The 70,546-nt window shown below is 38.5% G+C and overlaps 6 protein-coding genes across 12 annotated transcripts in view; 2 read left to right on the top strand and 4 right to left on the bottom strand.

The window, feature by feature from the left end:
• Nucleotides 1–66, bottom strand: part of LOC112277887 (3-oxoacyl-[acyl-carrier-protein] synthase II, chloroplastic) — a 6,953-nt gene extending 6,887 nt beyond the window's left edge. The window contains exon 1 of one of the 2 annotated variants that reach the window (XM_090247930.1): nt 1–66. This exon is cut by the window's left edge and continues 65 nt beyond it. The gene's annotated coding sequence lies outside the window, so the exon portion shown is untranslated. The other variant, XM_090247929.1, reaches the window with a different exon arrangement.
• Nucleotides 67–5,445: 5,379 nt separating this feature from the next.
• On the top strand, nt 5,446–11,033 carry LOC112277886 (CDPK-related kinase 3). 2 transcript variants are annotated; one of them, XM_024510686.3, is made up of 11 exons: nt 5,446–6,193; nt 6,787–6,917; nt 7,434–7,475; nt 7,834–7,942; nt 8,306–8,384; nt 8,698–8,994; nt 9,157–9,266; nt 9,532–9,639; nt 9,814–9,876; nt 10,080–10,247; nt 10,393–11,033. In XM_024510686.3, exons 1-11 carry the CDS (start codon nt 5,645–5,647, stop codon nt 10,531–10,533), a joined length of 1,797 nt encoding a protein of 598 aa, XP_024366454.1. In that variant the 5' UTR covers nt 5,446–5,644; the 3' UTR covers nt 10,534–11,033. The 2 variants fall into 2 exon arrangements, with proteins under 2 accessions (XP_024366454.1, XP_090104105.1); XM_090247979.1 differs by lacking the exon at nt 7,434–7,475.
• Nucleotides 11,034–45,562: 34,529 nt separating this feature from the next.
• LOC149986200 (uncharacterized) lies at nt 45,563–47,696 on the bottom strand. Its single transcript, XM_090248060.1, has 3 exons — nt 47,212–47,696; nt 46,991–47,033; nt 45,563–46,367 (listed from the first exon to the last, which is right to left on the bottom strand). Exons 1-3 carry the CDS (start codon nt 47,312–47,314, stop codon nt 46,007–46,009), a joined length of 507 nt encoding a protein of 168 aa, XP_090104186.1. The 5' UTR covers nt 47,315–47,696; the 3' UTR covers nt 45,563–46,006.
• A 446-nt stretch (nt 47,697–48,142) lies between these two features.
• On the top strand, nt 48,143–52,072 carry LOC112278106 (rho GTPase-activating protein 5). Its single transcript, XM_024511202.3, has 6 exons — nt 48,143–48,327; nt 49,070–49,647; nt 49,766–49,886; nt 50,071–50,190; nt 50,345–50,575; nt 50,762–52,072. The coding sequence occupies exons 2-6, from the start codon at nt 49,379–49,381 to the stop codon at nt 51,386–51,388; spliced, it is 1,368 nt and encodes a 455-aa protein (XP_024366970.1). The 5' UTR covers nt 48,143–48,327; nt 49,070–49,378; the 3' UTR covers nt 51,389–52,072.
• Nucleotides 52,073–56,818: 4,746 nt separating this feature from the next.
• On the bottom strand, nt 56,819–60,020 carry LOC112277883 (uncharacterized). 2 transcript variants are annotated; one of them, XM_024510680.2, is made up of 7 exons: nt 59,881–60,020; nt 59,405–59,753; nt 59,172–59,215; nt 58,480–58,643; nt 58,200–58,302; nt 57,831–58,000; nt 56,819–57,659 (listed from the first exon to the last, which is right to left on the bottom strand). In XM_024510680.2, the coding sequence occupies exons 2-7, from the start codon at nt 59,656–59,658 to the stop codon at nt 57,096–57,098; spliced, it is 1,299 nt and encodes a 432-aa protein (XP_024366448.1). In that variant the 5' UTR covers nt 59,659–59,753; nt 59,881–60,020; the 3' UTR covers nt 56,819–57,095. The 2 variants fall into 2 exon arrangements, with proteins under 2 accessions (XP_024366448.1, XP_024366449.1); XM_024510681.2 differs by having other exon boundaries at nt 59,405–59,744; nt 59,881–60,019.
• Nucleotides 60,021–61,709: 1,689 nt separating this feature from the next.
• On the bottom strand, nt 61,710–65,759 carry LOC112277885 (nuclear transcription factor Y subunit C-1). Of its 4 annotated transcripts, none has more exons than XM_024510682.3 (8): nt 65,394–65,759; nt 64,355–64,381; nt 64,097–64,187; nt 63,577–63,644; nt 63,136–63,330; nt 62,758–62,874; nt 62,472–62,525; nt 61,710–62,279 (listed from the first exon to the last, which is right to left on the bottom strand). In XM_024510682.3, the coding sequence occupies exons 1-8, from the start codon at nt 65,499–65,501 to the stop codon at nt 62,247–62,249; spliced, it is 693 nt and encodes a 230-aa protein (XP_024366450.1). In that variant the 5' UTR covers nt 65,502–65,759; the 3' UTR covers nt 61,710–62,246. The 4 variants fall into 4 exon arrangements, with proteins under 4 accessions (XP_024366450.1, XP_090104320.1, XP_090104319.1 ...); XM_090248194.1 differs by lacking the exon at nt 65,394–65,759 and adding an exon at nt 64,994–65,364; XM_090248193.1 differs by lacking the exon at nt 64,355–64,381.
• Nucleotides 65,760–70,546: the final 4,787 nt, after the last annotated feature.

The raw sequence follows: 70,546 nt of genomic DNA, 5'->3' as shown, positions 1-70,546 counted from the left end.
TGTTGTTGCTATTGTGACTGTCGATACTGTTGTTGATGTTGTTGTTGTTATTGTGTTTTGTTTGGGGTCCGGGGCGTCACGAATGATGCGAGTTTGCTGCTACAGTGGCCTTCTCTCGGTGGTGTCGGGGCTGAACTGAACTAAACAGAGCTGCTACGAGGACGAGGACGAGGTACTACTTACTAGTTACTAGTTACTGCCGTGCCATTCATCGAGGCTCCGGAATAGTGCGGTCCCTACCGACCCCAACCCTGCTGCTGCTCGGTATTAGCAGGGCGGGACCCGAATCGCGGGCCGAAGGGACCGGACAGCTACGCGTTCTCCTGCCACGGCCCGTGATCTTAGTCGCCCAGCTTTTTTTTTTGTATTTTTATTTTTTTTGTATAATGCGTTTTCTGGAATGAGTCCCCCTGGTTGGTTCCCCTCCCTTGAGAGCCGTTCGTTGCTTCTGGAACGTTTCCCCTTCTGAAGCGTGAGCTGAATGTTACTGTGGGTGTTCATGCGGATTAGAAACCTGTCCTCAAATATTTATTTCTAGAACGAAAAGAGACAAAACCTCAAAAATCTAATCCCACTTGAAGGAAGTAAGGCTTTGAAACGGACCACAGCCAAAGCTCTCTTTTCTCTATATCTTTCTTTGATGTGAAGGCATCTCAGAGGTGAGTGAAGCCACGTAAGGAATGCTTGAGAGAGTGTTTTGTTTTGTTTTGTTTTAAACTTTACTTTTATCTCCAAGAGGGGGTGGTGGTGTTTATGAAGGAAGAGGAGGAGGAGGAGGAGGAGGCAAGTGTTGGTTGGTTTTAGACCTGCACGCATGATCTTCATGACCCAACTACTGCTACCACCCCATTCCCATTCATCTTCAGCTGCATCGTAGTAGGAAAGGGAGTTGGTACTCATGCCATAGCCACCCACAAAGTGTGGCTGTGAGCTCAGAGAGAGAGAAAAAAAGAAAATGAAAAAACATAAACAAAACAGAGATCTGATTGAGAGAGTGTTTGTTGCCGATCCACTGATTGAGAGAGTGTTTGTTACCTAGAAAAGAGGGAGTGTATTTTTGGTGAAAGGAAAATAGCTGAAGCTTGCAGCCGAGGTGCACCAGTTAGGTGCGAGCAGTTTTCGGGGACATGGTTCCGCAGCAAAGAACACAATCACCTTTACTCTGGCTGATTTCGTTTCTCTCTCTGCTGATGTACACATCATCAACTTCACCTGCTCACTCTCATCCTGGCACAAACACTGTCCCATCCTACCAAAGGGAGCCTTTACTGGTACGAAAAAGGAGTTTATTTTTATGATCTGTATCAACCATGATTTGAGATACAGTCAATGTCAGAACATCCGGAAAAACATCGTTTGAATCAAAATTCAAAGGAGTGCCCTATACATGCACTTTGCCCCAATCGAAGGATTCGTTGCCGCTAAAGCTGAAGTTTGAGGGAGCATCTTTCAAGTGGTTGAAGAAGTTGAGTTATGTCATATACCAATCGCTTGTTAATTTTGAGGTGCACTGCCACCAACCTTGCCTGTCCCATCACTTTGAGATGATAATAAGAATGCAGTTAGAAGTGGTAAGTCAAGAAACGGTACAAACACCACACTCCCTCACAAAACCTTTTCGTTTTGAAATGCAACATTGCTATTTATATTGTGAGGGGTACTTCTCAACGACTTCGAATACTCTCTAGAAATCATGATGCAACAAACTAGGCGTAACCACTCGAAGGAATTTGGAATGCAGATTCGGTTGTCAAGACTGTAATCCAGCTTAATTTGAAATTGTATCAGTCGATTGTGCACAAGGTCAAACAGATGGAACGCCCAGCTCATCAAACTTTGCCACTCCTCTCCAAGTTCGCATGATCTACGACAACCGATTATTAACAGAAGAATAATGCCAATATGTCGTAGTTTTAAGTAGGGGAAGTTAGAAATCCACGACCAGAATCCATCATAACCCTTATTCCTATCTAACAATTAGTCAGAAGCTGAACCATTCTTTCCAGGAGCGGCTTTCAATTTTGAGCATGTTAGGGGCAATTCAGGATGCTTTGGAACCTGAATTCACTATGTACAGTTCGTAGTTAAAAGTCCGTCTGAAGACCCGTTCCATAAACCTCAAATTTTTAAAGCGATTGCCGCGGATCCAGATTTCTTTGCCCGGGAATACGCTGAACTCATTAAAACTCCTCAAAGATATAGGCCCCAGAAAATGATCGATTATGCCTTTTGCAGTGAGAGTTTCGCGTAATCATCCCTCCTGTTAAGTACAGTATCTGTGCTCCCTGTTTGTTAAGAAGCACGGTGACTAATTAATCGAAGCAATAGAATAAAACGCGGGAATGATAGAGTTCCATCACTATATGTGCCTCGACTGCATTCATCACAATGCGATAGAATTACTGCGATTATAACCATGTGGACAAAGATTGCAAATGCATCGCTGAATGATGATGACTCACAACCAACCCGATCACGTCCTTCACATTCCAGATCTTTCCAGCCTCAGACATGCATAGCGTCCATGATCATAAAAGGCAGCCACCTGAGTACGTACATAGTACAGGCTGGAAATGCAGCTGCTGGCTCTCAGCTTGATTCCAAAACTGTTCTACATCTTCACGGTTACAAAACTTCACCATTCGTCTCTTACGTTTGAGTACATTCTCAAGCCCGAATGAACTACAAGAAATCCTGTCTAAAACCTGGCAGGAAAACCGGTGATAAAGAACGAGTAGAAATAAGGAGAGTAAAAAAGGGGGGAAACTAACAAACAAGCGAGTCGCATGGCATCCAAAGTGAAACATCAACGTAAGTCGACATCTAGGAGAGAAATTCCACTTCATGCTCATGCAATGGTAATTTATAATCTGCGATGTCGAAGGTCAGCGAGCCTATTCGTCAATCTGCACAAGACACTGTGTTACCGAATCGAGTAACAAGATCTGAAGACAGGGAGGGCTTTCGGCGTGTGGAAACTTCGTCTTCGTTCATCGACATGGCTGCGTTACGAGAGAGTGGATGTTCAGTTAGCCGTAGGCAAGCCACACGACTTCGTTCAGCAGATGAAGTTAATTCAATGCGTCACGGCGCTGTCCGTCTCGAACAAGTGTGGACAGCAGAGCAATGGTGTGCAAAAGAGCACCATCGCACGATCGAAGCCTAAGCCCTAAGTCCTGCATCGTCGAGAAGACGACGACGACGACGACGACGGTGAGAGAGTCCTTCACTGACACTCGGTCGGGCATTGGGCCTCCCTTCCACGGAGAAGGACCGCACGGTTTTGGGGATACCAAAACCTTTGATACCCTTAAAAAGCTCAATATCTTATGTTTCGGTGAGAAAAATTATGAAAAAAATATAAGGATTGTTGCAACATGGGCCTAGAATGTTAAATTATTGTGTTTTTTTTAAGATGTTAGTGAGAAATTCTGAATTATCAAAAATGCTTTTGGTGAGGAATAACATGATAAGATGGCATAGATTCCTTAACAAGGCCAAATCTTTTAAATAAGATAATGTGTGTGTATATGAAAGTATTAATAAATTAGTGGTATTTGTAATACAGTACCAACACATATTTTGTCTCTCTCCCTCTCTCTCTCTCTCTCTCTCTATATATATATATATATATAATCATGCAAACTTAACTAAGTATCTAATGTTTATTTATGTAAATTATTATATATAAGATATTTCTTATTTCTATTTTTTATTAAAATAAACTTCACAATTTCAAAGTGATATGGTTAATATTTAGGCCTTGTGTATGTAAAATAATAAGATAGTTCTGTTTGCATGAAAGTACCTTGTATCTCAATCAATATCAAAAGACACTAACACATAAATGTTTATTTTGTTAAATACCAATGGATGCAATTGGATTAAAAAAGTATGATTTATGATTTTAGAGCATCAAACATGAGTAGAAATCTACATGTGCCCTTAAGAAAACTAGTTGGTATTATTAAAATGTTAAAAGTACATGGTGTATCAGATAATGCTCAACAATGTGTATTTATGTATATATATTAACAAATGTGATTTTTATGGTTATAACAAAATTATATTAAGATAATGTAATTTCCATACAAATAAATAAATATAATATCATATCAAATATGTAATTACTTGCATGAATAAAATTATATTTTTACAATTTAATTATGATTATTCATATAAAATCACAAATAATATTTGTGGATTATATAATTATACTTTATTTTAAAATTTTATTTCGAATTTCACATTTAACTTTTTCAGATTAATTGAATAAAAAAATAGTTGTGTCTATTATAAAAAACCATCTCTGTTAGAAAAACACAATGATAAAACTAAAATATTTATTACAGGTATGCAATGTAATCTAATAATACTATCATTAATATTTATCAATTATCATGTGTTACCATTTTTTTTATGTGTCACTAATGTGATACACATTTATACAACATACAGAATTTACTGTGTGAATTGTTGACATGTTTGTATTATTAAGGTTACGATATCACTTTTATAAATCAATGCTGTAAATATTTAAACTTACAATATGATTAATTAACTAAATTGGGCAGATTTAATGATTAGATAGTCACTTTTACTCATCAATAAATTTGTATTTCAAATGATACAAGATTTAAATTGAGTATTAAATACTTTAAAATTGAGTGGGAACATTAAATTTTCATGCAATATTTTTATCTTTGCATCTTTTATATAATATGTATATGTCTATATGTGTGTGCTTGCACGTGGTATTGTGTAATTTTAAATTTACAAATTTATAATCGTAATGTTATAACAAACATATTTAAAAGATTGACATAGTTGTTTGAAAAATAAAAATAAAAATACATCTATTAACATCACATGAAATCATTTTGCTTTGAATGATTCTGTAAAAATACATTAAACGAGTTTTAAGATTTTTTTTTTCTACATTGATTTTTCATTTTTGGGAGCTAATATTATCAAGTAAATTCAATTATTGGAGAGAGAACTTTGAGTAGAAATTTGACCTGTTATTATAATTTAAATTGTTGTGTTGTGATCGAATATATTCACAAACTATTTTCAAGTGGTGGATTAGCATAAGCGAAATGAAGTTACCATTAAACTAGCATAGATTAACACGACCTCTCAGCACTAATACAATTTTACAATTATAAGAACCAGCGGAAACGAACAAATCGAACACGGGGTCCTGCCATGTCAGCACGATGATGCCAACTCAGCACGATGTCCGGAGAGCGCATTCAGAAGCCACGTCATGCTCCGCTACGTCACTGCCACATCATTGGACGAGACCCGTCCACGCGATGAAAGTGGCCAACCCAGCAACGGGCAACGCCAACAAGGACGTAACGGTCGAGCTGGCGCCAGTGTGGGCTCTACCGTTGGTCGGGGGCCGTATGGACATGGCCATGGCGCGCGGAAAGCAGAGGGCCATGCGGGGGATGAAGGCGAAGTGAAGAGAGCAGGAGTAGCAGCAGCGGCGGGTGGTGGTCGATGTTGCGGCAGGTGAAGATGCTCCACAATGCGTGAGGATCGAGTGGTGCGAGGGGGAATGTGGAAGAGAAGGCGATGTGTGTGTTAGAAGGGCGGAGGAGGAAGAAGAAGGTCCCACGGGTGGTGGTCCGATGCAATGGGCCAGTGCTATGGCAAGCACGGCGACGAAGGCGACGGGGAGGATTCCTCGGAGGAGCGTCACAAGGTGCAGGTTACTAGGACGCCGAAGCATGGATCGTGGAACAATGGCAATCCGGGGAGCTCTCACAATGGCGGAGCATCGCCGATGCGAGCCAGGACCTCCTTCGGCAGCAGCCATCCGTCCCCTCGGCATCCCTCCGGTAGTCCACTCCCTCACTACGCGAGCTCTCCCGCGCCCTCGACCCCGGGGCGGAGTACATTCAAGAAGCCTTTCCCTCCTCCTTCTCCCGCGAAACACATTCAGTCGAGCCTCGTGAAACGGCATGGTGCGAAGCCGAAAGAGGGAGGGGTGATCCCGGCGGAGGTTGCGGATGGCGAGACGTCTTTGGATAAGCATTTCCACTTTCCGAAGAACTTCAATTCCAAGTATGAGCTGGGACACGAAGTCGGTCGCGGGCACTTTGGTCATACTTGTTATGCGAAAATGCGGAAGGGCGAGCATAAGGGGCAAGCCGTGGCAGTGAAGATAATCTCGAAAGCGAAAGTACGTCTTGGTTCGTTGCTGTGGTCATTGTGGATGTTCTGCGCACTAGCTGAGACCTGTTCATGCAGATGTTTTTGTTAGGGGTTGAGGGAGAGGAGGGGATTGAACAAGCATGTGCTATCCATCCATCGCTCTATCGCTCTACCTATAATCTATTAGAAGGAAATGATAATTTGTGCGCGCAAATGGAGTGGGAGGATCTATGCGGTGTTGACAGGAAAAATGTCAGTGATTGACAGTTCTTGATGGAAGGGGTTCTGGTGTGAATTAGCAAGCAGCCTAGGGTATGGAGAATTGGAATTAGGTTGTGGTTGGGCAACTGACATGGTCAACCATCGAGCGGTAGTGACGAAGAAATTTGCGTCCAGGCACTTTAGTGAACATCCCTTGGGGACAGCGGACGCGAAGAGTAGGTTGAGCAGATGGTAATGACCAGGTAGAGGATGGTGTACGTGGCTGACAAGTGATATCCTGTCTGGTGCACGGAGATTTCGGTGGCTAAAATTTGCTTTATTGTGCAGCTTAGCTAGTTATGCGATTAAGCAGGTAGGATTGAAGGTGTTTGAACCAGAGATTTTGGTGTATTATGGCAGATGACGACCGCAATTGCCATAGAAGACGTGCGCCGAGAAGTGAGGATTTTGAAGGCTCTGACTGGACATCATAATTTGGTGCGGTTCTACGATGCTTGCGAAGACAATGTGAACGTATACATTGTGATGGAGTAAGCGGTCATGCACCTATCGAGTGTTTTTTTGGCTCATAGGCGCCTATGATCAGCAGTGGTTATAGACCTTTACTGAACGTAAAGCCTCAATACGTGCTGATTTCGGTGCAGCCAGTTTGCACAATGTCCAGTGTCTCTGATCCACTTCAATGTTCAGTATCTCTTCAAGTCGAATGCCCTGTTCAGCTCTTTCAAGTCTCACAGTATTTGCTACTGTTTAGGATTTGATTTGATTTTGGCGCTGGTGGCAGCTTTGCTGTGGGGAACTATTAGGTGGTTTGTTATTGCATGTAGAATCAAGTAGATGAACTCGTTGCCACAGCAAATTTTCTTCTATTTCTCATTTTGCCGAGGTCAATCTGGTCAGCAGGACAATTCATAAGAAATTTTACATTCTGAAACATTCTTTCTCTGGTGTGCGTTGGGGTTTCGATCCGTGCACGGTCCAGTGCCCTTTTTCCGCAAGCTTCCTGGCAACATTATATTGAAAGGCACTTTTAATATTCCATGCAGATTGTGTGAAGGAGGTGAACTGTTGGATCGCATCTTATCTCGGTAATGCGTTAATTTACACGTCTGGCAGTTAGGCTTGATTTATGTTAAGTTTCTTTCGATGGTGCGTCTTTGATTCCTGTGTTTCGAGTATGGTTAACGTTGCTTGTGTGGTTCTGTCTGAATTTGTAAACAGCCTGAGCAGTAGAAGGTAGTTGGTAAGAAATTGGACTTTCTTTAGGGGTCCTACATGGAGTGCTGACGTATTAGCTGCTTCTCGACAATACACATGCCAACAAAGCGTAGTGATATACCGTGTAAAAATGTAATGGTGATTATTAGAAACTATGTTCTTACCGTAGGTGTTTTGCAGTGTTCTGTGCCACGAAATTACTTCTGATCTTTTAACGCGCTTTTTCAGGGGAGGAAAGTATTCAGAGGAAGATGCCAAGATTGTCCTGCGGCAGATTTTGAGCGTTGTTGCATTCTGTCACCTGCAAGGTGTTGTGCACCGGGATCTTAAGCCCGAGGTGTTTATATTCTGAACCTCGCAAGTCTGCAAGACTAATGCCCTAATGTTGATGAGAAGGCGACCAAAATGTTTTCAGCATGTTTCTAAACAATCATTCTGTAATTTTTCTATTGTTGTGATACGTATATTTTTTTCCCTCCATTTCTGTCCCTGAAACTTCATTTCCTCCTTGAGGAAGATCTGCATTTGTGGAGTCTCCCGACTGCCTTTGATGTTACGTTTATGAATTTTTAAGTGACGTATTTCCGTCCAATTATAGTTCGAAAGCAATTCATTCTTATATGTTTTATTGTTCGTTTGAGGTTATTTCTTTCGTTGAATTCAATCGTTCACAGAGTACTGTCCGCATATATGTTTGCAGAACTTTCTGTTCACCACAAAGGATGAACACGCTCAGCTAAAGGCTATTGACTTTGGATTATCAGATTTCATTAAACCCGGTGAGTAACAATTCCATTTTTTCCTCTGCTCTCTGAGCTTTATACTAGGCTTTAAATACTCTTCATCAAGAGTGTGTACTATGCTTTTTTTGGCTCTCTGAGTTCTGTACAACTTATCAATGCCTTGCTCAGAGTTTAGATTAGTCAGCAAAAGTCTAGCGAAGTGTATATGGAAACAGTTTGTTTGGTGTCTCTGTTCATCTTTTAGAAAAAATAAGTTGAGATGTGCCTGTATGCAGCAACTGCAACGTGATTTTGTATACGTGTGGGTTGCCTTTAAGTAGGGATATTAATAGCTATTGTTGCATTCCAGATGAAAGACTGAACGATATTGTTGGCAGCGCATACTATGTTGCACCGGAGGTGCTGCACAGGTCATATTCTATGGAAGCTGATGTATGGAGTGTTGGGGTAATCACGTACATCTTGTTATGTGGTAGTCGGCCGTTTTGGGCGCGAACAGAGTCGGGCATTTTTCGTGCGGTACTGAGGGCTGATCCAAGCTTTGAAGAAGCTCCTTGGCCTTCGGTTTCTGCCGAATCTAAGGATTTTGTTAAGCGACTTCTTAATAAGGATATGCGAAAACGCATGACTGCCGCACAAGCCTTAAGTATGTCTTCTCTTTATAAGCAATTGGAAAGTCTGCTCATCTCGTTCAGAATTATGAAAAAATCATTTTTCTATCAATAACTCATCGCCATTTTAATATCTTCGCCGTAAAACTCCCTTGAAACATAATTTTAGTAATGAACATTGCTCTATTGAGTTGCAGCTCATCCGTGGATTCGAAGCAGTAGTGTGAAGATACCTCTGGATACCTTAGTGTACAGACTTGTGCGAAATTATCTTCGCGGAACATCCATGAGGAAGGCCGCTTTGAAGGTTAGTGATGACAAATGCTTTGTTATCGTTTGTCCTTCTTTATGTTGTTCGCTAGAGGAAGATAGCTTCGTACACAAGTGTCAGATCGTTTATTCTGAAACTGGACAGAAATGGTGTTAACTTGAAATGTAATAATTTTGTCATGTGTGCTCGCACAATTAGAAGTTTCCACTTTGTAATCGGTTCCACGTCCAGATTCTAGGCTTCTCGTGATTTGCTAGGATATAAAATTTAGATTTGTTGACTCGGTAGTGAATCATTACAGGCACTGTCGAAGACCTTGACTGAAGATGAAACTTTTTTTCTACATACTCAATTTATGCTTCTGGAACCGAATAAAAGTGGACGTGTCACTTTTGAGAATTTCAGACAGGTGGGTGGATGGCTTTGTGATAGCCTTGATACCAATTGTCCTGGTTTCTATTGGGAAGAGAATAGTTGTTTAGTATAAGTGGGTTACTATGCAATTCGTGGAAAATTTGCATCTCTCCCGTTTGTTCTACCATCTTTTGTATCCTAATCTTGTTATTTTGTTGCTGAGGATCAGGCATTGTTAAAAAACTCTACAGAGGCAATGAAAGAATCACGGGTTTTTGAAGTTTTGATTTCGGTATGTTTTTTTTTATTGGATCACTTTTGTACAAATGCTGGAGTTTGTAGTTCAAATATTGGAAATATTTTGACAATTTTGTTCAACAATCATGCTGTCATACTTGTCTCAATATGATTGTTCTAATTCTTGAAATGTCCCTCCTCGACGTTTGTCTGAGAAAATCGTACCATCCTCACCTGGAATTGTTTTCATGTTTGCAGATGGATGGTCTTAACTTCAAAAAAATGGATTTTTCAGAATTTTGTGCAGCAGCCATTAGTGTGCACCATTTAGAAGCGACAGACCGATGGGATCAACGTGCTCGAGCTGCGTATGATATATTTGAGAAAGAGGGTAATCGCGTCATAAACTACGACGAACTCGCAAAAGTACGTCCTTGTCTTACACTTGTCTAGTGTTTATTTTATTATCGCAGTTATCAACGGCTAGAATATTACTCCACTTTCCTTCGCATTCCTCGTCAGCTTTGTAACATACGTGGCTCTTATCAATGTTCCCCCTTACCTTTTTCAGGAGATGAAATTACCACCAACTGTACCGGCGCAGCTGTTCCTAGATTGGATTAGACAGTCTGATGGTCGGTTGAGTTTCACTGGGTTCACCAAGCTGCTTCATGGAATATCCAGCCGTGCAATCAGGAACTATCAGCATTGATTCTTTGTGGCGTACGATTTGCAATACAGTTTTTTAACTCTTTGTCACACTTCCGTACATAACTGCTGCTTCGACTCTGCTTCGAGATGACAGGCTTCTCTTTTGCTTGAGTTTGCCTAAGCATATGCACGATTTACATTTTTGCGGAAGTGATCTGCCCAGTTTCTTAGGATGAAGTACTTATGCAGAAAATCAGTCCCTCTGAAACAGCGAAAGGAATGGCAAAATATTCTCATAAGAAATCTCACCTCAAATTCAGGAACATCCCAGCACATACTAAGTGCCTTCCTTGAAATTGAGGTACTGGGATGATGTTCTTAGGAGAGGATCCACGAGATAGTGAGTAGAATGTGTATTGTCGCACATCATTCAGCGATCGTTAGATGCAGTTCTACTCACCATAATGCCCAACTGAAGGCAGCTACGATTGGCCTGGAATCTTCCTACCTCCCGCAGTGTATCACTTGAGATTTTCAATCATTGTGCATGGTTTCGATTCCTATCTTATGTTGCGAGTTGTAAATCTGACACTAGTTTTGTTGCCACTAAGCCATGTCTCTGTGGGGGTAGGGGTGGCGTATGTGATTGATCCTTTGCTGTAGAAGGGAAAACCATTGAGGAGTGGAAACTTGTTTTCACGTATGCAACGCTAGTGCTTGTTTCTTGAAAGGAACAGAAACTTGTACCGCTCATGTAATGCTCAAGTACGTTCTAGCCCTATTTAATGAGGACGACTGTTAAGGAAGAAACTTGAGGATATATATGAGAATATCTGTGATAATACCACTTTATGCACCAAGTTTATCTAGTAGAACTGAGCTCTACGCAGGTCACATCGCAGGATGTACTGAAAAGTCACATTAACAGCCACACTACATTTCAGAGGTGTACAAAAGGGACTAAACTTATCCATTCTGAAAAGATGACCAGCCCTCGAGGTTGAACTTGACTCTGTTCCTCAGACCATCCCTAATGGGACCTAGACTTTTGACCAGACAGACATGCACACAGCCTGGGCCCATCTCCTGGATGGACTCGTCGGAGACAGGGAATGTGCATGCACATTGGCAATCAAGTCCTCCTTCTCATCGATGTTTGACAGCTTTCCAAGGTGGGAATGGAATCTGTGCTTTGGATGCACACATTCTTTTGAGGATTTGGAAATCAAATAGTGGTTTGTTTTGGAACCTTAGGGAAGAGTTGGGATACCTGAGTATCAGAAGTGTTTTTTAATGCCACTTTCATGGCATTGTCGCTTGGATTGTTGTGCCATTCCAGGTGACTTGGTAAAAGCTGAAGCTGCATGGAAATTTTTGACCCTTAACCTTCAAGCCCAGCAAGTTTTCCCATAAATACATGTGAGTTTTACAGCATTCTTTGAAGTTGTGAGCCAGGTTGTTTCCAAACCATTTCCACAATTAGAGGTTAAAGATTGCTCCCTATCTTGTGTAAACTCAGTGATAAGTTGTCAGGGATATACTCACATATCTGAACTTGGATATGGTTTATTTTGTTGAAACTGTCCATCACATTTAATTGTAAAAACTGCAAATCTACCCCAAATTACTTCCATTTAGTTCATTAATTATTTTTTACTACAGAACTATTCAACAACTTTGTGTTGTGTCAAGGTAAGAATCATTATGAAGTACAAATTCCAAACAAACAGTATGAGAAAATATGGTGAGATCAACTACATTTGATACTTTTTAAACAATAATGCATGTAAACTTCAAATCTGACATTATAATATTACTTTTTGTAAATACCTAATTGGATATTAGTTAGGTAAAACTTACATAATTTATGCAAAACAAAAATTCTTTCACCCATTTTATATATTTGTTGATATGTATGTCTGTATGTGAATTATAATTTTTTTAATTCATTCAAAACTTTTTTTATGAATAAATTACTGGATGAAAACGCCATAATACACACATGGATGAAATTCATTTATTTTGGATGAAAGAAAAATAAAATGAATGCTCTATAATATAAAATTTTTAATAAATAGCTCACTAATGTATTTTTTAGGTTATTTATGTTAAGAATAAAGTAGTTTATTCTTATATTGAAACACAATAAAATATAAGTTCTTCATGACATCAACTAACAGCAGTTCAATTGAGGAAAAAGAAAAAGAAGTAAAAATAACCAAATAAAAAAAAAGATCGTCCTACTTGTTTATGAATTTTTTTCTTATTGTTGGAAAATGATCAAAGGTTAGTAAAAATAACAAATTCAATTATGCAAATTGCAATTCTTGTTTCTTAGTTTTATAGCATATATATTCTACAATATCAAAAGTAAATCGCCCCTTATTTAGAGATTATACTTAGAATATAAAATTGCAAAAATATATGAAAATCATATATAGTAAAAATTTATAATAATAAAAGAAAAGAAAAGAAAAGAAAAGAAAAGAAGTAAACTCAAATATTAGAAAACATGACTTTATGATTATGAAAATAATATTAACATGTTATTTGTAAAAATGTTGTATGACTTGAGAGTTGTCAACTAAGAATATTGAAGATTATACAAGATAAATGAGCACAAAGTGTACTTCTGCTAAGTAGAGGGTAAAATTAGCAGTTATTTGTTTTTACACTATGATCTTATTTGACATGGATTTCAATGACAATCAACAAACTAAAAACAGCAGCTCGGTGCCATTGTATAGTTAATTAGAATCAGTAAATCAAAACATACTCTAAACCCATCAAATTGAATATAATAACACAGTTCTTGACATACAATATTTCCTTTGCTTCAGATTATGGTCTTTTCATTTGTTTAGCTGATTTAAAAATAAAAAAATAAAAAATTGATTTTAAAAATTTTAAATTTTAAAATAGTGGACAAGTGCATAGATTTGCCACTAGATTAGAAGTAAAATTTTAGACCAATTAGTTTGAAGCTTTTGTTTCTGAGAGTGATAAAGAATTGGTTTTCTCCATTAACATCTAGAAGGGCAACAATAATAATACTTGTATATAGTTACAAGCAATTTAAGCTACAAAAGGCTTTTGATAGTGAATTCAATATTTGAAAGAAATCTCCATTGAAAATATTTTCTTATAGCTTTTTAGTGAAGAAAATATTTATAATTTTACATGGTCAAATATGGCTTTTTATTTTTTATTTACACAAGATGAAGTCTATATATATATATATATATATATATATATATAAAAGATATAAATTAGTTAATAAAGATTTTAAAGTTGTTGATACATTTACACACACAGACTTGGATATTTGTTTAGTTGTTTTTGTACAAAAAAGAATAAAGAACAAATAAAATAAAATACATACATACATACATACATACATACATACATACATACATACATATATACATATGTGTGTATATTATATATATATATATATATATTGAATGTATTTAAATTTATCCATTTTTATTAATAAAAAATATATACATGGAAAAGAAAAAATATTTGAAAGTTTTAATTAGAGCAAAATTTGTGTATCAAATAAATTTTCAAAAAGCATTTGGAACTTTCATATTCAGAGGCATATAAATACTAAAAATAATTATTTGTAAATGGCTTGTTAGTATTATTTGTATTATTATTATTAGGAAAAATATCATATATATGTTTAAAATATATTAAAATATTAAGAATATCCTTGCATTCTTGATAATAGCAAGTCTATCCCTCAATTTTGTGATAATAACAAATCTATCTTTCAACTTGATAGGATATCACAATTATGCTTTTTTAAGTGCAACCTAGCCAAACTAGCATGTTGTAGAGGAATCAATTGGCTTTCTTTGGCATTTTTTGGCATAATACAAGTCCTTGTGCCAAGTAGTGTAACAGACATACATATTTACTCTGATAATTATCTAGATAATAAGAATAAGTAGAAGTAAGTCAAAGTAGATAAATATGATAATATCTTGTAGAAAGCTTCCTAGAAGCTTCATAGATGTTGCTTTGCCTTTATACATGTCTATAAGTGATTGGTAGGTTGAAAACTTGGCCAACAAGGAGGCTACATGTTGGCATGTTGACCACTTGTAGTACAAGTTGGACACATGGTACACACCTAAGAAACTTGCCTTGCAAATTAGACATGTGTCTTCTAAGTTGTATGCTTATTAGAGGTCCTATAGCATGTCGCCACATAGTTCTTAGTTAAGTAGTATATATAGAGGCAAAAGTGAGGCCTTCTTCACTCTTGTCAACTCCTTTCTTGCTTTTAGTTTAGTTTCAAGAGTCTTTTGTTTTCTAGTCTTTGGCAATAGCCATTCTAGTTCTTCCCTGAATATACATACTTTCTTCTATTTTGTCATTTTCTTTTTGACATAGATTCTACGAGATTATGTATCTTCTTCTAATTTGTGTCCTTAACATGTAGACTACGGCACAACTATTTTTGGCAAATAAATGAATGCATGCAAGATGAATGAATGTACGTATGATTGTTGTTGTAAATGCCAAATTAATAATTGTTTAGGCAGCATCTTGGATGTCCCAATAAAGCTATTTTGTGGCTAAGCTAGCAATTACAAGCAAAATCAAAGGTTTTGATTGATCTATGTGGAAGCAATTACCACAAGAACATTGACTTGATAGATTTGAAAGTGATATGGTATTATGGATGCCACTTAATTGATATATAGCTAATTGATCAATCACAAAGGCTAAATCACTTCATGAACTCTGGTGCTAGCTTCATTGATATTTATTATACCTCAATGCATTATAGTGTATATTAAGTCTATAGATGTAGATCATTCTATATGAGTTTCTATTTCACAAAAAATGAGCAAAATTCAATAAGTATTGATAATAAAGTAGAAAATAACATTCTATTTTTTCTTACTTTAAAAAAATTATTTTTGAGGCATCAAATGTATTTTATAATCTAGTGTATTTCAACTTCTTTTTAATAATAATATGTATTGTTATGTTGTTGGAATAAGTTTGTAATTCAATGTTCTAGTTTAAGAATCTAAAATCATCACTAATTAAAATCCAATCTAATTTTTATTGTTGGACCTCTCTTTGAACATTTACCACCATCAACTAAGGTATAGATGATACTTTGGCAAGTTAATGAGGACATGGTTTTTATCCACTTAGAATATAAGAAGAATCTTAAGTTTTTTGCTTATTTTGTACTAATTCTTGGACTTTGGAGCAAGTAGTCAAGGTTGTTGAATGTTTCATCAATATAGCCTTGGAATAAGCTTATCATTATAATAGATGATCATGACATTAGTGCAAAACAATCAATCCGCTATTCTATTAGTGGATTATTGACATGTGCATTAACACCATTGTAGTTATAAATTGATGTAAGTCAATCCCAATTGGTGAAACAAACAACAATATGCATCCCTCATAATTCTTCTTTTGCAAATGGTTGCTACCATGTTACAATTAGTGCCATCAAAAAAATATTTTTCAAAGAAGAAAGCTTAGATGTGAATCAAACTTTATTAAGTAGGATAGACTATAATACGATAGAGTAGAGTATTATCAATTTGGTTGCGTCATAGTCTACATGGCATGAGGAGATATATTGTGTCAAAAAATGCCAATGAAGTGTCACGGACACAAAAATATAAGCACAAGATCTAACAAAAAGTTCAAAAAGAACTGACAAGAACTAGATTAATCAGATGAATACAAGAACAATACCAGAGAAGTGAGCTAAAGCTCCAAGAGATGTGTTGTCAAGACTGAAGAACTCTTCAGCCTCGATTCTAATATATACTACTATTTACGAAGCTTCTCAAGTAACTTCTATCAACTAGGAAGCTTCTAGAAGGTTCGAGAGACTTGCTTCTAAAAGGTTCTTGTAGTGGCCATAATCATGTAAGCTAATAATTACATATAGAAATAAGTAGAAGTAAGTAAAAATAAGTAAAATTAAGTTAATTCTATAATATTTAATATGGAAGCTTCCTAGAAACTTCCTAGACGCTGCTTTGACTTCATAGATGTCTTTAATTGACTTTTTGGATTAAAAACGTGGTCAACAAGTTTGCCATGTGCCACACATGTTGTTAGCTTGAAGATCAAGCTAACTATGTGGCCCACACGTAGAAAAACTTACCTTGTAAGCTAAGGCATGTGCCCTACAAAGTCAACACATATTGGATGTCCTATAGAACGTCGCCACGTAGCTCTTAGTTAGATAGTATATATAGAGACAAGAGTGAAGGCTTCTTCACTCTTGTCAACTCCTTTCTTGCTTCTAGTGTAGTTTCAAGGGTCTCTAGTTTTCTTGTCTTTTGGCAATAGCCATTCCAGTTTCTATTTCAATATATATACTTGTTTATTTATATTTTGTTACCTTTCTTTGAGTGAAGGCTCACTTGTCTAAATTACATTTTCATTGAATTCTTGTCTTTGACAGATTGACAAGAGTATACCTAGAATATCAGAGCTTTGTCTAATCTTGATTAAGAGTGGATTACCTCTTTTTCTTGATAAGACATAAGCGTATTAAAAATTGCGGATTACCCTCTTCTAAATTGATATTGTCCTTAGTATTTTTTTTGTCCACAAGTCCTCTCTTCTAGTTGTCTTGAGTGATATTAGACATCTTCTCTCTTCTAAGTGTTATCATAGCAGAACTTCTTGAAATAAAGAGTGCAATGGCACAAATGCAAGAGCAATTGAAGGAGTTAATGCTTGCGATGCATCAACTCAATTTACCATTACAAGGAGCAACAAGATTGGTAGGAAGTGAAGATATAGAAATGGTTGGAGCTACTTCAGCATCTGCACCAAACCATGTCCTTTCTCCTATGGTGGAACGCCCTTCCAGTCCTAGAGAATCAAGAATTACCCTACCCGAGAAGATTGATGGCACGATATCCAAGTTTCGAGGATTTATCAATCAAGTGTAACTTGTGATTGAACTTCAACCCCAAAGCTATCCAACTCCGGGATCGCAAGTTAGATTCATTGGTACGCTTCTTTCAGGTTCGGCACTATCGTGGTTTTCATCTTTTCTTGAATGACGAGATGCAATACTAGATAATCTAGAGGCTTTTTTGACGAAGTTTCAATCCATGTATGGAGAACATGATACAATTCGCGTTGCAACCAATAAGATCCATATTTTATGACAAGACAATCGATTAGTAACGTTATATGCTTTACAATTTCAACAACTTACAACTGATATCAAGTGGGATGATGCTGCCCTTATTAGCCAATTTCTCTACGGATTATAATATGAGGTAAAAAAATTAATGCTCAAGTTACCTGATCCTCAAACATTGAGTCAAGCAATTGACTTTGCTGTGAAGTGCGACAATCACCTTTTTGAATTCCGATCTGAGAATCGTACAAGTAGACCTCAACGTTACTATAATTCAATGGCAACACCAACACCTCTTCAACACATACATTCGGAAGTAGAGGATATGCAAATTGATGCAGTACGTTTCAAACCTCATACTGAGCAAGAAAAGACTCGTTGTCATCAAGAAGGATTATGTTTATATTGTGGAGAACCAAAGCACACTGCTCAACATTGTCTAAAGAAACAACGCAATCGAAAAATGAGGAGTATGGCTGTGAAAGAAGATAATATGTTGGAAAACGAGTTTGTCCAGCTACAATAGGGACAGTGCGATTGGAATCTTACACAACTTCTAGTAAAGGTCCTATTCTCTCCTCAGAGCCCTCTCCTTGTTTTACATTAAATGTTATTTTAGGACCTAAATATTACAAAGCCTCTACCTTGTTAGATTCAGGAGCCTCAGTGTGTTTCTTAGATGAAGAATTTACTAAAAAACATAGCATATCTTTAGTAAAGAAAACTAAACCTGTTCATGTAGAAATCATAGATGGTCGTCCATTGTCTTCTGGAGATATTACTCACAAAACTCTTCCTATAGAAGTAATAATCAATGGTCATAATAGTTTTGTAGTATTTAATATCATTAGATCTCCCTCTAATCCAGTCATTTTAGGTTTATCGTTGTTAGAAAAATACAACCCTCAAATAGACTGGATTTCTCGAACTCTTACTTTCTCTAAAAGTATAACTAACAGTGTAGTTAAGCAAGTAGAGAGTCATAAGTCGAGTTCAATTAAACCCGTATTTATAGCTGTAAAAGCTTTCTTACATGCTGGTATGAAAGAATCACCATACATTATTTATGCTACACCCGTTTCTACTGGTGAAAAGACTTCAAGTAGCATTCCAAGCCAATATCAAGATATTCAAGTTGTATTTGAAAAAAAGAATGTGGATACACTCTCGGAATATCGTCCCTATGATTGCTCAATTGACCTTCAAGAAGGAGCATAACCGCCATTCGGACCTATCTATAGTTTATCACAAAATAAGTTGGCTGAACTCAAGGAGTGTATTGAAGAAAATCTAGCGAAGAATTTCATACGCCATTCTAAATCTCTGGCAGGAGCTCCAATTCTATTTGTGAAGAAAAAAGATGGATCATTGCAGATGTGTGTTGATTATTAAGGACTCAACAAGATTACCATAAAAAACAAGTATCTTCTACGTTTAATATCCGGACTTCTTGATCAGCTGAATCAAGCTAAGATCTATACAAAAATAGATTTTCGGGGAGCATACAATCTAGTACACATCAAAGAAAGAGATGAATGGAAGACTGCGTTTCGAACTAGGTATGGACATTTTGAATACAACGTCATGCCTTTTGGACTTACAAATGCACCAGCAGCTTTTCAACATCTAATGAATGATGTTTTTTGAGAGTTTTTGGACGATTTTGTGGTATGTTATCTAGACGACATCTTGATCTATTCTAAGAATCTAAAAGAACATGAACTTCATATTCGTCGTGTGTTACAAAAATTAAGAGATGTAAGACTCTATGCCAAGATAGAAAAGTGTGTATTCTACACTACTCAAGTCGATTTCTTAGGTTACATCATTTCAAATGATGGACTTATGATGGATCCTAAAAAAGTTCAAACTATTATAGACTGGAAGATTCCAAAAACGGTAAGAGATGTCCAATGTTTTTTGGGATTTGCCAACTACTATCGGATCTTCATCAAAGACTTCTCTCGAGTTGCAGCTCCACTTACACGCTTGATTTGTAAAGACAAACTCCAATGGAATCAAGAAGCGGAAGTTGCTTTTGAATCTTTCAAGACAACATTTGTTTCTACACCAATCTTGTATCGTGTTGATTTTTCCAAAGCATTCTTTATGGAAACAGATGCATCAGACTTTGCGCTGGATGCGGTTTTATCACAAATGGGAATAGATGACAAACTTCATCCAGTAGCCTTTCATTCAAGAAAATTCTCAGCAGCAGAAATCAATTATGAGATCCACGACAAAGAACTTCTTGTAATTATGGATTCTTTTCAAGATTGGCGTCATTATCTAGAAGGTGCTTCTAGTCCAGTCACCGTAGATACGAATCACAAGAACCTTGAATATTTTATGTCAGCACGCGTATTAAATCATCGCCAAGCTCGTTGGAGCATGTCTTTATCAAGATTCGACTTCATCATCACTTATCGGCCAAGAAAACAACAAGGTTAATCCGATGCCTTATCTAGACGTTCTTATCTTACACCAAAATAAGGAGATGCAGCTTTTAAGCAACAAAGAACGGTTCTCTTGAAGCCGAAACAATTTCATCTTCGAGCAATAAAATCAACATTGACTGTTGATTTAACTTTTCTTAAGCAAGTCCAGTTAAGTATGTCTTCAGACCCTCTTGTTCATGATATCAAGAAAAATTCTTCTAAATCTCATGATCCATCTAAATTTGAATTCAAGAACAACCTACTCTATTTCAAAGGACGCCTATATGTTCCAGAAGGAGAAGCATGTTTACGTGTTCTTCAAGCTCGTCACGACTTCCCAACAGTAGGATATTTCAGATATAATAAGACTTTGGAGCTGATATCTAGGGATTTTTGGTGGCCTCAAATGACGAAGGCAGTTAAAGATTTTGTACAATCATGTGATGTTTGCTCAAGATCGAAAACTCCTCGTCATCGACCTTTTGGACTTCTTCAGCCATTACCCATTCCAGAACAACCATGGTCTTCTGTTTCTATGGACTTCATCACGGATCTTCCAATCTTAGGTTCTTATGACTCTATATTCATGATTGTAGATCGTTTTATCAAGATGGCACATTTTGTACCATGTACAAAATCTATCACAGGTGAAGAAACAGCTAAGGTCTTTCTTGACAATATCTATCGCTATCATGGATTATCCAAGGATATTATATCAGATAGGAGAACTCAATTTGTATCAAGATTTTGGCGGACTCTTTTGAAGATTCTAAAAGTGGATATAAAACTATCTTCAGCATTCCATCCTCAAACTGATGGACAAACGGAGCGTGTTAATCAAGTTTTGGAGCAATATTTAAGATGTACCATTAATTACCAACAAGATGATTGGACAACTCTTTTGCCATTGGCAGAGTTTGCTTACAATAACACGGTACATTCTTCTACAAAACAAACACCTTTCTTTATTAATTATGGATATCATCCACGACTTGATACTTTTGACTTTTCAAAAGTTGATAATCCTGCTGCAAAAGATTTGGCAATTCATTTATCAGAGCTACATGCAACGATGAAGGTGCAGTTAAAAGAGGCTCAAGAACAACAAAAAGCCAATGCAGATGCCTATCGAAAGGAACAACCATCATTCGTCTTGGATGATAAGGTATGGCTACTTCGTCGTAATATCAAGACCACTAGTTCTTGTGACAAGTTGGACTATCGAAGGCTGGGACCATTTTCTATTTCTGTACAAATCAATCTAGTTGCATATCGTTTAGATCTACCAAAGTCAATGAAAATCCATCCAGTATTCCACGTGTCTCTTCTTGAACCATACAAGACAGTGGACATACCAAAAAGACGACAAGCTCCACCTCATCCTATAGAAGTGGACAATAATGAAGAGTTTGAAGTAGAAGAAATCTTAGATTCAAGGCGGCGCCGAAATAAATTAGAATATCTTGTCTATTGGCACGGATATGGTATTAGTGAACGCACATGGGAGCCAACAAAGAATCTTGCAAATACAGCAAAGGCGGTGGAGGCTTTTCATCGACGACATCCATCAAAAACAAGATGAAAACCTTCTTTATAAAAGAAACAACATCTAGGCAAGATAACATTCTACTTTCAATTCTTGTTCGTAGCTTCGTTGTAGTAGTGGCGCTCAGGAGATGGAGAACCAACAAGCAGTGGATTCAACTCAAGAGCCTTTATTTGCTGACCTGCCAGACGAGACATTACGATTGACACAATCTTCAAGACGACGTAATCGAGAAGAAGATCTTCAAGAACAACATGTTCTTCCTTAAATAGATGGTGAGATACAATGCGTTTGGTATTACGATTTGAGAAGGGACTCCCAATGTTTGGTGATTTTGCTAGAGGTAGGAACAACTCCTCATGGTGTTCCAAATATTCTATTCGAAGGAAGTTACGAAGGCCTCAACAATGATCAAATAACTGGGTGGTCTTCCCGCCTTGGTATGGGACACTACTGATGGTTGAGAGGCCCTATCAATCATCTTCGAAGAGAACAAAGATCAGAGTATGAGGCAAATATAATTTGTCGCATCATAGATTTCTTCAACATATGATGATCGCTCCTCGTAGAACTCGTCTCTAGAAGGGGGGGTAATGTCACGGCCATAATCATGTAAGCTAATAATTACATATAGAAATAAGTAGAAGTAAGTAAAAGTAAGTAAAATTAAGTTAATTCTATAATATTTAATATGGAAGCTTCCTAGAAACTTCCTAGACGCTGCTTTGACTTCATAGATGTCTTTAATTGACTTTTTGGATTAAAAACGTGGTCAACAAGTTTGCCATGTGCCACACATGTTGTTAGCTTGAAGATCAAGCTAACTATGTGGCCCACACGTAGAAAAACTTGCCTTGTAAGCTAAGGCATGTGCCCTACAAAGTCAACACATATTGGATGTCTTATAGAACGTCGCCACGTAGCTCTTAGTTAGATAGTATATATAGAGACAAGAGTGAAGGCTTCTTCACTCTTGTCAACTCCTTTCTTGCTTCTAGTGTAGTTTCAAGGGTCTCTAGTTTTCTTGTCTTTTGGCAATAGCCATTCCAGTTTCTATTTCAATATATATACTTGTTTATATATATTTTGTTACCTCTCTTTGAGTGAAGGCTCACTTGTCTGAATTGTTTTTTCATCGAGTTCATGTCCTTGACAGTTCTAGAAACTTGTCTCTAGAAGGATCTAAGGACTATGTCCCTAACATCTTCTATTAACTAAGAAGCTTCTAGAAGGTTCCAGAGACTTCCTTCTAGAAGGTTCTAGAGACTTGTCTCTAGAAGGTTCTAAGGACTATGTCCCTAACATCTTCTACCAACTAAGAAGCTTCCAGAAGGTTCCAGAGACTTGCTTCTAGAAGGTTCTAAGGACTACGTCCCTAACATCAACCCCCTCCTTTAGCTTCGAGGTCTCTGAGAAGCAATTTTATTGTTAATTAGTACCAACGTAAGAAAATGAAGATCTGTCGCATAACGACTGCTATGAACTCCAACTGTTGTTCACGAGGCAACTGGTTCATCGGCCCTTAAAGCCAACGCTAGTGGGCCACTCCTTCAACTTCTAACCAAGCATGAACTTCCGTTGTCGTGTTGTAACACGAGTATACCATGAAAGTATAAAGAAAGGGGACTTTTATTAATGTTCAGTTACTTCGAATATTGGGGGCAACGACCAACTCCAGTGCAAATACTGAGTGGCCAGGTTCAGTCACCCCATTACAGTCAGCCGGGGCATACTGAAATGCTCCGTTCGATTGCAATAACGGGAGTCAGCAGGAAGAGAAAGGACCGATTCACACGACGGGTGAGCTTGGTTCGAAGAGCCAATTGGATCCAATTTCAAGAATCCAATCCGGGTCCTCTTACCCAATATGAGACCTGCATTGGTCGGGCAACCCAATGCAGTCTAATTACGGGAAAATCTAGGTCTTACTACGAGCCTCAATCAGTCTGACGCGAAGGACCAATTTGATCCAATTATGGAAAAATCCAGGTCTTACTACGGGCATCATACCCAATATGAGACCTGAATTGGCCGGGCAACCCAATGTAGTCTAATTACGGGAAAATCCAGGTCTTACTATGGGCCTTAGCCAATCTGACGCGAGGACCAATTGGACCCAATTATGCGAACATCTAGGTTACTACGGGCATCTTACCCAATATGAGACTTGAATTGGTCGAGCAACTCAATGTGGACCCGAGTACGAGGTTTTGATTCTGTTTCAGGCTGTCCTATTCTCTGTGCGATTTCAAGGAATGTTGTTTTCGGTAAATGGATCTTTTAAAGGTAAAAACGGAGGAGAAAAGCTCTGATGGCGGGAGCCAATTTTGGATCTAAGCTCTGATGGAAGGAGCCTATTCCGGATCCATGACGGAAGATTGAAGAAATTCAGAGGATAAGGTTAGGAAGAGAATAAGTTTTTGGGGGGGTTTTTTTTTGGATAGAAGAGCTAGCTTCAAGATTTTTTTTCAAGGTTACTAGTTCAGTTTCATTGGAGGTTTTTGAAGATCAGGGAAATTAGAGAGGAGCTTCATGCTTCGGGTCGAGGAAGAAATGACGGAGAATTGGGTTTTTCTTCTTCATAGGGTTTTGGGAAGACTGAGGCAATCGTTGCTGAAGTCATTGTTGTAATGGTGAATCGGGATTTTTTAATGAAGTGGATTTGATTACTCTTGACTGTTTTGTGAAATCGAATTACGTCTATGATTGAAGAATTAAAAAAGTGTCTATAGGATTGAGTATGCGGAGTGCATGAAATTTATTGGGTTAATCTAACAAGACAGTCAGTGGATACAAGATCGTAAGTACAAAGCGGTATTAGAGATTAGCAGATTGGGTTGTTCGGGGTTCTCTGTAACGTCTAGAGATCTACCAGTTGGGGCAAAAAGGACTTCGACAAGCAGTCAAAGGGCATCCATATAGATTTACGGTGTATTCTTGTAGTCGTTTATATTCCAACAGTCAAAAACTAATAGACTGCTTGACTATTGGCGAATCTCCATACTACCTTCTACAGCTAGACGCCCGGCGTGTTCTCGTGCAGGAAAGCACGTAATACGACAAAAGTGGTGAACTCGATGTGAAAGCTTGAGGTGGAAGGTATTAGATTTCGGTTGATTTTATCTTTATTTTATGGAAAACGAAAATAAAAATTTTGAAGGATTTTTGGGAGGAGTTTCTGGTAGGGAGTCTTCTAAAAGACAAGGTATGCACATGGATCCGTCAATTGCTAGTATGTTTCAAGCCTTCTCATTATCAATGCAGCAACAGCAAAGCAATGATCGAAAGGAAGCTTTGGCAACCAAAGCATTGCAAGAAGTGGTCAATAAAATTGATCAATTTGATGGAAGGAATATTTCAAGGTATTTAAGATGTTATGTTCGTGAAATGGAATTAAATCGGGTTTCTGAGAAGAAAATGGTTGAACTATTTGGACTTGCCACGATACCGGAGATAAGAGACCACATTACATCGATTACGGATCGTTATGGGAATTCATGGGAGGTTTTTTCACATGCATTGAAAGACGAATATTTCTTGAAAGATGCTGATCCTGTTACTAAGAAGCTGTTTTTGGAATGGATTGAACGGCCCAATAAGAATTTGCAAGCAACAGAGCTACTAAGGGAATTTGAGAGGCAGTACTGTCAATTGTCGAAGGTAGAAAAATTGACATTGGAGCCGAACAAAGTTGATTTATTTCTTCAAGCTGCTGATGGAGAATTGCAAGAGAAATTAGAACTCCTTCTTGAAGACAAAGAAGAAGATGAAGGATTGACAACGAAGTGGAAGAACGTTGAAGATGCGGTGGGGTTGCTTACAAAAAGAGAAAGGAGGAAGGATAGGAGCAATATTCCGAAAACAGTACAAGCACCCAAAGCTCCAGTACGTACAACACCACCAACAATGCCTATAGTTCAACCTTCGATATCCTTATCAAAGAAAGCAAATATGGGGATGGAAGAAATTATACGAGGAATGCGAGATCTTCAAATCAAATTGGCAAGACTTGAAGAGAATACTTTTATAAACAATTCGAAGAATGTTTCAAAACAAAGATATGTACAAAGATGCATTTGGTGTGATGATGCTTCACACACTAGAAAAGATTGCAATGAATTTAATAATATGATACGGCAGGGAATTATTTGCTGGAAAGATGAGAAGATAGCATTGAAAAATAGAGAGGATCTTCTTCAAACCAATTTTGGTAAGGGAGGAATGAGAGCATTGGTTCAAGATTACCTAAAAGAGCATGAAACAGCAACACGAGAAAGTGCAAGTTATGGTGCGAAAGTAGATGATGAAATTGGTGGAAGTATGGAAACTAGTGAGTTTTGGGCTTCTGCCGTTTCTACAATGTAAAAAGGAAAATTACCTCGAGAAGCGTTATTGAGGACTGCAGCTACAATACGAGGTAGAACAGGTTGAGAGGATCCTGTTGAGTCTCTTTCAGTTCATGCATATATTGCTAAGAGCCAATATGAAGCTTTGATGGAAGAAAAGAGATGAGGGAATTTTGATGATACTAGAGAAGGAAATTCTTCTAAGAGGCAAACTCGAGGAGACAAGGCTCGGGAGGCAGCTTCACAAGAATTGCCTGTAAAGGATACCTCAACATCATTGGAAGAAAAAACAAAAGAGACAAAAGATAAGGGCAAATCAATTGCTTATAAGCTACTCTCTGACATTGAAGTGGCAACAAATTTGAAAGGGGTGTTGGAAGAACGTATATTAAACGCTAAGGTGGAATTCACATTGAAAGAAGTCTTGGGAATTGCAAAGAAGGAGTTTCATGATGTCATCATTGATAGCATTAAGCAAAAGAGGCAATTAATGGGCGAAACTGGAATGAGTCATGCTATTGATGCGAGAATATATAAAGATGAAGAAGAGGTTGATATTGGTTACAAGCAACCAACAAATGAAAAGAATAGGTATAATCAACGAGTACGTTTCGAAGATTCTAGTGAGAAAGAAATGGAAACTTTAAGCTATTATACTCGAAAGCATTGGGCAAGGGCAATTACTGAGGTATTGGTGAAAGTAGAAGATATAGAAGAACCAATTGTTGCTTTAGTCGACCATGGTTCTGAAATAAATCTCATGTCTAAAGATCTTTATAAGAAGCAAAAATGGCCAATTGATATGGAACATGGATGGGCAATTCGAGCAGCTAATAACACACGGGGCGAATTATATGGAGCTTGTCTAGATGTCAAAATTCAGATTGGGGATGTTGCGACGAAGCAACATTTCTTTGTTCAAGATACAACGTCTTATCCATTGATTTTAGGACAACCTTATATTACGGCAACATGGATGGAAACAAAAGTACTTGACGATGGTTCTACTTATACTAGGGTACGAAGCAAAGATGGGAGGAAAGTTGTACAATTTCTAACAGTACCTCCTAACCATGAACGGAATCGAGATAGGTTGAGGGAGAAACTATTGCCAAAGATTGTTGAAGGATTTAAGGATTTTGGGGAGGTACCACTGTAAAGCGAGATTATGGAGGTACAAAAGAAGAGGTACTCTCACGAGATGAACGTGCCTTTGATGCGAGTTTTGTTGGTATATTGGAGAATGGAAATATTATGTATAAGAAAGTTGATGATTTTAAAAGAAAAGAAAGAAAAAGATTATATGATATTGAAGGACAATTACGCAAGTTAGGTACATTGCAAGATGATGAGAGGATTTTAGGTGTTTATGAAGAAAATGGACTGGAAGATTCATTGGAATTGATTACATCTATTGAATTAGGGGATAATGATAAGATTGTTGAGATTCATTCAAGAGAGGTTTATACCGTACTTGAATCTTTTCAAGCACCAGAAGTCACTGTAGAGACGAGATATAAAACGGCAGATAAGAAGGTAAAGCCTGTTGCTGGACCATTACCAGAAGATTCTAAAGAACAAATAGGAGAAGCATCAAAAGAAGAAAGTTTAAGAGATCCAATGAGTATTGGACATCAGCTTACTAAAGAGACTTTTGAAGAATTGAAGATTGGTTCTGATGGTTCTTTATTACCGGAGGAAATTACTTGCTTCAAAAAGATGTTGGCTAAACAAGGTAGATCGTTTGCCTTCGAGTCTCATGAAATTGGGTGTGTGGATCCAAATATTGTAACACCTATGGTTATCTTCACTGTACCACATGTACCTTAGAATCTAAGACCGATTCCAATACCGAGGACACATTTACCTAAATTGGTTGAACTATTAAAAGAAAAGATAAAGATGAAAATATTGGAACCTTCATTTGCGCCGTATTCTAGTCGATGGTTTACGGTACCTAAGAAGAATGGGTCACTACGGTTTATTCAAGATATGCAACCGGTGAATGCAGTAACTGTCAGGAATGTAGGAATTGGACCTATTGTGGATGAATTTGCTGAGGCGTTTGCTGGAAGAGCGATCTATTCAATGGGTGACTTGTATTCAGGTTATGATCAATTTCAACTTACCGAAGGAAGTAGAGATATGACAACAATGAGGACACCACTTGGATTGGTTAGAATGTGCACTCTTCTTCAAGGCGCGACCAACTCAGTTGCGCATATGATGAATGGGATGAATAAGGTATTGAGAGATTTTATTCCGGAAAAGACTATGCCTTTTCTGAATGATGTTCCTATAAAAAGGTGCAGAGAAGGAGACAAGGATGAAACTTTAGATACGAGGAGGTGTCGCAAATATATTGTTGATCATATACAAGATTGTGAAAAGATTTTAACTCGGCTTGGAAAAGTTCATCTTACATTATCGAGTATGAAGTCCATATTTGGAGTACGAGAGGTTGTAATTGTTGGACATTTATGTAGATCTTACGAAAGAAAACCAGATCCGACTAAAGTTGATGCAATTGGAAGGATGAAAGAGGATTGTGATTCTTTAGCAGAGGTTCGCAGATTTTTGGGTGCATGTGTATTTTATCGAATCAGGATCCCTCATTTTGCTCACATAGCGGATCCAATATATGAACTGTTACGCAAGGGTTACCGATTTAAATGGGAAGAAAGGCATATTCAGGCAATGCAAAGATTGAAGAAATTATTGATGTCACCTTTAATATTGAAGAAGGTTGATTATAAGTGCAATAGACCAGTGATTCTTACTGTGGACACTAATCCAATTGCCATTGGATGGGCTGTGGGTCAAGATGATTCAAATGGGAGTAGATTTGCAGTTCGATTTGGGGCTAAAGTTTTAAGTATTCGTCAGCATGCATATTCGCAAGTCAAAAGAGAACTTTGGGGAGTCGTTTCGGCTATGAAAGCTGAAAAGGACTATTTGATTGGGGCAGTAGTAGTAATTGAAACAGATTGCTTGCCATTGCTTGGAATGATTATTAACTGTTCAATGCCAGATATTGCAATGTTGAGATGGATTGCTTATATTAAGTCACTAAATCCAGAATTTAAGCGTATTACTGGGAAGGACAATTTGGTAGCAGACATGCTATCTCGAGCAAGATACGAGAGGGAAGACGAAATGGTTGAAGATATTGATGACATCGGATTGAAATTCTATTCAATATCAAATCTCAACAGAGAAGACAAGCTATTTCTTGAAGAATCTTATGAAGGAGAATTATTGGATATTGGTCATTACTTGAATACCTTGACTAAGCAGGGGAATTAGTCTGCAGAAAAATTCAAACAAATAAGAAAAAAAGCATATGGATTTTTACTTCGAAATGGATTTTTATGGAAGAGACCGAAGAAAGGAATTGGGATGCCACAACGAGTGATAGGCAAAAAGGAAGAAAGACTAAAATTATTAAAGGAGTTTCATGATAGTTTATGGGCAGGGCATAGAGGAATCTGGGCTACTTTTGCTAAACTCAAGGAACGATATTGGTGGAAAAATATGTATCAAGATGTGCTCTCATTTGTAGAGTCATGTGAAATCTATCAATCGTATTCTAATATCCAACATTGAGATGGTCTTTATCCTACGTATCCTCTGGCTATTCATTTTAAATGGGTTGTTGATTTGGTTATTATGCCGGTTGGGTTATGGCAGATGAGATATTTGGTTTTAGCTCGTGAAGATTTATCAAATCAAGTAGAAGGAAGAGCATTGAGGACAAAATCTACAGAGGAGATTTGTAGGTTTTTGCTTGAAGATGTCATTTGCCGCTACGGATGCGTAGGAAAAATCACTGCAGATCGTGGAGAATTAAATGCACAAGAAGCTCATAAGTTCTTTGAAAGATGTGGAGTTAAACTATCACTGACTACTGCTTATAATCCAGAAGGGAATGCAAAAAGCGAACGCGGTCACCCAGCGATTGTGAAAGCATTAGTTAAAGCTTGTAATGGGAAAGTTAAAGAGTGGCCACGGCTTTTGTCATTTGCATTATGGACTGATCGAACAACACGTAGTTCGGTGATAGGATATATGCCAGTAGAACTTATGATAGGTCAAAAACCAATTATGCCGATTGAAGAAAAGGTACTTACTTGGAGTATGCTACCATGGGAAGATGGATTGACAAGAGAAGAACTTCTGGCTATTAGGATTCGACAATTGGAGCAAAGAACGGAAGATGTCCAGATATCATTGGAAAGGTTAAAAAGAGCAAGGTTACAAAACAAGGCGCAATTCAATAAGCAACATCGATTGAGACCAAAAGCAATCAAGGAAGGTGACTGGGTACTTGTTTATGACAATAGTCTGGATAATCAACATAGTACTTTGCGGAAATTTTCAAAACGTTGGTTTGGACCATATGTAGTAACAACTGTTCATGATAATGCGACTTACTCATTACGGGAGTTAGATGGTACAAAATTGAAAGTACCAATTGCATGGAAGCGAGTAAAAATATTTAAACGAAGACACGTGGAGATGAATATGGAAGACCTTAATGAAGGTATAGAGATTCCGCAACAAGAAGATGAAAGTGATTAGGATAATGAAGGTGACGAAGACGAACAGGACAAAGACGTAGAGGATGTATTCTGAATCAAACAGCAATTGGGTAAATTGGTACATACCGGAGGATGCACAGGTTCAGAGGGGGTGGATGACGTGTAGTAACATGAGTATACCATGAAAGTATAAAGAAAGGGGACTTTTATTAATGTTCAGTTACCTCGAATATTGGGGGCAACGACCAACTCCAGTGCAAATACTGAGTGGCCAGGTTCAGTCACCCCATTACAGTCAGCCGGGGCATACTGAAATGCTCCGTTCGATTGCAATAACGGGAGTCAGCAGGAAGAGAAAGGACCGATTCACACGACGGGTGAGCTTGGTTCGAAGAGCCAATTGGATCCAATTTCAAGAATCCAATCCGGGTCCTCTTACCCAATATGAGACCTGCATTGGTCGGGCAACCCAATGCAGTCTAATTACGGGAAAATCTAGGTCTTACTACGAGCCTCAACCAGTCTGACGCGAAGGACCAATTTGATCCAATTATGGAAAAATCCAGGTCTTACTACGGGCATCATACCCAATATGAGACCTGAATTGGCCGGGCAACCCAATGTAGTCTAATTACGGGAAAATCCAGGTCTTACTATGGGCCTTAGCCAATCTGACGCGAGGACCAATTGGACCCAATTATGCGAACATCCAGGTTACTACGGGCATCTTACCCAATATGAGACTTGAATTGGTCGAGCAACTCAATGTGGACCCGAGTACGAGGTTTTGATTCTGTTTCAGGCTGTCCTATTCTCTGTGCGATTTCAAGGAATGTTGTTTTCGGTAAATGGATCTTTTAAAGGTAAAAACGGAGGAGAAAAGCTCTGATGGCGGGAGCCAATTTTGGATCTAAGCTCTGATGGAAGGAGCCTATTCCGGATCCATGACGGAAGATTGAAGAAATTCAGAGGATAAGGTTAGGAAGAGAATAAGTTTTTGGGGGGGTTTTTTTTTGGATAGAAGAGCTAGCTTCAAGATTTTTTTCAAGGTTACTAGTTCAGTTTCATTGGAGGTTTTTGAAGATCAGGGAAATTAGAGAGGAGCTTCATGCTTCGGGTCGAGGAAGAAATGACGGAGAATTGGGTTTTTCTTCTTCATAGGGTTTTGGGAAGACTGAGGCAATCGTTGCTGAAGTCAGTGTTGTAATGGTGAATCGGGATTTTTTAATGAAGTGGATTTGATTACTCTTGACTGTTTTGTGAAATCGAATTACGTCTATGATTGAAGAATTAAAAAAGTGTCTATAGGATTGAGTATGCGGAGTGCATGAAATTTATTGGGTTAATCTAACAAGACAGTCAGTGGATACAAGATCGTAAGTACAAAGCGGTATTAGAGATTAGCAGATTGGGTTGTTCGGGGTTCTCTGTAACGTCTAGAGACCTACCAGTTGGGGCAAAAAGGACTTCGACAAGCAGTCAAAGGGCATCCATATAGATTTACGGTGTATTCTTGTAGTCGTTTATATTCCAACAGTCAAAAACTAATAGACTGCTTGACTATTGGCGAATCTCCATACTACCTTCTACAGCTAGACGCCCGGCGTGTTCTCGTGCAGGAAAGCACGTAATACGACAAAAGTGGTGAACTCGATGTGAAAGCTTGAGGTGGAAGGTATTAGATTTCGGTTGATTTTATCTTTATTTTATGGAAAACGAAAATAAAAATTTTGAAGGATTTTTGGGAGGAGTTTCTGGTAGGGAGTCTTCTAAAAGACAAGGTATGCACATGGATCCGTCAATTGCTAGTATGTTTCAAGCCTTCTCATTATCAATGCAGCAACAGCAAAGCAATGATCGAAAGGAAGCTTTGGCAACCAAAGCATTGCAAGAAGTGGTCAATAAAATTGATCAATTTGATGGAAGGAATATTTCAAGGTATTTAAGATGTTATGTTCGTGAAATGGAATTAAATCGGGTTTCTGAGAAGAAAATGGTTGAACTATTTGGACTTGCCACGATACCGGAGATAAGAGACCACATTACATCGATTACGGATCGTTATGGGAATTCATGGGAGGTTTTTTCACATGCATTGAAAGACGAATATTTCTTGAAAGATGCTGATCCTGTTACTAAGAAGCTGTTTTTGGAATGGATTGAACGGCCCAATAAGAATTTGCAAGCAACAGAGCTACTAAGGGAATTTGAGAGGCAGTACTGTCAATTGTCGAAGGTAGAAAAATTGACATTGGAGCCGAACAAAGTTGATTTATTTCTTCAAGCTGCTGATGGAGAATTGCAAGAGAAATTAGAACTCCTTCTTGAAGACAAAGAAGAAGATGAAGGATTGACAACGAAGTGGAAGAACGTTGAAGATGCGGTGGGGTTGCTTACAAAAAGAGAAAGGAGGAAGGATAGGAGCAATATTCCGAAAACAGTACAAGCACCCAAAGCTCCAGTACGTACAACACCACCAACAATGCCTATAGTTCAACCTTCGATATCCTTATCAAAGAAAGCAAATATGGGGATGGAAGAAATTATACGAGGAATGCGAGATCTTCAAATCAAATTGGCAAGACTTGAAGAGAATACTTTTATAAACAATTCGAAGAATGTTTCAAAACAAAGATATGTACAAAGATGCATTTGGTGTGATGATGCTTCACACACTAGAAAAGATTGCAATGAATTTAATAATATGATACGGCAGGGAATTATTTGCTGGAAAGATGAGAAGATAGCATTGAAAAATAGAGAGGATCTTCTTCAAACCAATTTTGGTAAGGGAGGAATGAGAGCATTGGTTCAAGATTACCTAAAAGAGCATGAAACAGCAACACGAGAAAGTGCAAGTTATGGTGCGAAAGTAGATGATGAAATTGGTGGAAGTATGGAAACTAGTGAGTTTTGGGCTTCTGCCGTTTCTACAATGTAAAAAGGAAAATTACCTCGAGAAGCGTTATTGAGGACTGCAGCTACAATACGAGGTAGAACAGGTTGAGAGGATCCTGTTGAGTCTCTTTCAGTTCATGCATATATTGCTAAGAGCCAATATGAAGCTTTGATGGAAGAAAAGAGATGAGAGAATTTTGATGATACTAGAGAAGGAAATTCTTCTAAGAGGCAAACTCGAGGAGACAAGGCTCGGGAGGCAGCTTCACAAGAATTGCCTGTAAAGGATACCTCAACATCATTGGAAGAAAAAACAAAAGAGACAAAAGATAAGGGCAAATCAATTGCTTATAAGCTACTCTCTGACATTGAAGTGGCAACAAATTTGAAAGGGGTGTTGGAAGAACGTATATTAAACGCTAAGGTGGAATTCACATTGAAAGAAGTCTTGGGAATTGCAAAGAAGGAGTTTCATGATGTCATCATTGATAGCATTAAGCAAAAGAGGCAATTAATGGGCGAAACTGGAATGAGTCATGCTATTGATGCGAGAATATATAAAGATGAAGAAGAGGTTGATATTGGTTACAAGCAACCAACAAATGAAAAGAATAGGTATAATCAACGAGTACGTTTCGAAGATTCTAGTGAGAAAGAAATGGAAACTTTAAGCTATTATACTCGAAAGCATTGGGCAAGGGCAATTACTGAGGTATTGGTGAAAGTAGAAGATATAGAAGAACCAATTGTTGCTTTAGTCGACCATGGTTCTGAAATAAATCTCATGTCTAAAGATCTTTATAAGAAGCAAAAATGGCCAATTGATATGGAACATGGATGGGCAATTCGAGCAGCTAATAACACACGGGGCGAATTATATGGAGCTTGTCTAGATGTCAAAATTCAGATTGGGGATGTTGCGACGAAGCAACATTTCTTTGTTCAAGATACAACGTCTTATCCATTGATTTTAGGACAACCTTATATTACGGCAACATGGATGGAAACAAAAGTACTTGACGATGGTTCTACTTATACTAGGGTACGAAGCAAAGATGGGAGGAAAGTTGTACAATTTCTAACAGTACCTCCTAACCATGAACGGAATCGAGATAGGTTGAGGGAGAAACTATTGCCAAAGATTGTTGAAGGATTTAAGGATTTTGGGGAGGTACCACTGTAAAGCGAGATTATGGAGGTACAAAAGAAGAGGTACTCTCACGAGATGAACGTGCCTTTGATGCGAGTTTTGTTGGTATATTGGAGAATGGAAATATTATGTATAAGAAAGTTGATGATTTTAAAAGAAAAGAAAGAAAAAGATTATATGATATTGAAGGACAATTACGCAAGTTAGGTACATTGCAAGATGATGAGAGGATTTTAGGTGTTTATGAAGAAAATGGACTGGAAGATTCATTGGAATTGATTACATCTATTGAATTAGGGGATAATGATAAGATTGTTGAGATTCATTCAAGAGAGGTTTATACCGTACTTGAATCTTTTCAAGCACCAGAAGTCACTGTAGAGACGAGATATAAAACGGCAGATAAGAAGGTAAAGCCTGTTGCTGGACCATTACCAGAAGATTCTAAAGAACAAATAGGAGAAGCATCAAAAGAAGAAAGTTTAAGAGATCCAATGAGTATTGGACATCAGCTTACTAAAGAGACTTTTGAAGAATTGAAGATTGGTTCTGATGGTTCTTTATTACCGGAGGAAATTACTTGCTTCAAAAAGATGTTGGCTAAACAAGGTAGATCGTTTGCCTTCGAGTCTCATGAAATTGGGTGTGTGGATCCAAATATTGTAACACCTATGGTTATCTTCACTGTACCACATGTACCTTAGAATCTAAGACCGATTCCAATACCGAGGACACATTTACCTAAATTGGTTGAACTATTAAAAGAAAAGATAAAGATGAAAATATTGGAACCTTCATTTGCGCCGTATTCTAGTCGATGGTTTACGGTACCTAAGAAGAATGGGTCACTACGGTTTATTCAAGATATGCAACCGGTGAATGCAGTAACTGTCAGGAATGTAGGAATTGGACCTATTGTGGATGAATTTGCTGAGGCGTTTGCTGGAAGAGCGATCTATTCAATGGGTGACTTGTATTCAGGTTATGATCAATTTCAACTTACCGAAGGAAGTAGAGATATGACAACAATGAGGACACCACTTGGATTGGTTAGAATGTGCACTCTTCTTCAAGGCGCGACCAACTCAGTTGCGCATATGATGAATGGGATGAATAAGGTATTGAGAGATTTTATTCCGGAAAAGACTATGCCTTTTCTGAATGATGTTCCTATAAAAAGGTGCAGAGAAGGAGACAAGGATGAAACTTTAGATACGAGGAGGTGTCGCAAATATATTGTTGATCATATACAAGATTGTGAAAAGATTTTAACTCGGCTTGGAAAAGTTCATCTTACATTATCGAGTATGAAGTCCATATTTGGAGTACGAGAGGTTGTAATTGTTGGACATTTATGTAGATCTTACGAAAGAAAACCAGATCCGACTAAAGTTGATGCAATTGGAAGGATGAAAGAGGATTGTGATTCTTTAGCAGAGGTTCGCAGATTTTTGGGTGCATGTGTATTTTATCGAATCAGGATCCCTCATTTTGCTCACATAGCGGATCCAATATATGAACTGTTACGCAAGGGTTACCGATTTAAATGAGAAGAAAGGCATATTCAGGCAATGCAAAGATTGAAGAAATTATTGATGTCACCTTTAATATTGAAGAAGGTTGATTATAAGTGCAATAGACCAGTGATTCTTACTGTGGACACTAATCCAATTGCCATTGGATGGGCTGTGGGTCAAGATGATTCAAATGGGAGTAGATTTGCAGTTCGATTTGGGGCTAAAGTTTTAAGTATTCGTCAGCATGCATATTCGCAAGTCAAAAGAGAACTTTGGGGAGTCGTTTCGGCTATGAAAGCTGAAAAGGACTATTTGATTGGGGCAGTAGTAGTAATTGAAACAGATTACTTGCCATTGCTTGGAATGATTATTAACTGTTCAATGCCAGATATTGCAATGTTGAGATGGATTGCTTATATTAAGTCACTAAATCCAGAATTTAAGCGTATTACTGGGAAGGACAATTTGGTAGCAGACATGCTATCTCGAGCAAGATACGAGAGGGAAGACGAAATGGTTGAAGATATTGATGACATCGGATTGAAATTCTATTCAATATCAAATCTCAACAGAGAAGACAAGCTATTTCTTGAAGAATCTTATGAAGGAGAATTATTGGATATTGGTCATTACTTGAATACCTTGACTAAGCAGGGGAATTAGTCTGCAGAAAAATTCAAACAAATAAGAAAAAAAGCATATGGATTTTTACTTCGAAATGGATTTTTATGGAAGAGACCGAAGAAAGGAATTGGGATGCCACAACGAGTGATAGGCAAAAAGGAAGAAAGACTAAAATTATTAAAGGAGTTTCATGATAGTTTATGGGCAGGGCATAGAGGAATCTGGGCTACTTTTGCTAAACTCAAGGAACGATATTGGTGGAAAAATATGTATCAAGATGTGCTCTCATTTGTAGAGTCATGTGAAATCTATCAATCGTATTCTAATATCCAACATTGAGATGGTCTTTATCCTACGTATCCTCTGGCTATTCATTTTAAATGGGTTGTTGATTTGGTTATTATGCCGGTTGGGTTATGGCAGATGAGATATTTGGTTTTAGCTCGTGAAGATTTATCAAATCAAGTAGAAGGAAGAGCATTGAGGACAAAATCTACAGAGGAGATTTGTAGGTTTTTGCTTGAAGATGTCATTTGCCGCTACGGATGCGTAGGAAAAATCACTGCAGATCGTGGAGAATTAAATGCACAAGAAGCTCATAAGTTCTTTGAAAGATGTGGAGTTAAACTATCACTGACTACTGCTTATAATCCAGAAGGGAATGCAAAAAGCGAACGCGGTCACCCAGCGATTGTGAAAGCATTAGTTAAAGCTTGTAATGGGAAAGTTAAAGAGTGGCCACGGCTTTTGTCATTTGCATTATGGACTGATCGAACAACACGTAGTTCGGTGATAGGATATATGCCAGTAGAACTTATGACAGGTCAAAAACCAATTATGCCGATTGAAGAAAAGGTACTTACTTGGAGTATGCTACCATGGGAAGATGGATTGACAAGAGAAGAACTTCTGGCTATTAGGATTCGACAATTGGAGCAAAGAACGGAAGATGTCCAAATATCATTGGAAAGGTTAAAAAGAGCAAGGTTACAAAACAAGGCGCAATTCAATAAGCAACATCGATTGAGACCAAAAGCAATCAAGGAAGGTGACTGGGTACTTGTTTATGACAATAGTCTGGATAATCAACATAGTACTTTGCGGAAATTTTCAAAACGTTGGTTTGGACCATATGTAGTAACAACTGTTCATGATAATGCGACTTACTCATTACGGGAGTTAGATGGTACAAAATTGAAAGTACCAATTGCATGGAAGCGAGTAAAAATATTTAAACGAAGACACGTGGAGATGAATATGGAAGACCTTAATGAAGGTATAGAGATTCCGCAACAAGAAGATGAAAGTGATTAGGATAATGAAGGTGACGAAGACGAACAGGACAAAGACGTAGAGGATGTATTCTGAATCAAACAGCAATTGGGTAAATTGGTACATACCGGAGGATGCACAGGTTCAGAGGGGGTGGATGACGTGTAGTAACATGAGTATACCATGAAAGTATAAAGAAAGGGGACTTTTATTAATGTTCAGTTACCTCGAATATTGGGGGCAACGACCAACTCCAGTGCAAATACTGAGTGGCCAGGTTCAGTCACCCCATTACAGTCAGCCGGGGCATACTGAAATGCTCCGTTCGATTGCAATAACGGGAGTCAGCAGGAAGAGAAAGGACCGATTCACACGACGGGTGAGCTTGGTTCGAAGAGCCAATTGGATCCAATTTCAAGAATCCAATCCGGGTCCTCTTACCCAATATGAGACCTGCATTGGTCGGGCAACCCAATGCAGTCTAATTACGGGAAAATCTAGGTCTTACTACGAGCCTCAACCAGTCTGACGCGAAGGACCAATTTGATCCAATTATGGAAAAATCCAGGTCTTACTACGGGCATCATACCCAATATGAGACCTGAATTGGCCGGGCAACCCAATATAGTCTAATTACGGGAAAATCCAGGTCTTACTATGGGCCTTAGCCAATCTGACGCGAGGACCAATTGGACCCAATTATGCGAACATCCAGGTTACTACGGGCATCTTACCCAATATGAGACTTGAATTGGTCGAGCAACTCAATGTGGACCCGAGTACGAGGTTTTGATTCTGTTTCAGGCTGTCCTATTCTCTGTGCGATTTCAAGGAATGTTGTTTTCGGTAAATGGATCTTTTAAAGGTAAAAACGGAGGAGAAAAGCTCTGATGGCGGGAGCCAATTTTGGATCTAAGCTCTGATGGAAGGAGCCTATTCCGGATCCATGACGGAAGATTGAAGAAATTCAGAGGATAAGGTTAGGAAGAGAATAAGTTTTTGGGGGGGTTTTTTTTTGGATAGAAGAGCTAGCTTCAAGCTTTTTTTCAAGGTTACTAGTTCGGTTTCATTGGAGGTTTTTGAAGATCAGGGAAATTAGAGAGGAGCTTCATGCTTCGGGTCGAGGAAGAAATGACGGAGAATTGGGTTTTTCTTCTTCATAGGGTTTTGGGAAGACTGAGGCAATCGTTGCTGAAGTCAGTGTTGTAATGGTGAATCGGGATTTTTTAATGAAGTGGGTTTGATTACTCTTGACTGTTTTGTGAAATCGAATTACGTCTGTGATTGAAGAATTAAAAAAGTGTCTATAGGATTGAGTATGCGGAGTGCATGAAATTTATTGGGTTAATCTAACAAAAGAGTCAGTGAATACAAGATCGTAAGTACAAAGCGGTATTAGAGATTAGCAGATTGGATTGTTCGGGGTTCTCTGTAACGTCTAGAGACCTACCAGTTGGGGCAAAAAGGACTTCGACAAGCAGTCAAAGGGCATCCATATAGATTTACGGTGTATTCTTGTAGTCGTTTATATTCCAACAGTCAAAAACTAATAGACTGCTTGACTATTGGCGAATCTCCATACTACCTTCTACAGCTAGAAGCCCGACGTGTTCTCTAGCAGGAAAGCACGTAATACGACACCATGTCTTCATTATGAAATTGTCCTATAAATACACCTTCTGGTTGACCATCGTAAGAAGGCTCGAACTCGAGTACAATCACCAATGATCGGTTACTCAGTATCCTCCATCGTCGTTGTAGTGTAGGCAGTTCTTCATCTTGGGGTCGCCTTCGTGAAGTAGTTGGTTGAGATAATCTGACTAGCATAGTATCTATCTCTTGGCTATCCATATCAGAAGACCAAACTATGGCTACTGAAAAAATTCTACTTTATCTTGGAAAAAATAACTACATCAACTACGAATTTTGGTGGTACTCTCTCCCTTTCTTATATTCTTGGGTGAGCAAGCTTTAGAAGGAAGCTATCGTCAAACCGACTTAGGTTTTTGAGGATATTGTTGATGAAACTCCTGTACCTTTTACGATGCATTGGCAAGTTTTTCAGCTGGCTTCCACGTTCGCTCATTAATGTCGTAGTCGCATCAATGAACAATATACTCCAACTTGTCCCACCTTCGTCGTGAATCGAGCACCTTTTCAACCTCGTATTTCCCGTGGTTCTCGATCTCAATACTAGGTGGCGGACATTGCACTCTTCCAGGAAAAGATGACTCTCGATAAGGCTCTAACAGAGAAACATGAAAGACTAGATGTACCTTCATAGAAGGCGGTAATTCCTGACGGTATGCCACTGGATTGATTTGCTTCTGGATGATAAATGGTCCCGATCTTCGATAGTCCAACTTATCATATGGTCGCTTGGTCTTGATATTCTGTCGAAGAAGCCATGCTTTATCTCTAATTTCGAAAGTTGGTACTTGATTCCGAAATCTATCTGCAGACGCTTTGTAGGATTCTTGAGCGGATTGTAATTGAAGCTTCAACATATTTTGAAGCTCTGATAGTTGTTTCGCAAATCCTTCAGCTATTGGATTGTTATTTGTTGACGGACTCAATAAATCAAGTTTCGGATGATACCCATAGTTAGAAAAGAATGATGTGTATTGAGTCGACGCATGGAGGGTGTAGATATATGCAAACTCGGCTAACGATAGATATGTGGTCCAATCGTGTTGCGGATAATTGATGCTGCATTGTAAGTATTGTTCTAAGACTTGGTTCACCCGTTCCGTTTGGCCGTCAGTTTGAGGATGAAAAGCCGAAGAGAGCTTGATATCCACCTTTAGTATCTCAAAGAGAGATCTCCAAAACTTTGATACGAACTAGGTTCCTCGATCTGATATGATATCATCTGGTAGTCCATAATATCAATACACATTATTGAAAAAGAGCCTTGCTGTGACTTCACTGGACGATGTCTTCTTGCAAGGGACAAAGTGCGCCATCTTTGTAAGCCGATCTACTATGACAAAGATGCTGGCAAATGAGTTTGATGTTGGCAGGTCCGTGATGAAGTCCATGGAAACTGAAGACCATGGTCGACGTGGAATCGGCAATGGCTGTAGGAGTCCATAAAGGCGATGTCGAGGATTCTTGGATCTTGAACAGATGTCGTAGGAGAGGACAAAATCTTCACATCCTTCCACATTTGGGGCCACCAAAAATCTCAAGAAATAACCTCTAAGGTCTTGTTGAATCCAAAATATCCCACAGCTAGAAAATCGTGGCGAGATTGAAGAACTCGGAGTTGTACTGGTCCTTTTGGGATATACAATCGCTCCTCAAAGTATAAAACATCTCCCTCCACCTTGAACTTGTCATCATTGGCACGTTGCTTAATATCAATGGCTACTAAATCTTCAATGGTCACCGCACGTACTTGATTCAGGAAGTCAACATCAATTCTCACAATAGTAGTACAAAGCTAAAATTGCTCTGGCTTCAACAATGTCGTACATTGTTGATCAAACGCTGCTTCTCAAGCCTTTGGTACAAGATATGATCTCCTCGATAAGGCATCAGATAGTCCTTGCTGCTTTCCAAGTCGATAAGTGATAAAAAAATCGGACCTAGATAGCGACATACTCTACCAAGCTTGACGTCGATTTAGAACTCGAGCCGATATGAATTACCCCAAATTCTTGTGATTTGTGTATATGATAATGGGTGTGTAGCTCCTTCAAGAAAGTGACGTCATTCTTGGAAAGAATCCACTATAGCAAGAAGTTTCTTATCGTGGATCTCATAATTGATTTCAACAGCAGAGAATTTTCGAGAATAGAATGCAACCGGATGGAGTTTCTTGTCTTCTTCCATTTGTGAAAGTATAGCTCCCAAAGCAAAATCCGAAGCATCAGTTTCTAAATAAAAGGCCTTTGTAAAGTCTTGATGTATCAAGATTGGAGCCATAGTAAATGCGGTCTTCAGGTCTAGAAATGCCTTCTCCGCTAGAGGTTCCCATTCCAGCTTATCCTTGCATGTCAACCATATGAGAAGAGCAGCAACTTGAGAGTAATTCTTGATGAAGATCCGATAGAAGTTGGCAAAACCAAGAAAGCATTGTACATCTCTAACCGTCTTCGGAACCTCCCAGGACACGATTGCTTCCACCTTCTTGTGGTCCATCTTCAAGCCTTCCATAGTTGCAACGAATCCCAAAAACTCCATCTCTATTTGGTGAAATAAACACTTCTCCAACTTGGCATAAAGTCCTCGCTTGCATAGTTTCTCCAAGACCTAACGAATGTGCTTTTCATGCTCTTCCTCATTTTTGGAGAATATCAAAATATCATCCAAATAGATGACAACAAAATCGTCAAGGTGCTCACGGAAAATGTCATTCATCATATGTTGAAAGACCGCTGGAACATTGGTAAGACCAAAGGGCATGACATTATACTCAAAATGGCCATACCTTGTACGGAACGTTGTCTTCCACTCATTTCTTTTCTTAATTCGTACGACGTTGTAAGCTCTCCTTAGATCAATTTTTATAAAGATCCTTGCACATCCAAGTTGTTCTAAGAGACCTGAAATCAAGGGTAATGGATAACGATTCTTCTTTGTTACTTTGATGAGGCCTTGATAGTCCACGCACATCCGCAACGAGCCATCTTTCTTCTTCACAAATAAGATGGGTACTCCAGTTGACGATTTTGAATGACGGATGAAGTTCTTGGCTAAATTCTTGTCGATGTACTTCCGCAACTCCGCCAACTTCGTCTGCGATAGATTGTAGATTGGGCCAAAAGGTAGTTGTGCTCCTTCCTGTAAGTCTATGGTGCAATCATATGGTCGGTGTTCCGGTAGCATGTCGGCATTCTTCTTTTGAAACACGTCTTTAAAATCCTTATATTGCTCCGGTATACTTGCTGTTGAGATCTTCTCCCCGATAGTTGTAGCCGCATAAATGACAAACGATGTGTCTTCCTTGGACGATTTTATAAACGCTCTTACTCCAGTGAATAAAGATTTTTCTATTTGGGATTTTCTACTAGGCTTGCTCTTGGGTGGTTTTGTGGAAAAGGTCATCTTCAGCAACCTCCAATCTATGGATAGGTTATGCTTTTCCAACCAAGAAAGACCAAGAATAACAGGATTTGATGGGGTTCTAATAATATTAAAAATAATATGACTACTATGGCCCTTAAACGTCACTTCTATAGGTTTTGATTCATGGGTGACACTACCAGATAATAAAGGTCATCCATCTATGACCTCAACCTGAACAGGTTTGGATTTTTGTACTAAAAGCATCTTATGACGCTTCGCAAATTCTTCGTCTAAGAAACAAGCTGATGCTCCTGAATCTAATAATGCTAAGGTTCTCAGTTTCTAAGGGCCAATAAGCAAAGGGATTGTAAAGCAAAGGGCAGGTTGAGCGGAAAGAAAAAAACCTAGTTGTTGTTGCCATATTTCACTGTCTAGTCGCGCAGTTCTTATTGTGGCTTGGCATCCTTGTTTTTCTGAACAAACGTGCCCCTAGTCCTAACAATACGTCGATTTTACTTCTTGGGGCAATTTCCAACTTTGTGGCCTTCTTCACCGCAATACAAGCATAGACCTTCCTCCATGCGCCCCTTTTTTTCTTCTAGAGTAAGAGATTTGACACGTACCGCATCAATTTGCATGTCTTCTACCTCTGAATGTGAATTCACGCTGCTTGCCGACATAGTTGGGGTGTGGCGAACCGTATGTTATCTTGAACGTTGGTCTTGGCGGCATTGGAATAGGCGATTATCGCACTTCACAATTTGGCTAATAGCTTCGTTGAGCGTTTGTGGATCAAGAAGAATTAACATCAAATCCTTCACATCGTCCCTTAAATCCCAATAGAATTGACTCATCAATGCTTCTTCATCCCAATTGATGTCGCATGCTAATTACCTGAAGTCCGATGCATAGACTAATATAGAGCGCATCCCTTGTCGTAATGACCAGATCTTTGTTGTAGCCCATCGAACCTTATTGTCTTCACCAAATGCTTCCGCAAACGCCTCCAAAAAGATTTCAAAGTTGTTTAGTATGGACGATCGTTTCTGAAACAAAGGAGCAAATCATAATAAAGCTTGCCCTGTAAGTAAGGTTCGAACAAGCCCAACATGTGACTCTTCCATTGGATAGCGTTCGGACTGTAAAACTGTTATCAACCTGATTTGATTGACGAATCCTCGAAACTTGGAACGCGTACCATCAAACTTGTCCGGAAGGCTAACTCGGGGCTCCTTATGTTGTAGAACTAGCGGTGCTTGTCGAACCCGAGGCAAAGTTGCTTCTCCAAGTGCAGAAGTTTGAGGCTAGTGCAACCTAGATTGTGCCATCCCAGATGTTCCATGATTATGAAGCCTTGCCACGACTTCTTCAATCTCTGCAGTTCTTTGTGATAACGTAGCGAGGGCATTTATGATAGCATCCAACTTGGACTCCAAACTTTCCGTCATACTATTTTCTTGGCATCGAGCCATTTTAAGAGAAGGACAGAAATGACTTTACAAAAAGACAATATTGGTTTAAAGGAGGGTACTCCGCAACTTCTAAAATGCCTTAAGAGCTTCAAGAAAAGGGGTAGTCCACTCTCTCCAAGAAGAATAAGACTCCAATATTGTAAAAAAGAAGTATCAGTTTAGAGGAGGGTAATCCGCAACCTCTAAAATGCTAGTACACTTCCAAGCACAGGGATAATCCGCACTCTAACGAGGAAGAAACTAGCTCTGATATCTGAGGTGAGTGAAGTCTCGACAAACTGTCACAGACACAAAAATACAGGCTCGAGATCTAACAAGAAGTTTAAGAAGAATTGGCAAGAACTAGATTAATCAGATGAATACAAGAACAACACCAAAGAGGTGAGCTAAAGCTCCAAGAGATGTGTTGTCGAGACTGAAGAACTCTTCAGCCTCGATTCCAATATATACTACTATTTAGGAAGCTTCTCAAGCAACTTCTACCAACTAAGAAGCTTCTAGAAGGTTCCAGAGACTTGCTTCTAGAAGGTTCTAGAAACTTGTCTCTAGAAGGTTCTAAGGACTATGTCCCTAACATGAAGGCTCGTTGATTTCTCCACAACATGCAAATTGGGCCTTAGTTGCACTTAAAAAAGAATAAATATGATACCTTATTAGATTGAAGGATAGATTTGATATTATTATAATAGTGAGGGATAGATTTGCTTTTCTTAAGAATATAAGGATATTCTTGATATTTCAACATATTTCAAGGATATATATGATATTATTCCTTATTATTATTATTATTATTATTATTTTCTTTCTTTTCATTGTTGGTAATACATGTAATATTAAAAATAAAATATTAAGAATGCAAATTAGTTGTAATGTGGGGTACAGCTTCAAAATCACAGAACAACAAGGAACACATTAAAAAAAGAAACAAAAAACAAATGACTCCGTTGACACAATTAATACATCCATCATGGATTCTCCATCCAAAAATTTCATCCACGAATATCATCCCACATGAGTAACTATTATTGGCTAGACCAAAAGCTTAAGTCACACTAACCTAATTAAATAAAACCAATACAATAACATTTGTCCACAATAAAACCCGAATATCATCCAACACCATTTAATATCATTCAATATCATAATACGTACATGGCCGAATATATCATCCACGGATACAGAATCACATTCGTTGAATCTGCGCGGGTTCGGGTGCCACAACATCCGCCACGTAGGATAAGGTCCACTCTAATTAGCTCACCTTCTCCATTTAAGAAAAAGAAAATTTAATGTCTGGCCCCACTTGCCCACCCAGCTCCACTCTCTCACCAACAAAGCCCCAGGACGGGAATGGGAGCCGAAACAACGGGTCCCATCAGGACCGGGTGCAGATAACGTCGCCCGTCATATATGCCATGTAGGTCTAAAAAACAAAAGCCACGCCATCGACTCCCGCCATAATAATGAATACTCTTCCCGGGTCGGATATAGACGCCGACTTCTCTTCCCTGGTCGGCCATGGGCGGTGGTGACGCAGGAGCGGTTATGGGCAGTGAGTGGTTCACCGAAGCGCGGCACAGAGACCGGAGCGCGGCGAGGTGGGGTTCGCGGTGATCTGCCACAGATTTTGTTGGGTGGGAGTTTTTCTTCCCGGGAATTTATTTGTTTTCGGGGTAGGCCAGATTGGTCGGGAGAGGAAGTGGGTTGTGGCGGATTTGTTGCCAAGTTTTAACCATGCCCTGCTATTAGAGTTGCAGGGCTGTGTCAGATACCAGGCTTTTGCTGGTGCAACCCCTCGGGTTCGAGAGATCCTGGGCCTGCTTGGTTCAAGCCAGTCTGGGAATACCGGCCAAGGAGGAACTTGGATTAAAGGCTCCCCTCCCCCCTCCCCCTCTTCCAAATGCTGCATACACACTGTTGTTCTGAAACACTTTCATACACCCACTCAGTTTGCATCACGATCATGTGAAGTTGGTTAGACACCGATAACAGCGCGGAGCTATCGTGATCGTAGCTTTGTTTCCTGTCAGTGATGTAGGATTTACAGCTACTTCTTTTACAGAGCACGAAGGAATCTTCAATCTATATATATAGACATGCATATATTTATACTGATGTTTATCTCTCTAAATATAAAAAATCATGGATTGAAATAGAATAGCGGGTAGAAATATGAATACTATGTTAAAGTAAATAAGAAATGTACGTGGTAACGTAGCTATCTTTAGTCATCGGTGTGTAGGAAGTCCAGTTTGAACATGTCACGTAATTTGTGAAAGATGAATCTTATGGGAGCGAAAATGAAAATGGAAAAGAGTCCACACCAAACCCAATCCACTGATGAGCACAATCCATATACGTAATTTAAACAAGGCTCACTGCTGTTCTCATGGTCTGGGTTCTATTTGGGGCTTTTTCAGATGAAGCTCGGGCTGGGAATAGGGTGTTACCAATAGAATACAATACAATACAATAACACGAGCGAGAAAGAATGTGAATAAGAATATTCAGTACAGTCTTCAACAGAGTGTGGATTCCAGCTCACCTCATTAACACATACAACCACGCCCTTTCACACTCCTTTTTTCCTGGATCATTGACAATAATGAGCCCCTGAGCCCAATTAATGGATAGCCATCAGCCCACTGCTTCACGGCCTCTGGGCTCTGCGTGAATGATTCTTCCGCCTTTACTATTCAGTCCTTAATTACACCAATGTGACAACCAAAAAATATGGCCCTCAATCAATGCAACGGAATTACTTACGATCATACAGCAATTGCACCATCATTGGCTGACTGGCTGGCTGGCAACGCAAGTGGGTATCCTGGTCGATAACTCTTCGCTTCTCCCACAACCCCAGTTTCATGGTTAAAGCTGTAGTTACTGCAGCGACGAAGCACAACTGTCTCGATGCAGATAAGATTAATCTTCATGTATTGTCACCAGCCCAGTACTATTGGGGATCCTACTCGCTGCCCTTTATAGAAATTCGCATCAGCTGTCCGAATCCTCGGCATTGTTACTAAATGAGGGCGATTAGGCTTCCGATGAACAGAGAAATGACAACCCAGCAGAGCGATCGAAAACCAGGATGCGCGTTGACAACCGGACGACAGTGAGACGCCCACGCAAAGGGCCTGTTCTCTGTTGGCAGCACCAGAGAAAACTCGCCTCTCGCAGCCTAGAATTGTGCGACACCGAATCGGTCGTCCCCCAATTAGCAAACACCAGCGCACAGCGAAGAAAACGACGACGACGACGAGGAGAAGGAGGAAAAGACTAAAGAGATAAAAGTTGAGATAAAAAAGAAAAAGACGATGTTTCCGCCCACTAGATTTCATCCACGTGACAAAAGAAAGAATCCAATCGGGGAACGCTTGGCGCGGCTGTGCCCGAGTGGGAACAAGGGGCGGAACACGCGCCCCAGAGCCTCCTCAAAGAAGTGGACGAGAACGCGGGGAACATCATGGCCTCGCCGCGTTCTCCTCGCTCCAACTCCATTGTCATTACTTTCGCAACCGAGGCAGCGTCTCGTTCCCAACAAACGTTCCCCTGGCCACATATCAACGAAACCCAGCTCATTTCCGTCGAAGGTCCGTCGTTTTTGGTGCTATTATCATCGACTGATAATTTTCTCGTCGGATCGTGTCCTAGACCCCACCCCTTCTTCGCGCTCTTGTACTGCTTCGGAGTCACCTCGCGGTCTTTTTGCGAAGCAGATCATCAGACGTGGTGCCGAATCCGTGATTTTGTTTGGTGGGTTTGTCGCCCTGTTGCGATTTTAGTCTATGTCTCTTAGAGGTGACAGTGGACTGTGTTTTTTCACAATCGAGAGGGGTGGTGCGGTGGTGGTGGTGGTGGCAAAATGCGTATGGGAAGGTGAGGTCATTGGCAGATCCTTGGAATGCTTGGCATGGGAAGAGTAGCGGTTGCGCGATTGGCTTGTCGTAGGGAGTGTCTGTGAGAGTGTAGGATGGGTAAGGTCTTCGCCGATTTCGGGTTAAAGTGTGTGTGTGTTTATTTTTGCTGAGGTTTTTGTAGCTCCTCTGATTAGGTCCTTGGTTGTGTTTTATCATCGGATTGTGATCTAGAAGGTTTATGACAGTTGCAATGCTTTAGCAGTTCGTCTTCTACACGAGGACATGAGAAATGGGTTTTGTAGCTGTGTATTCTTCTTGCTTTGAGTTTCTGGTTAGTGCGCGCCATTCTTACTCCCATGAATAGAATCTGGAATTGTTGATATTTTTCTGTTGTTGGAGTTATCTGAGCTGGTTTTTGGAATTGAGGATGGCGAGGTTGTGGGGATTTAGTGAAAGATAGTGAATGAAGAGGTTTTTTTTTTTTACTTTTATATGGGATTGACTTATTCAAACCTGAGCATGAAAAATCTTTGGACACATTCAAGCTCGATGCATGAGGTGTGGCTATGTCCACGGGAATTTCGGGATTGAGCCTGGAAAGGTTTGAGTGTTCCAAGTCCAGTGAGAATTTCAAACTTCTCGCTTATTTCCAACTGGCCTGTTGCAAAGTCTATTGCGACATTGGGTTCTTATTATCTGGTGATTTTCCGCCAAATACGTATGTATTCTAAAGTCAGTGCTCGTTTTCCTGTCATATGCAGGCTCGAAGTTTTAAACCATTCCATCACATGCGAACGACGATTATTCTATGAGTTCTATCACAGTTCTCTAGCATTAGAAGTGCTGAATCTGAACCACGCTGTACCTGGTTAAAGAAGGAATACTGTATTTCATTTTTGGAGAAACTCTTGGCATAGTTTATCGCGAAACAAGCGGGCGCTGTTACATTTCCAGGCATTTACAGGTTACAGGTGGACAGGGGTACTGTCTTTGAAAACTTTGCTGGCTGTTTGAGGATTACCCCAACAGTTTCTTCAAGCGAGAGAGCCCGGCGTTGAAGTCTATCTTCCATGGTAGCGGTAGTGTTTGCAACAGTTAGAAAGTCCCTCCTTGCGTGTCAAGCTGAAGAAGAGGTGGAAATCGTCGAAGCAGTGACCGCACGAGCGTGCATTAAGCAATCAGCGAGTGTGAAAGGGAAGAAACTCAAGATGAGCATGGATATTGGGTGGCCAACAGATGTTGAACATGTTGCTCATGTTACTTTTGATCGTTACAATGGGTTTCTGGGTTTGCCCGAGGAGTACGAGCACGAAGTTCCTAGGCCCACTCCTAGTGCAAGGTTTGGCTTCATTCTATACCTTATAAAATTGCCAGTTTTTATTGTGGGGGGTACCAGAAAGCAGATTGGGATGTCAAATGTTCATTGCGGGCTCACTGTGCGAACTTTCATGGTGCAGCCAAAATGTGTTCGGCGTCTCAGCGGAGTCGATGCAGTGTTCGCTTGACGCTCACGGCAACATGGTTCCGACGCTTCTTTTGCTCCTACAGAAGCGGTTGTATGACCAAGACGGCCTCAAGGTGTGTTGCGTCAGAACATTGGCTGAAACTAAATTTCCTGCCCTGTGCATGGAGCAGTTTCCGGCTGTAGTTTGAGTAATTGTCTTTCCGATGTGCTTTGATAGGCTTTGATTAAGTAAATATAACACCGCTCTTTTTAAAGGACGTCTAAATTTATTTAATTTGATATTTACTTCTCATTCAGGCCGAAGGCATTTTCAGGATTAATCCTGAAAACAGCCACGAGGAGCATGTAAGAGAGCAACTCAACCTCGGAATTGTCCCATCGGACATCGATATCCACGCCTTAGCTGGCCTAATTAAGGTTAGTGTCCATCATTTCAATATGTGTTGGAGGGTTATGTCTGAATATGTCCAACGTGGTTTATCCCATGAAAGGAATCTCATCGAGTTTTCTCCTTCTTATTATCTTGTCTTTTAAACGAACTTGTAAATTTTTTGTGTGGCCTGGAATGTAGGCGTGGCTTCGAGAACTTCCAACAGGTGTTTTGGATTCGTTGAGTCCAGAGCAGGTCCTTGCTTGTCATGGTGAGAAGGACAGCTTGGCGCTTATTAAGCAACTGCCACATACGGAGGCTGCTTTGCTGAACTGGGCTGTCAACCTGATGGCCGATGTTGTCGAGCACGAGGTTCTCAACAAAATGAATGCACGAAATATTGCAATGGTGTTTGCACCTAACATGACGCAGGTATGTGATGTCGCTGCAATTGTGCGCCTCCCCAAACTTGTGACACTTTTCTTACCAGACTTGTAGAGATTCGGTCCTGTAGTTAGCAGACTCTCCGACTAGATTTCTACGTGATCTAAGGAAGTATTTGTGTTAAGCTTGTTATATGAAGTGAATAACATATTAACTATGATTCATTACTTGCAGATGGCTGACCCATTGACAGCACTGATGCATGCTGTTCAAGTTATGAATTTGCTCAAAACTCTGATTCTCCGCACTCTCAAGGACCGGAAGGCCTCGCTGCTGGAATCTCACTCACCGCCGTCATCACCAGAATTCCCTGGAACAGAAGAACCCGAACATGACCCTCAAGCAGCTCTCTGGGTCGAGGATGCCAACGATGATGACTACGGAGGCAGCATGTTCAACCGCCACGATCGGCAATGGTCTCAAACCTCTCACAACTCGTCGGCGGGGCTTCTTCGAGATTACGAACGGACTAGCTCTCAAAGCTCACACAGTGGTGCCTGGATGGGTCACGAACGCGGCAGCTCGCGGTATCCTCCTCTGCCCATTCCGACTCCTCAAGGTCGTCAACACACTTCTGGTTATGCTGGTTCTCAGAAATCAAGTCCTTATCTCAGCAGCAGCAGCGTCGGGACCAGTTACGACCGATTCAACTCAAAGAGCTCATTACTTAATGGCCGTGACGAGGTGCAAGGGAATTTCAGCCCCTTCATGCTCTTTCCACCGACACACAGCTTCAAAGCCAAGGCTGGAAGTGGCTGCATGACTCCCATAGACCGGACGGAACGGGTGGAAGCATGGTGAGAACGATGCTTGTCTCCACTTCTTCTGTTACGCTATGAAGAGTCACCGCTATGGAGATGAAGAGTCACGCTATTCCCTTGTTGGGATTTTAACACACCTCACGAAGTGGATTCTGTTGGGTTCCATGTGGATCAAGGACTGCCAGCAAAGTTTATGCAAACTCCTGAGCCTTCGTTTTAACGCAAGGAGGTCTGACTTGAATCGATGGTCTTTTACACACACGAAGCACAGATTGACCCGATCTATTTCGAAGCGTTGGGTAGAGGACGAGCGCACTTACTGGTCATGAAATCAACTGACCCTTTTTTTTTTTTTTTTTTTTTTTTTTTCCAAAGGTGAAGACCAAATTCAGTGAGATGCTCCACTGTCCTGATTTTAACGGTTGCTGGAGTCTACAATCTCCGGTGCCTTGTATTACCGCTGGTATCACTTGATTCTCTGTACACTAGTTCTAGGTAACTTGGTTTGTCATACATATCCAGTGGCATTATCCAACACTGAATGTGTGTATTGCTCGCTGAGCAAAAGACGCACCCATTTTTTTGGTCGAAGCCGCCTTCTTTTGGAGGCTTCTGATCGTAGATACTGCCAAGCTTTGTGTTCGGCGAATGTGGGAATGTGAATATGCGAGGTCAATTCGTTGTCAAGTTTTCCAATTAATCGAAACATGTTTCTTTATGTCTCTACCTGGTGCATTTATTTTTTCAATTGTGAGTCTGATGATGATGATTTCACAACTGCGAACTTGGATACTTGAAATGATAAATTGACGATTATTTAGGTTATTTTTGTCTGCAGATACTACCATGCTCTTCTGTTGTTTTAGAATGTAAGCTGAAGGCCTGACACCAGAAAGTGCTCTCACGAAATGTACATTTGGAACCAATTCTAGGATGTTACTTATGAATGGACGATGGAATTATATCTATGTAGGCAAATGTTAAGGAGACCCAAGTTTTTACTAAATCGACCCACCCATCCTATCCATCCTGGAAAAAAATAATGATTTCTAGATTTATTTTTCCACTGTTGGATGTGCAACCAATAAAAGCCAACCACATTCATCATGATTACCATATTCTTTATAAAAGTTGGGTCTATTTAATAAAAGCATAGGTCTATTTAACATTTCTCTCTCTCTTTCACTATATATATATATATATATATATATATATTTGAAACTTAAATGCTATATCTCACTTATCTACTACCATTTCCAAATGTTGCATGTGATTTGTTGATGTCATCTAAATGCAGAGGAATGCATAACTATTTATAGATATGGGAGAGGTTTAGCAGGCTCTGGTGAGCAAGTCAATCTATTTTGAATTGGTAAATTTTGATTTGTATTCTAAATGATTTTTGTAATTTGTAATACTACAAATATTGGATTAACTTTGAAGAATGAGACATAAGATGTATGGATGTAAGATGTATAGTGGTAGTATACTTTCTAAAACTGATCAATTCACTACAAAACACAATTGTGTTGTGTTTGGATATTTGATTTTTCTTAATGATAAATGAAGAAGTCATTAGTATTTAATACTCTGCTAATTAAAAAAATTGTGCTAAAGAAGTATAATGAATTGTTTATATTTGACAAGATTTTAAAAAGTTGATAAACTCTTATTAATTTTTTCCAAGATTTGTGCATGGAAGTTTAGATTAAATAATGTGCCTTAAACAAAGTATGTTAGTGGATGCTTCTAAACTGCTTAAGGGATAAAACTTTTAGCAAGATTCATGTATTACACTAATATTTATAAAAATTAAATTTAAAAAATAAAAAGTGATTTTATTAGCAATGCTACTGGCAACTTCATAATAATATATTCAATATAGTTTTAAGTGTTATAATTTATTTTTATTTTGTAATTCATTCACTTGAACATTGTTTGTTTATTTATAAACTATAACGAACAAGCATTCAAGACTAGTTTGTTATTATACATAAATTAATAAACATTCTTTAAATGAATAAATTATATTCATTAGTTGTGATATCATATTTAATATAGATGTTCATTATATTTTATATTATTGCTTCTTCTATCCTATTTAATTTCTTTGCAAAAAAATATAACCTGAAATTAGAGTTGCAACAAAAAATCTTTATATTTAAAAAAATAAAAAATAAAAAATTCTAATTATTTTTAGAGTTCAGATTGTTAATATATTATATTTCATTTTTCTAATTAATTTTGGAGTTTGTATCGTTGATATATATATATATATATATATATATATATATATATATTATCATAATTAATAATCTAATAAAAGTCATGGAATTTTTTATAGTAAAATTATAGAGCCAAATATCAATTTCTAATAAGACCAATAATTCTAATATAAATGAATGATTTTATTTGGTATTTTTCCTCCAAGAGTTTTAAGTACTAGTTTTTTTTTTCAAATATTAGAAGTTGTATATAGCATCTTATATATTTGGTTGTAATAGATTTTGCAAAGGCTTCATGTAATTGTTGGAATAGAAAACATGTATGTGTAGATTGAAGTTATATAGATATGATTTATTTGCATCTTTGTTTTCATAAATGTCTATAGTGACAATATGAGTGGTGATAGTATATTTTACAAAACAATTGTCTAGTCTCTCTTGATATTCTTAGAATGATAGAAATGATAGAAATTTAAAAATCAACCTCAAATAGGATTTTAGGGGCCTTTTCACTACCTCTGGAATTACTAGAAACTAGTTAATATCTTTTAAAAGTTGTGTTTAAAGAAAGAATTAATTTTATATTAAAATACTAAAATATTGGCTTATTTAGGTTAGTTTTTAATGATGTTGAAATAGACTTTGTATCACCCACTTTTCCTTGAATTTCATACCTATATTGATATATATAAAAATAAATATAAAAAACTTAAAGAAAAAAGAAAAAAGAAAAATCTTAAAAAAAGGAATATTTATATACTAGAAAAAATATTCACATATTTAATTAATGCACAACTACACTAATAGTTGTAAACTATATAAATAAATTAATTGGAATAAATAAAAACTAAAAAAAATTATCAAGTAGGTAGCAAGTTGTGATGGTAGTAGCAAAACAATAAGTGGCACTAGCAATATCCTAAAAAAATTCCGAAATAAAGAAAAGAATTTGAATATTTTTGAAGTTGTATATATGCTACAAAAAATTTGTTATAATAGGTATCATATTTTTTTTAAATCTTGTTGTGATCAAATATGATACTTTTAAATTTTTGGATAAATCAAATTGTCAATTAAAGTCTAGAAGTCTTAAAAAACTACTTTAGAAGTTGTTTAGTAAATATGCACTAACTTTCTAGCTTTTTATTTTATTCATAATATTTGATTACATTACTATTTGATACTTGGATAATAAAATTGGAAAAATGTTAAATTGACCCCAACTTTTATTAAATTGCAAGCCTTCTCCTTAGGCAAGTTATAGTCTCATGATTGCTCTTCTTGGAGCTCTTATTGTCATACAATTATGATCACATTTAATGTATTTGTTGATTGATTGATCGTTTGTGTGAAGATAATCCAAACAAACAAACTTGACATTTTACCTCATCTTTATCAATTGTACATGTGCTTCACTTTACATTCTAATTGCAAATTATATGGACACAAACAATGACTACAACTATTTGAGCGTTAATTTGTATTCCTTTGTAAAGACCAGAAGCAACAAGAGTGGATGATGTACAAGGTGACAAATCTATTGTTCATTCTTCTCTAACAAACACAGCTTCAATTGTTCAAGACTTGGCAAACACTTACATTTGATCAAGACTGAGGCTCAAATGATAGACGGGGGATGGGCACTTAGTACCTTTCACACAAGGGTGGAATGTTCAATGATACTGTTATTCTTTTGCTTCTAACTGGGAAATGTAGGTGGAATATAAATCAGCTATGAGAAGATTTATCTCGTAGTGTTACTGGCAGTGTATTGTTCAGTTGCATTTGAGGTTTTAAGTCGTGTACTCTGCCACCCTTCCCAAGTACACATGCTAAGGCGCACACACACACATATTCATACACAAGAGTGAAGTTTCACTTAGTCTTGGCCGGATTTTGTCTTTTCTTTTCTTCTGTTTTATTTTTATTTTTATTTTTATTTTATTTTTCATGTTTTGTTACGACAATATTTACCTGTAGTTGATTGTCGAATTGATTATTTGTTCGAGTACATAAAAAGTTTGGCTTATGATTGATTGGAAGATCATGTTTCTTCAAATGTAACAGCTATTAGAATCTAAGATGTGATGATTTCCTTCACATTCTAAAACTTTGTGTAATGTTAGCACTTAAACCTTTGGCAAAGCTGTAGATAGACATAAAAAAGATTTGAGGCTGGATGATTTTTTATAACCTCTTTTTTGTGTTTCGAGGATCTCGTCATTTTGAGCTTGTTGTATGAATCATAATCGTTCGAGACTCGTACACTATTTTCTTTCTCAACTATTTATATTTTGCACGCATTGGGGGTTGAAGGGTTTTCACATGTTTTGGCGTGAGTTTTGCATCAAATTTGGATCTGATTCAGGTCTATCTTTTGGCCTTTTGTTTTAAATGTGATCTTTTTATTCCCATTATTGTTGGACATGGAGGTCAGGACTGGGGACGGGTGCTGAGAATACAAGGGGGTGTGATGATGGTTTTGATAAGTGGATTGATTTAGTAAAAGTTGGGGTCAATTTCACATTCCCCTAAATTTGTAGCTTATTTGATGATTTAGAATTTCAGACTTTAGCAACAAAAAATAGGCTTGCAATAAGCTTATTTGTGACAAAAACAAAACTTTAAATAGCTTTAAAACAAAAATTTAGATTAATTTTACATGTAATAAGCTAAAAAAAATTAGATGATGGAATAAGTAGTGTGAAATAATACCTCCTCCCTAAACATCTTTTATTTAGTTTCTTCATTTAAAAACTCTAACTAAAATGTAACTAATTCTTCTTCTAGCTGATGCACATCCAATTTTATGTCAGTGCCAAATTTTCCCCAAAAACTTGGATTTAGAACTGTTTGAGTTATTATCATTTTAAAATAAAATTCTCATGGCTTCCAAAGACTACACCTGAAAAAAACCATCGTTGTATATATAGATCTTCTGAGTAATACGAAGATGCTATCCAGCATCCTACAATCGTCAATAGTTTCTGCTCTTTGGTGGTTCATTATTTGCTGTAGATTATAACTTTATTTTCTTCTTTCATATCCACTTAAAAATCTATTAACCACTCCTGAAAATACCACACAAAAGATGCAATTTCAAAGAAATGATGTATTTAACAGTTACGATAAATATGTTGTAAAACAAAACAGAACTAAAATAAAAGGCTAATTAGGAGCAGGCACAAAACAATACCAGCAGGCAGACTAGAGCTTTATCCATCAAACAAGTGCGACAAAGCAAAGAATGTAACAGTAATTGATCTCTTTCATGCTTCAGAAGTACAGAAACAAAATTTTAGTAGCTTCCAACTAACTTGTCCTCCTCTGATAAATATGAACGCGCCGTGTCTTCACCAAAAATTACAAGTTAAAACGACTATCCAGCGCAAGGAGCCCCCATCAGTAGTAGACCTTGTTCCTTTGACAGTGCCTGCTTCTTCACTAATAACTTCACAAACCGCGTGTGCTCCGCTATGCAATATATGACACTGTCTCTAACGTCCCGAATCTACAGCGACTCTAGCTTCTCCCATATGGGTGATAGCGTCCGCGGCTGCTGCCACCGCCGCCGCTGCTGCTGCTGTAACCACGACTGCTACCGTAACTTCCACCATAGCCGCCACCTGAGCTATATCCTGCACCATAACCTCCTGTGCCGCTGTATCCACCGTATCCCATTGACCCATATCCGTCAGCTCCATCGCCATACCCACCCATCATCCCTGAACCGTAGCCACCGCCAGAGCCATACCCTAAACTGCCCCCATATCCACCTCCCACACCTGAACCGTAGCTTCCGACCCCCAAACCACCTCCATAGCCTCCACCATATCCATATCCTCCACCGTAGCCTCCTCCATAGCCCCCACCATAACCTCCACCTCTTCCTCCGTACCCACCCGACCTATATGAAGCTCCATACCCAGCACTGCCAGATCCTCCATAACCATCGTATCCTGCATAGCCTCCAACTCCGCCTGCACCGTAACCCCCACCCCTGCCGCCTGGGTAGCCGCCGCCTGGGTACCCACCGCCGGGACTGTCTTGAATAGGTCGTTTTGGCTCTGCTTTCTTGATCTCCACCTGGACGACCCAAACCAAAGCACATTCAGCACACCACGATCCATAGCAACATCACAATGTTGTATCCTCTAACATTGTCAACCGTTGTTGAAATCTGCCGCTAATTTTCAAGTTGCTAGTCAGCCCTTGTATGATAAGGTTGGACAGGTGTGAGCAATCACGATCATTCACCTGCTTTCCTCCAAGCTCGTGCATCTTTCCGTGAGCAAGAATGTCTTCCACCACCTGCTCGCTGTCGAACGTCACGAAGCCAAAACCACGCGATCTACCGGTGCTGTGGTCTTGCATTATTTGGTGCTCCACTACGCTTCCGAAACTAGCGAAGTAGCTTTTGAACTCCTCTGTTCACCAACAACCACAACGCCCTCACTCAGCACCCCGACATCACCGTCAGCTCCCAAAACCCTCACCTTTTCTTTTTATTCGACCTGTCCCTAACAAGCGACACCTAACACCTAGCAGTCGGGCTCACACAAACTGGTTTCTGAACTGCATAGTCAAAGGTAGGGAAGGCTAATGCTCGCAAGCACTTCTGCATACCATCTGTAATAGAAGGAGGAATGCCTCCGACAAAGATCTTCTTAGTCTTCGGTCCTTTACTTGCTGCCATGTTTTCACGAGGAACTGACTTTTTGGCCTCCACCTGCAGCTACATCTAGTGAGATCCCATTACACCTCTATTGCTACCAATCACTCTAATCCACTCTACATCAGTAAGAACTATCAAAACTTACGTTGGGAACTACCCACTACAAGGAACGAGCTACCAGTACTCGACAGGTAAAGATACGTAGACCCACAGACTCGACCCGAAACTCACCGTTCTCCCGTCAATCACATGCTTGTCCAGCACAACGTTATCGCACACGGCTGGATCAGCAAATGTCACAAATCCAAATCCGCGCGGGTGTCCCGTAGACCGGTCTTTCATGATGACCGCATCGATGATCTCACCATACTTTTTGAAGTGACTCTGCAAATTGTCTGTAAAAACCCAACAAGATAAGAGACGATAACACGCGCAGCCAGCTACACCGACTATAATCTCATTAGACTCCCTGAACAATAACGGACTTGACGGTCTGTATCCCAGCACACGAATGGTAACAACTGTTCGACCACATTACCATATTCAGTGCACCGCACAACAACTCAGCTGTCGGTAAAGACTATCTCGCTGATTGCGGGCCAAAGCTATATGCATACACTTTTATTCTTCAGACAGGCAGAAAAAGAATCACTCCATCAAACTAACGTAATTGCACACATACGTCGTCAACCACGAAAAAAATCGGTTCAATTGAAACCACAGAAGAGTGGTTGCCATCTAAAACGATAAAGTTTGACAGTTGTACCCAAATACCCGACCTACGACCACACTGTGCACGTGACTACCGATGCAAAACAATAAAAATATAAAAAATAAAAAATAAAAAAACGATGAAGTGACCTCACTGACACCCGAAGTGCAATGCAAATGTTATGAAGCACAACCAAGAGAAGCGCACACACCTGTAGAAGTGTCCCATGACAAGCCGCCGATGAAAATCTTCCCTCTATCAAGCGAACGGGTAGTGCGTTAGCTATCATACATGTCATGGCCAGTGACCAATCTAACCTCCTACATGCAAACCCCTCCGGAATCCCAATCACAACATACTCGAGCGAGGACATCTACCATCTAGGAGGCCAGACTAATGGTGAGACTACCACTAGAACTAGAGCTAGGGCCACTGGCAACTAACCCTGAACCGGACGCTTTCCCTTGCGAATCGCGAGGCGAATCCTTGAAACCACTCTCTACCATTGAGTCTCTTGCCGACCCTCCGTTCTGAAACCCGTTGTTGTTTCGTTCCTCTTCGTCGTCGGGGTGGGGCTCGTCGTCCTCAACGGCGTCCAGCTGACGCTGCTCCTCGTCATCTACATCGTTGTCCTCAAGCGTCCCGTTTAAGTCCGGCGCCACTTCTTGCATCCTCTCCACATCGCCCCCTCCCTCCATCCTTCCCAGCCGAGCAGAAGCAACAGCAGCAGCGGCTGCGCCGTCTCAGTGGCCTCCCCCTCCTCCTTCACGCCCTCTTCCTCTTCCTTCACTTCCTAAAACTCAGCCTCTGTTAAAGCATGCTCTGCTTCAAAACAATCTGCTACCCCAAAACCTGAACCTGCAAACCCTAACCCTCCCGATTCCGTCTACGTGGGTTTCGAGCACGGCGGAGAAACTTACCAAACGCAACTGAGCACTTGCGTGTTGTGAGGATTGGTGCGTTGGGCCTCGATGTGGGCGCGAAATTGATGGAAGTCGGAGATGGGTTCGGTGCCCAACAAATCTGTCGACGTCGCTGCGAAGCGGAAGAAAGCCAAAAGTCCGCGGAGGGGAGAGCAGGACTTTCTATAGAAGACTACCGTGGACAGATATCGTTCATTCGTCTGTGGGATAATCATTCATCCAATGGACGTGGATGCCGTTTGACTTGGAGGATATTCTCTTCCGTGGTCCCTTTCCCGCGTCGCTATTGACCTCATGGCGTGCTCTGATTGGACGAACCCATCCACGTAGGATTTGGCTTGCCTTGTCACTGTTTTTTGCTTCATTCACTCATTTATTAATTCGTTTATTTTTAGAAATATGTGAATAAATTTTCATATTTCCGTGGAATTATTTGTAAAATTCATAAATTGGCTTGACAATTGAACATGATTTTATAAGTTTAAATGATGTTTTTAAAAATAAAAATAAAAATAAATCTAAGAATTGTAGTCCATAGACAATATAGTTACTGCATTTTGGGTCACATGTGACTCATTTATGGGAATAAATCAGTAGATGGAAATAAATACATTCTTTTTAGTTTTTTTTAAAGAAAAGTAAAATTTTATTATGAAAGATAATTGTAAAATTATAATAATAATACAATAAAGCATTGTTTATTTATTATTATGTATTACATTTAATTTATTTGTTATGTATATTAAAAGTAAATTTAATTTAATGATGTGTAGCATGTGTTTAATTTAATGTTGTGTAGCATGCGATTTTCAAAAATCTGATTTCATCAAATTTAAGTGGAGCACAGGGAATTATTGAGCATATAAAATCAATAAAACATTAGTTAACTTATGAAGTATATAACAGTTTTCTATGCAAAAAATAATTTTCTTATAAGGAAATATGTTAAGAATTATAATCTAGGGTTTTTATGTATTAAGGCATGCAACATATTTGAATTGATCTATGTATTTTTTGACAAGAGCTTACGAGTCACATGTAACAAGGATAAAAATTGCTACAAGTATCTAAAATTTAGAGGTTGATACTTTGAAATATGCCTGTTTTTTTCCTTGATCATACAAGTTTAATAGACTTAATAGATTATTATTATTATTGTTGAATTCAAATGCTTTCAAAACATTCTTAAAGGTGCATAAGTTTATTGATAAATGAACATAATAAGTTTTTTGATGTTTAATAACCTTCCAATCAGAGCCTCCAGTTCCATGTCGTTACATGGTAGCTTCAAAATTATTGATGAAAGTCATTGTTACAGTTAGTAAAGATTAGCAACTTCAAAAAGTGTCCTTTAAAAATTAAACCGAATTCATTGTCTGGGCACTAAGTTCTGGTTTCAGCTACCATGGAGTAGTAAAAAAAAAAGCCATTCAATTGCGTGAAAATTTTATAATTTTCATGACATATATTTCATCAATATTATCATATTTCAGGAAGAAACTTGATGAACAAATTAAAATCGTCAACAATTTGGTTTCTCATTAGATTATTTCTCGACTGTTTCCTAAATCCACGTTTAACTTGAGCAGCGGTGATCATTATTGTCATTAAGAACATTAACCTCCAAGAAGCCAAGACAAGCTTTTAAGGGCAAGCAGATGAGTGAGATAAATCTTAAATAAGTCTCATAAAGCTTGCCTGATAGATGTATGTACAACTTATGCAAAATTAACTTCAACATACATGTGAATTGAAGTCTGTTAAATATTTGCACTTGTGGACATGTAAACTGGAATGAACATAGTGGCACTGTTGTGAGAGGAGTCTTCAAAAACAGAGTGTTGCTGTATAACTAGATCAGGTCAAAAACTGTAGATTGGGACACCCGGTACAGTCTGAAAGATAAAACCAGGGAGACATAAAAGAAACAATGGTACTAAGAAAATGGATACCCGATCCTCGAACCTAACATTAAGAGCAACTCCTGCACATGCTAATAATTATGCCTGCACTAGTATCACTATTCACAAATTTCTACCAGATCCATGGAGGGGTCGGGTCCCTTTGTGCCCTTCATGACTTGCTAAACCAAACATAAACTCTGCTAGAATTAGCAGTGCTCAGAACTGTCGCATCACCGCCTACAGCTACGATTTCCTTAAAATATAGTTGAAAGCCAACACAAAAGCGCTGTAGTGAAAGGTAAAATCCTGATCCTGTGACCCCTTTTGCCATAAGAATGACAGATGGTAGCAACAGTATGATAAATACCATTCCCACGTGACGAAAGAATCTCGATGCGATAGCCCTTTCCTTGAGTTGTCCCGTCTTCGATGCTCAGCGTTCTCTAGGTGGTAATGCATTCACTGTTGCTGCTGCTCGGGGACAAAGGCAGTCTGGGATTACAGCAATACAATAAAATCAATCCAAAACGGGAAGACATTGAACAGATGTAAAACCTATGAAGGCATCTCAATCTAACATGCAATATCCACTTCGCAGCTTTACTGCAAAACATCATAGCCAGAAATGAAAATAAATTCAAACGATTATGACTTGATGAGAAAATAATCCGGAGCCTGCAATACCTGTGGAGGCTGATACATCATTTGTGGGTTTGGTGGCTGCCCAACCATCATCTCCTACATCATAATATCTAAGATAAGCATTCCAGAAAATTCCCATCTCGACCCTCACAAAACCACCAATTTGAACCACAAAACATATCCAATGAACAACCTAGGGATTGCATTCGAGCAGGCAAGTATTATGCACCTGTGATGAGCGCCAGTTCCTTACATATCTCACAGGACATATGCGTAATTCAAAACTAACTCAAATATTGAAATTAGAGAGATGTTGTGAGGAAATTACAGGAGCCCCCATAGAATGATGCATTTGCTGTCCAGCCATGGGTGGATAGAATATTCCTCCGTAAGGTACAGAACCATCCCCTGGAACACCAGTCCATGGCACACCCAAATCTTCTTCCTGGGACACATTATATGCAGATGAGATTGTATGAAGAAAGCTTCGGAAGAATTTTGTGGATGTTACGATTTGCAAATGATTTGGAACCATTAAGACACTTACAACAAAGAAAATACTGTAAGCAGAAGACGAGTGCCGAAAATTGATTGGACTAAGCAAAAATCAAAGGAGGCCATGGCAGACTGCCATTCTACAACCTAAAAGAGAGGCTTAGTATACAGCACATTTATTATTAACTATTTGATGATTTCGCAAAAGCACCTTCAACTCGTCACGTGGAACGATGTCAACAAGAAAGTCGAAGATGTCTCCCCTAGTGATAGCCCCTGCAATATCATTTCTTTGTAGTGTCCTTCGCTTATTTTCCTCCGTATGAATCCAAGAGCGCAGTGTCAATTCTAAAATAAACATCTCACAAGCTTTTGAAAACAGCACTGGAGCTTCGGCTGCGATCATCTGTTGGAAAACATGATAACAAAGTTCAGAGTACGTGAAATCATAGATCAGAAATGCCTTCAAGTCAAATTGAAACTTCAAGAAAAATTCACGCAAATCTTAATTCATTACTTAAGAACGTGAACTGCGCTAATAAGTGGATTTGCTTCAACACAAGCTAAATTCACTACTTAAAGTGAAACCACCGAGTGTTGGAAAAGTTTTTCAAATACAAATGTAAAATAAATAGAACAGAAAAATGCTGACCTTAACATCTTCATCCGACTTCATGATTTTTTTGATGCGTGCCAGTGGTAGCTGATGGGTCTTAAAATCTAAAAGAACACGTGAAAGAAAATGTAAGACTTGAACTCTAACATTCGATAGAATGGTAACAACTTCGCCTAACTCCAAGCCCAGATATGCGGGATCTTACGCACAAATCAAACCCGAATGACAAAGGATTGTCAAGTCTATAATATGGATACACGCGACCAAAAAAATGCACGACAAGACTAACCTAAGAGAAGCATATGTCACACCCCTACATGATTTGGACATGACGGTATATCTTCCAATTAAACTACTCTACAATTTTAGACCTCTACTGGTAGGTCGAAGATATAGAAATTTCACGTTGACGAACTCCTGTATCTCATGGTTGATTTCATCTTCTAAAAACCATTTAGCTGCTCTTATTATTTACAGACACCCGAGTGCTAGTGCTCTTAGAAGATTGGATATTCAAAAGACGAATAATCTGCTTCATGCATGAGTGAAAATGCACCATTGACTTGCTCCATTTCCTGCATTTGCTGCTGCCAGAACTGGGACAGCTGCTGTTTCTGAATTTGCTGATAATGAAGCTGCGGCTGCATCTGCACTCACCATTGTAGTATTAGAACAGTTCAACCAATACTTTTTTCTGAAGACAGACGAATACAGTAAGAGTTCAGCAGCGACCGCTGACATGCCAGAGGAAGTATCTCTATCTAGCTACGAGCGTGTTAAGCAACAACGAGGTGACGCCTTGCAGGAGTGCTACCTGCTGATCACCAAGCTGCGGCATCATCTGAAAAGTTATCAACCACTTAATTAGCCACGTTTGGTAACCAATGCAAAACGGATAGAATCAACCGTAGCGAACAGATGATTCGGCTGGTAGATCCACTTTACTGGGACAACAAACCCCTACTTCCAGCATGTGCTACTATAACTGTTTGAAGTGAAACTTTACGATGCGAAAACTATAGCTTATAACCAATAACACGCATCCAAACCCATCTTTCGACAAACTTTCGGTCTAAAGGCTCAATTTTTTCATGTTTTTTCTAAACTCGTGACCAACGAGCTCGTCTTTCAGATTCAGAGCACACGCAATCTCGAACCCTAGTCCAAAAAAGGCTCCACAGTCTCGTTGTTCAATTTCAGGTGAACCCAAGAACAAGGTATCCATCCGGACTCCACCAGAAACACGGGTCGACCAACCAACATGCACAACTGAAACTGGCCCCATACATTGGACGTCACAAAATCAACAACTAGGCTCACATCGATTTCAACCCATTTCTTGCTACGAAGCCCAGCACAGGAACTAACACCCTCGCAAAAGCCACGCCCGTAGTTACACCAAAGTGATAACCAACGGCAGGAGATTCAACAACCTAAGACGCCAAAAGCATACCTTAGCCACCTCCTCGTAAGCTACCCGCAAACCCCATGTCGGAGACAGAGACGATCACGGTATCCACAAAGCGATTCCGCCAGATCGAACCAACCCAAAACGAAACCCTACTCGTGTCCACATCAGGAGAAGCAGCTGGTGTTCCAAGGCAAGGAATCCCCGACACGACAGCCATAACGAAGCCATACCACAGAGACTCCGTGGGTACGATCAAGGCGCCCGGAAAGACGAAAGCAAGGCGATTCTGAGTTGAAATTGTGAGCGCAAGAGAGAGGGCAAGAGAGAGGAAGAGCGAGACCGAGAGACCGAGAGACCGAGAGAGAAGTGGATCAAAGGGGCGTAGGAAAACTGAAATGCGCTTGGAGAAAAGAAAAAAAAGAAAACAATACACACGACGTACCTGTTGCTGGGCTTGCGGGTAGTGCATCTGTAAAGGCATGACGGCGCCAGGATGCGACATCTGGGGTGCAGAGGAAGGCGGGATGTGAGGATGCTGCTGGGCGGCCATTGTTGGATGGCGCAGATGATTCCGTCGCTGAACCTCCTGCCCCCCTCCCCGCCCCTGGTTCCCCTCCCTCCCTTTTCTGACCCCTATCCCGCACTGCAAAATTCCCCACCCTCGGCAGGAATTCCTCACAACCCAGTTTTCTCTCTCTCTCTCTCTCTCTCTCTCTCTCTCTCTATCGATCTCTATCGATATCGCCTTGCTTGCTTGCGTCCAGGATGTCGTCGTCGTCGGCGCCGCATCCCCTCCTCCTCCTCCGCTGCTGGTGCTGATGCTGCGACCCCCGCATCTCCTCGCCCTCGCTCATGCACCCCGCATGGCCGGGCCCATCCCCTATGACCGTGCTTCTCGTCCCTCTCTTCACAGACTCCTGTTTCCACTTTCTCCGTCATAGGTCGGACCGGACCCAGCCGTCTCTGTTCATGGGTGCAGCTTTTTGCACGGCGTGGTTCAGCGTTGTCAACGCGAGAAAATGCGTTAGTTACCACGTGGCAATGACTATAAGATGTAGCATAGGGGTGGATTTTCCCACGGTTGTTAAGAAACATGGACAGTCTCGTTAGAATTCATGTTAGTGTCTCAAAAAGATATAGAAATTCACAAAAAAATTGTATTTGTATGTCTGTGTGTGCAAATGTAAGAAATTAAATGTGTCCACAACGTACTCAACTATCTATCTATATATATATATATATATATATATATATCTAAGGTGACTTTTGGATTTAATTTAAACTAAATTGGTTGTTGCAATATTATTGTGGACAGCAATGACAATTATAACTACAACTATATATATATATATATATATATATATGTATATAGTTATATTCATTTTTGGTTTCACTAGCAGTAAAACTAAAATATTACAATAATGGGCTTAAAATCCAAGGCATGCAAATAGTTTTTCAAAATCATATATTTTTTACTTTAGCTTTTTAGATGCTTTGTAAATTCAAACAAACTGGTTTATTTAAAAACCATAATGAATACATAATAATTGAAATAACTCAAACCTAGTGTAAACCGACCTTCTGTTTTTGTAATTACTAATAATGTATTTAAATCTTGCAGCAAGAATAACTCTTTGTTTTTTCACTGTCAATTTTTCTGCATCAAACAGAATGTGTTTTATGCTGAGATCAGGACTTAATTTAGACATATCATCAATATATAATTTAAACTTTTCGTTTGGTGCTTTATCTTTAAAAAAAAAAAATTACCATTTAATTGTGAAAAAAACAGATGTAATTAAAATACTGTTCATGTATAATAGATATACTTTTTTTTTTGAAGCAAATCCTATCAAGATGAATATTAGGAAAAAAATATATCTTAAAATACTATCACTTTCATTATTATCTATACATATATATATATATATATATATATATACTTACTCTGACAGATAATATAACTCATTATATTGGTAATATAACTCATTATACTGGTTTACTGAAACAATGCATTATACTAATTATAAAGATAATTAAAATTTTAAAAATGTTTTAAATTAAGATAAATAATTTATCGTGTATATATATATAATTGGATGGACAGTGAAAACAGAACCACACAATACAAGCAATTCAATAATCAGCTCTGTGTTTTCTTAAATATCAAATATAAAAATAGGTTTAATATTCTCCAAATTAAATTACAATGACTCTAAACTAAAAGCTTGTACTTTATATTCCTATTATATGGAATAATGATAAACTGTCACATGGAAAAACATCTTCAAAAGATTGATCATCTATGTATGCTTTTCATAATATTATCCTTGCATTCAACCTTCAAGCTCCAACAACTCAGCTTGGTTAGCAATGTATCATGTTATAGAGAAGTGGCCCCCCCTTAAGTAATTTTGCACTCTACTCAAAGCAATTTTGATTTTTTTTGTTTGTTTGTTACAAAATAAATCAAATAAAGATGGAGAGTTGGAGCTTTGAATTTGGTTTTCTTCACCTAATGTGAATATCAATTGCATTGATACTAAATACCTAGAACATGTTAGGAAGTATAATCCCAAACTAGTCATGGACCTTTAGACATTTTACTTTTAACTACTGGAAGTCCATGTTGTTGGGCACAATTTATTTATTATTATTATTATTATTTTTTACAAGTTGTAAACCAGAGATCTTCTGCAAATTATATAGAACTTTTTGATAGTTAATGATTTTTTTGATTTTGACCAATGAAAGGACTTCCATGTTTCTTTGTTATATATCTAAATTTACTTATAATATTAGTTGAATCTAATTGTACATTGGAAAGTAGTAAGTAACTTATAGTATTTTGTATGGAGCCAATAATATTGGAGTGAATGTGGCACACAACAGTAACACAGAAGATAGATTCAAAGCTGTGTGGCAATTGCATATCAACAAAAATCATTAGCTTTTTATTCACGTGAAATCATGTTTCTTCTAGATGCTAGAAGAAACAAATGTTCAGTGCAAACACAACATTGTGAATGGAAATAATGTACTTATGGTTAGAGAAAACTTGACAATGAACTCTTCAAATTACAATTTTTTACAAATGTTAGAAAACCAAAAAATATTTTTTACAAAATTTTCAGAAAGAAAGAAGTAAAATATACAATGGAATATTCTTTTTTGAAATGTGTTATAATAATGGATTTCAAAAACCATTATTATGATTTTAGATTTTTTATAATATAAAATATTATATGTATAATCAAATATGAAATACCTTCTAGGAGAAACTGCAAGATAATTGATTTCATCAAATAATTGAAGAAATAATTGAAATCATTGAATTATTATTGAAAAAATTTCAAAAAAAATTTCAATGAATTATCATGTTATCATATTATTGAAATTATTTTAATTGTTACTTTTAATATCTATTAGAATTAAAATAATTGGTCCACAAACACAATAATCTATGGAATGATGGAACTTGATAATAGCATAAACCAATACTGGTTGAGTCTATCAGCTTTGGTTACAATTGCATTGAAACAAATCTTCAGCAAAAAATATTAAAAGTAACAATTAAAATAATTTCAAAAAAAAATATTAAAACTAACAATTAAAATAATTAAAAGTAACAATTAAAATTTCACCAAAAAATATTTTTTGTTGTCGTCAAATTCCTGGTTGAAGAAATTGATTTTGAGGTGGCTAACATGCTCAATCTTCACAATCCTAGCAACAATGCTTGCTATTGTCTAATTCTAATATAGGTTCAAAATTGGCATGGTTGTCTTTTTTTCTAATATTCAAAATTTAAAGTGCTTAGTATATCATGAATGCTCATGCTTTCTTATTGCTAGATATTACAAAAAAAAAAAAAAAAAAAAAAAAAAAAAACGTTATTATTTTTCACGTGCTTTCCTAACTTTAATTGTTGTTTCAGCTAGAAATCAAAACATTTGCATAATCTTCAATAGCACTCGTTCTTACAACGGTATGATAAATATCTAATAACACTTGAGAATCTAGTAGAGGAAAATATGCACACTTCAAAATCACACGTCTTAGGATCACTTGTGTTAGCTAAACCTTTGAAACTCCATGCACTAAACCTCCTTAATATTCCAAAAGTTTGTGAGCACCAGGTGTAGCTGCACATCTGCTAAGGCCAAAGCTTGAGGTTAACGCTTTGCTTCCTTATGTGCTACTGGATCCACATTGAAATATTTTGAGCTAGAAATGTAAAACAAATAGGACATACTGAAAGGCACCAAGGTACAAAAAAGCAAAATTGATACAAAGAGAACTCTTGCCTAGCAATACTAGGGGCAAAATCTCCTTCATTTCCTACATTGCAAGCATCAATACCATATTTTGCTTTAATCACAAGCTGCAAAACAAAATATATTGAGTTTAGGTTGCTATCCATGATGTAAGATGTGTGCAAATCATATTAAAAAATCCATCACATTCATATGAAAAGCCATCACTAAGAGATTGTGTGGATCATGTGAGTGAATTGACATGAGTCACGTTGAATGCTCGGTTGCAGTTTTGGAGGATCAAGTTGGAGGCCATGCATATTTCATTCGAATAAAGATCATTGTTGCATTCAATATGCAAGTCTCTCCTTGAGCAGAAAAGATATGAAAAAACATATACACTTGCTTTAAGGATTGTATTGATTTTTGCGCTCCGATTTAATACACCATAACATAGAGAATGCCAATGTCTAGCATGCGAAAAAATTCATTGGACTGAAAACCCACTGTTGAGGTTGAAAGGGTGGTTAGAGACTTTTAAAGAAAGAAAAATATGCTTGTAACCACAACCAAAACATCACTTGATAGTTCTTCAAGTATTTGTTCTCATTATCTCTACAAATAATATGTCGGCAATGATCTCGATCCATTCAAGCACAACAACTTGAGGACGGTTCATTATATTATAACTGAACCCTAAATAATGGATCAAGTCGTAGAACACCTGAACCAAATGGCTTTGTAACCTCAAAGCTTGTAAGTTGAACAACCCGTTTATTTCATAACTTAATTAATTGCATGTCAAAATTGCTCTGTTAATCTCAATTAAAATGCTACATTAGTCTCAATTAAAGTAGTTATTAATCTCAAATTTGGTTTGTTTTTTATGATGACTTTTGACAAAAACAAAGAGGCATGCAACCAATAAAAGATAATGAGTTTAAATTTCTACCTGAAATACATTGTTGATTGGAAACCATGACTTTGTTAAGGGCATGTGAACTCTAGACAAATCTTAATATATAGATATGAATTGAACCCATGTTGTTATCATAGAAAATATGCTAAAAATTATTTAATTTTGTTCAAAGAATCACTTTTAAAATTTAATGACAAAAAAACAAAAATTATATTAAGTCATTCAATTATGTGTTTTATATAGAAATAGTTGCTCAAAAATCAACGCTTGCCTAAAAATTAACAAAGTGAAAGTCATAAAGTCATAGAGAACTCAAACTACAAGTGCAAGTAAGGCTAAAGTTCCAATGAAGGAGACAACATAAGTAGTAAATACATCATAAACATTGTAATCACCAAGGGAGGCAGTGGAAACAAGCCT

This window comes from Physcomitrium patens, chromosome 26 (assembly GCF_059467195.1).
Source record: "Physcomitrium patens ecotype Gransden chromosome 26, ASM5946719v1, whole genome shotgun sequence".
In the NCBI taxonomy this organism is placed as follows: Eukaryota; Viridiplantae; Streptophyta; class Bryopsida; order Funariales; family Funariaceae; genus Physcomitrium; species Physcomitrium patens.
This window is presented reverse-complemented; position numbering and strand designations above follow the sequence as displayed.

What these genes read in the sequence shown, in the direction of transcription:
- LOC112277885 (XM_024510682.3), bottom strand. Translation starts at nt 65,501, where the DNA reads ATGGCCGCCCAGCAGCATCCTCACATCCCGCCTTCCTCTGCACCCCAG. An exon ending in AGTCGGATGAAGATGTTAAG is followed by an intron (nt 63,331 to 63,576) that starts GTCAGCATTTTT and finishes GTTTTCCAACAG; the next exon opens with ATGATCGCAGCCGAAGCTCC. An exon ending in TGATGTATCAGCCTCCACAG is followed by an intron (nt 62,280 to 62,471) that starts GTATTGCAGGCT and finishes CTGTAATCCCAG; the next exon opens with ACTGCCTTTGTCCCCGAGCA.
- LOC112278106 (XM_024511202.3), top strand. Translation starts at nt 49,379, where the DNA reads ATGGTAGCGGTAGTGTTTGCAACAGTTAGAAAGTCCCTCCTTGCGTGT. An exon ending in CCTTAGCTGGCCTAATTAAG is followed by an intron (nt 50,191 to 50,344) that starts GTTAGTGTCCAT and finishes CCTGGAATGTAG; the next exon opens with GCGTGGCTTCGAGAACTTCC. An exon ending in TTGCACCTAACATGACGCAG is followed by an intron (nt 50,576 to 50,761) that starts GTATGTGATGTC and finishes CATTACTTGCAG; the next exon opens with ATGGCTGACCCATTGACAGC.
- LOC149986200 (XM_090248060.1), bottom strand. Translation starts at nt 47,314, where the DNA reads ATGAAACTGGGGTTGTGGGAGAAGCGAAGAGTTATCGACCAGGATACC. An exon ending in GGTGCAATTGCTGTATGATC is followed by an intron (nt 47,034 to 47,211) that starts GTAAGTAATTCC and finishes TCAATGATCCAG; the next exon opens with GAAAAAAGGAGTGTGAAAGG. An exon ending in TGGTTGTATGTGTTAATGAG is followed by an intron (nt 46,368 to 46,990) that starts GTGAGCTGGAAT and finishes AAAGTGTTTCAG; the next exon opens with AACAACAGTGTGTATGCAGC.
- LOC112277886 (XM_024510686.3), top strand. Translation starts at nt 5,645, where the DNA reads ATGGGCCAGTGCTATGGCAAGCACGGCGACGAAGGCGACGGGGAGGAT. An exon ending in AACGTATACATTGTGATGGA is followed by an intron (nt 6,918 to 7,433) that starts GTAAGCGGTCAT and finishes TATTCCATGCAG; the next exon opens with ATTGTGTGAAGGAGGTGAAC. An exon ending in ATCAGATTTCATTAAACCCG is followed by an intron (nt 8,385 to 8,697) that starts GTGAGTAACAAT and finishes GTTGCATTCCAG; the next exon opens with ATGAAAGACTGAACGATATT.
- LOC112277883 (XM_024510680.2), bottom strand. Translation starts at nt 59,658, where the DNA reads ATGGAGGGAGGGGGCGATGTGGAGAGGATGCAAGAAGTGGCGCCGGAC. An exon ending in ATGTGATTGACGGGAGAACG is followed by an intron (nt 58,303 to 58,479) that starts GTGAGTTTCGGG and finishes ATGTAGCTGCAG; the next exon opens with GTGGAGGCCAAAAAGTCAGT. An exon ending in TCCTCCTTCTATTACAGATG is followed by an intron (nt 58,001 to 58,199) that starts GTATGCAGAAGT and finishes GTTGGTGAACAG; the next exon opens with AGGAGTTCAAAAGCTACTTC.